At 50.1% G+C, this 71,446-nt stretch overlaps 1 protein-coding gene across 4 annotated transcripts; it reads right to left on the bottom strand.

Moving 5' to 3' along the window:
• Positions 1–15,722: 15,722 nt before the first annotated feature.
• On the bottom strand, positions 15,723–43,144 carry FBXO25 (F-box protein 25). Of its 4 annotated transcripts, none has more exons than XM_073674245.1 (11): positions 42,879–43,144; positions 42,026–42,172; positions 41,426–41,526; positions 39,761–39,810; positions 36,849–36,941; positions 35,614–35,707; positions 29,550–29,734; positions 29,279–29,461; positions 24,366–24,509; positions 22,503–22,529; positions 15,723–18,236 (listed from the first exon to the last, which is right to left on the bottom strand). In XM_073674245.1, exons 2-11 carry the CDS (start codon positions 42,145–42,147, stop codon positions 18,147–18,149), a joined length of 1,089 nt encoding a protein of 362 aa, XP_073530346.1. In that variant the 5' UTR covers positions 42,148–42,172; positions 42,879–43,144; the 3' UTR covers positions 15,723–18,146. The 4 variants fall into 4 exon arrangements, with proteins under 4 accessions (XP_073530346.1, XP_073530345.1, XP_073530344.1 ...); XM_073674244.1 differs by having other exon boundaries at positions 42,026–42,154; positions 42,879–43,142; XM_073674243.1 differs by having other exon boundaries at positions 42,026–42,157; positions 42,879–43,141.
• Positions 43,145–71,446: the final 28,302 nt, after the last annotated feature.

The following is a 71,446-nucleotide window of genomic DNA, read 5'->3' as shown; positions in this document are numbered from 1 at the left end:
ACCAGTCGCTGACTCATTTTGTTAAGATTATGTAAATGCTTTTGTTATGTATATCCCTATCACATGTAAAGTGCCATGGAATAAATGGCGCTATAATAATAAATAATAATAATATTTGTTACACATTCCTCACATGTAATAAAACTGTCAGTCGCAAATCATGCACACGGGAGCGATTCAACCATATCACCGAGCAGCTATAACTACTCGGAGCTCGGCCCGAGCATACTCGGACAGAACATACTCGCTCAACACTAATTAAGATATAATGCCCATTTAACTAATGCTACGGAGGCAGTGTTTGCATTGGCCATTGGAGGGAGCCCGGGCTGTTCCCCCTCTATGAACTCAAGACAGAAAATAGCTGTGTGTGCAGGATAGTGACGTAGGAATGGGCATTGTGCCACTCTGGACATCACATTTGTACGTGTACATTTTTGTCCCTAAGCCTTTGCTATCCGCCCGTTCACAGAACGTGCCATTGGTTTCCTCTAAGCATAATGCATTGATAATAGGAATGTGCAGCATTCCTCCTCCTCATTCCACGCCCTGATCTGTGCTTACAGGTACTTAGCTCTTATTCCTGTTGGTAAACTGGCAAACCTCACTCTATTCATTGTGTTTGAGGATGGGACTGGTTGACAACTATGAACCGCAGCTGGTTTTGCCCGCTGGCATTTCACAACTGCTTTAGAAATGTGCCGTGGCTTGTCAGACACGTTACCCAAGAGCACGTCCAGAAATGGCAGCGTGCAGGAATGTAATCTGCGCTGACATAGTGCTGCCAAGGCAAGGTATACAGCCGGGACCTGCAATCTGTCGGAATTAACTGTTTTATCAGTTTCTGTAAGGCCGCGTTCACACATTCAGTATCTGGTCAGTATTTTACATCAGTATTTGTAAGCCAAAAACAGGAGTGGGTGATAAATACAGAAGTGGTGACGTGTTTCTATTATACTTTTCCTCTGATTGCTCCACTCCTGGTTTTGGCTTACAAATACTGATGTAAAATACTGACCAAATACTGACCGTGGCCTTGCAGTAGGTCTTCTGTGAGATTGGATTAGATAGGACAGTGTCTTCGCTACTCATCAGCCTTGGCTGCCAATGGCCTTGTTGCAGGTTCACTGGTTGTCGTTCCTTGGACCACTTTTGGTAGATACTAATGACTGCGTACCAAGACCACCCAACCAGACCTGCAGTTTTGGGTCATCACAACTTGTCTCAGTATATACAGCAAAACTGCAAAGAATAATGCGGAGTCCCCAGGAACCGGACCCTGTATGAACCTCCATGCCAACAACAGCTGCTTACTACCTTTTTAATACTTGGGCTTTGTAGTTTTAAGGTTATATCCCCATGGGGAGCATTGTATCGTATTTTTTTTTATTTGGGGGTTTGCATACTATAAATCTGCTGAGTATCACATTGTTAGGGGACAGTCAGCCGGCCATATAACTCAGACAGGGATCGCTATGCAATGCTTGGACTGGCTGTCGGATCTCCCAACCCAGGTGTGCAGCTCTCCTGACATGAGCGGATTTTTATGCAGCTTTCACGCTTGGATCGTGAGATCCGACTGCCAGTCCGAGCATTGCTTTGTGATCCCCGTCTGACTCTTCTCTTAATGGCATTGCATGAAATTTGATTCAGACGCTGCAGAGAATATTTGCACTGTGAGGCCATGTTCCCCCATAGCGTAATCATAAAATTTTTGGGAAGCGGGAAATCTGCTGCAGTTCAGCCAAAGTGGATGTGATTTCACTCATGCCCACTGTACGTTGAATAACATTGCAGATCTGTGTGTTCTTTGATGCATTTTTTTGCCCGTAGTCTTCAAATTGGGATCCTGAAAAGAAAAGATTGTAAAATCAGAATTGCAGTGTTAAGTGGGGAATTTCAGCGTTTCTGCACTAAAAAAATGCATTAAAAGCACTGTAAAATCAGCACCAAAAATGAATAAAAAAAAGTATCAAAAATGCAATAAATAGAGCAAATTGCTATTGCTGTAGAAAAAAAATCAGTGATTCCACATGTTGGAACAAATCCTAAGTTGGCCATCACTTAGAACTTTAAATGTGTCGATTTGTGCTGTGGACTTCGCCTTTTGCAATGTATCGGGTGAAATGTGAAAAACGCAACAAAATTCACAGTATTTTTTGCTGTGGAGAATCTCTTCCTGAGGGAGGTCCGCAGAAAAAGGTCCTGTACCCTGAGAGCTCTAACTAGTCTGATAGCAAATAAAAGCACCATCAGGAGGTATCTGTGTGCAGGCAATAATATCCAGCAATATTAGATAATAAAGAATATAGGAGTACTAGTAACTGAAGATCAAATGGGATCAAGAATTTTAATACCAAGAAAATTGTTGGATTAGGGAAAGTTAAACTTTTTATCCCCAATCACCGTGAATATTGCGAGAAGCTTCTGCTCTCTGGCCGCAGTAAAAAAGGACATTTAGTTCTGACGCATTCACCCGTGTTTCTGTATTTCTGCTGTTTATTGAGGTGTTTATAAAGGATACAGAATTTATAGAGAGATTTATGTGTCTACTGCTGGCAGGACAATGTGCCGCGCACTCTCTAATAATTCTCTCTAAAGCATCCAGCCAAAAAAACACAATTCAATACATGCGAGTGACAGCGAGACATTTTTCCAGGATGAAAGTCATTTCATTTACTTAATACGCAGGTTGCTTTGTTCTGTTCTGCATGTCCCCAGGACAATACACATCTGTTGCTGATAATATCTTGTTTCTTTTTACCAGGCAATCAAAGGCTTCAAGTCGCTGGCATATTACAAGTTCATGCCAAAATGGTGCAGCAGGGACTCGTAGCAAAACTTGGAATGATGCCTCATTTTCCTCATGTACAATATAGGAAAAATTCAGAAGGACTGGGAGAAAACAAACTTCATGCACATGTCGCTCTATTAAGATTTCCATCCATGGCTTTCATCTCAATCATTTTCTCTTGTGGGAGTGTCTCTCACAGTAATACAGGCTGGATGTGAGGTCTGTGTTTATCCAAAGTGCTGTGGTTTTTCGCACCCAAGATATCATCATAGTTTCTAAACTGCTTCTGACCTTCAATTTCCTCTACTTTCCAGTGATCTGATCTATGGCTTTCATCCCACCCATTTCCTCTTGTGGGAGTGTCTCTCTCAGTATTATAGGCTGGATGTGATTCATGTGTGTATATCCAAAATGCTGAGCTTTTCCGTAGTCAAGATATCATTTAGTTTCTAAACTGCTTCTGTCCTTCAATTTCCTTTCCTCTCCTATGACCTGATCTCTTTGCCCTCTTTGAGATACTGTCTTCTCTCTCTGTACTGTGGAGATATATGTACAGCCCTCTTTTCCTCCCTGCTGCTATCTCTAAGGGTGCAATCAGATGACAGTATCAATCGGTCTGGCCGCGGATCTCCCGACCATAAAAGCTTCATATATTTCTATGAAGCTGTCACACTCGGGTCGGGAGACTCGAGACCAGTCCGTGCAGTGCGGTCTGATCTCAGACCTATTTATACGGATGTCTGAATGAGCCCCAACACTGAGAGAAAGGAGGGGAAGAGAAGAACATCAAAACCAGGAACAGGAGCTCTGAAGGATTTGTAACATTTTTGAAGAGCACTCAGCTAGATAAAGGACTTATTGACGCTCTGCTGCAGCAAAATGGTAGAACATTTTTAATGAAGACGGTTTAGAAAGTTGCCCATCTTTAGGGAGCAAAATATCAGTGAAAAAGCAAAGATGTAAATAGCCTTTAAAGTAAATCTCTGGCACAGATTATCAAGAAGTTTAAATAGGGTGTGGTAGAAAATCCGTGTGACCCTGTCCACCAATGGCGGTGGGCATAGACCTCTTTACCTCATCTCCAAGCCATCCATAATGGAAGCCAGGTTACATATCATTTGGCAAATCACCTCTGTTCATACCATGGCACCCTTATAATAGACTGAAACATATGCCGTCAACTTGGTGTTTCGAAGCACATTAAAAGACGTCTACAATTAAGACAGCTCGGTTCATATAAAGGGTTATATAAGCTTTTGTTCACACTGTTTTTGTCTCTCTTTGGTACAGTGCAGACCAAAAGTTTGGACACACCTTCTCATTTAAAGATTTTTCTGTATTTTCATGACTATGAATATTGTACATTCACACTGAATGCATCAAAACTATGAATTAACACATGTGGAATTATATACTTAACAAAAAAGTGTGAAACAACAGAAAATATGTCTTATATTCTAGGTTCTTCAAAGTAGCCACCTTTTGCTTTGATGACTGCTTTGCACACTCTTGGCATTCTCTTGATGAGCTTCAAGAGGTAGTCACCGGAAATGGTCTTCACTTCACAGGTGTGCCCTGTCAGGTTTAATAAGTGGGATTTCTTGGCTTATAAATGGGGTTGGGACCATCAGTTGTGTTGTGCAGAAGTCAGGTGGATACACAGCTGATAGTCCTACTGAATAGACTGTTAGAATTTGTATTATGGCAAGAAAAAAGCAGCTAAGTAAAGAAAAATGAGTGGCCACCATTACTTTAAGAAATGAAGGTCAGTCAGTCCAAAAAATTGGGCAAACTTTGAAAGTGTCCCCAAGTGCAGTTGCAAAAACCATCAAGCGCTACAAAGAAACTGGACCACCCCAGGAAAGGAAGACCAAGAGTCACCTCTGCTTCTGAGGATAAGTTTATCCGAGTCACCAGCCTCAGAAATCGCAGGTTAACAGCAGCTCAGATTAGAGACCAGGTCAATGCCACACAGAGTTCTAGCAGCAGACACATCTCTTCAACAACTGTTAAGAGGAGACTTTGTGCAGCAGGCCTTCATGGTAAAATAGCTGCTAGGAAACCACTGCTAAGGACAGGCAACAAGCAGAAGAGACTTGTTTGGGCTAAAGAACACAAGGAATGGACATTAGACCAGTGGAAATCTGTGCTTTGGTCTGAGGAGTCCAAATTTGAGATCTTTGGTTCCAACCACCGTGTCTTTGTGCGACGCAGAAAAGGTGAACGGATGGACTCTACATGCCTGGTTCCCATCGTGAAGCATGGAGGACGAGGTGTGATGGTGTGGGGGTGCTTTGCTGGTGACACTGTTGGGGATTTATTCAAAATTGAAGGCATACTGAACCAGCATGGCTACCACAGCATCTTGCAGCGGCATGCTATTCCATCCGGTTTGCGTTTAGTTGGACCATCATTTATTTTTCAACAGGACAATGACCCCAAACACACCTCCAGGCTGTGTAAGGGCTATTTGACCAAGAAGGAGAGTGATGGGGTGCTACGCCAGATGACCTGGCATCCACAGTCACCAGACCTGAACCCAATCGAGATGGTTTGAGGTGAGCTGGACCGCAGAGTGAAGGCAAAAGGGCCAACAAGTGCTAAGCATCTCTGGGAACTCCTTCAAGATTGTTGGAAGACCATTTCCGGTGACTACCTCTTGAAGCTCATCAAGAGAATGCCAAGAGTGTGCAAAGCAGTCATCAAAGCAAAAGGTGGCTACTTTGAAGAACCTAGAATATAAGACATATTTTCAGTTGTTTCACACTTTTTTGTTAAGTATATAATTCCACATGTGTTAATTCATAGTTTTGATGCCTTCAGTGTGAATGTACAATTTTCATAGTCATGAAAATACAGAAAAATCTTTAAATGAGAAGGTGTGTCCAAACTTTTGGTCTGTACTGTATATACATGAAGAGTATAGGAATACAGTAGCATACGTCCATAAAGGGTTATTCCTATAATTTACCGTTCCACTGAAGTTCTGACCAGTTGTTAGAGGGAATCTGTCACCAAGTTTTTGCTACCTAATCTGAGAGGAGCTTAATGTAGTGACAGAGACCTTGATTCCAGGGATGTGTCACTTACTGGGCTGCTTGGTGTAGTTTTTATAAACTCACTGTTTTATCATAAGGAATTTATCAACAGAGGACTAGTAAACCTGTTGCCAGATAGTCAAACCCCGCCCCCAGCACTGATTGGCAGCTTTCTGTGTACACTGTGCATAGGCACAAAGCTGCCAATCAGTGCTGGGGGAGGGGTCATACAGAGCTCAGCATTCAGAGAACTGCTAGATCTACAGCAGATAACGTTTTAAATCAAAACTGCAAAAAACAGTAAGAGAGATAACGCTGGAATAAGCGTCTCTGCCCCTACATCTTGCTGCTCTCAGATGGAGTAACCAAAACCTGTGAAACTTTCCCAGAAACAGATGTGTTTTGTTTTTTTTAAAGTAGAGAAATTTGCCCTTTATTACAAAGAAAAGCTGGTTTACAGCCATGTATCGCAGTAACAGATCTATAAATATCAGATTTACTAATTGATAAAAAAAAAAAAGCTAAGAATAAATCTACAGCATTAGTATATAACATGCTGCTGGGTCTAATGGTTGTGATGTGACATTTTTCTTACGGATTTCATAAGCAAAAAAGTTTCATGGATGTAAATTATGGCTCTAATCCACTGTAATTTGTGAAAGAGGATTGCCCTCTGCTGGTTAAATTTGTCACTACACCACAAATCTTTAATGCGTTGTAATGATGATTTTGTTAATGTTTTTATATTTTGCAAGAGATTAAATGCATTTCTTTGATAAGAAAAAAAACCTTCTGCTAGATTTTAGGTAACAGAGGAAGAAAGGCCATTAAGACAGCAGTTAATCTAAGATTACAAATTAATTTTATATTATCTATAATATAACCAGGGATGTGTCCTTCTGTCTGAAGCCTCTATACATTGTGCATGCAGACAGAACGATACATCCACATCCCAGACAGGGATGAGGAGTGTGGCGCTGGAGATCGCGGTATGCGTAGGCACTGAACGCATACCGCGATCTCAGGCGCTATTGACACACACTTGTTTGGGCCTGAGGCCGGGGAAGGACTGTGGTGCTGTTCGGACCAGAGAACGGGGGAGGAATGTGGCACCAGAATCAGTGCCTGCGCATCGTGTGATATCCGGCGCCATTTTAGTGAAGACAAATTTGCACAGTGTCTTCAACAAGATGGCACCGGACAGCGCGGTATGCGCATGAGCGTACTCTAGCGCCATTTAGTTAAATACATTCTGCAAATTTGTTTTCAATAAAATGGTGACGAATATCGCGCTATGCGCAGGCGGTGATTCAGGCACCATTTTAGTAAAGTAACGCAGGCGACGCGCTGCAGGGGAGCAATGGAAAGGTGAGTAGGGGTGTTTTTTTTTGTTTTTTTTTAATTTATGGATGGATGGGGGAGCATATACCAGGCTGGGGGACCAGAATTGGGAAGAATATACCAGGATAAGGGAGAATATACCAGGATAGGGGACCAGGTTTAAGGAGCATATACCAGAATGGGGGACCATATTCCAGGATGGGGAAGCATATACCAGGATGGGGGACCAGGATAGGGGAGCATATACCAGAACAGGGGACCATAATGGGGGAGCATATACCAGGATAGGGGAGCATAAACCAGGATAGGGGACCAGGATTAGGGAGCATATACCAGAAAGGGGAACCATATTCCAGGATGGGGAAGCATATACCAGGATGGAGGACCAGAATAGGGGAGCATATACCAGGATAGGGGACCATGATGGGGAAGCATATACCAGGATAGGGGAGCATAAACCAGGGTAGGGGACCAGGATTGGGGAGTATATACCAGGATGAGGGACGATATACCCATAAAAATGCTCGCCACCCGGTCATAGAACGGGTTCAATAGCTAGTCATATTATCATAGGGAACCTGTCATGTAAAAAAACGCTAATAACATTCTAAATCCACCATAATGAAAGTCCAGGGATAAAATGACTTTCAGTCACAGAGGTGTGGCCAATGTGACTTCAGTCACCGCTCAGTACATAGTGAGCGATGGTCATAACCACGTATTGACTGACAGCTGGTTGCACAGTGCATCAGTGCTGAGCTGGCTGTCAGTCAGTGCCGGGGCTGGTTACAGCCACCACTCACCATGTACTGAGTGGTGAATGAAGCTGCGCCACTATGACAAAGCCAGAGGCTGCCGGGAGGAATAAAGTTAATTTCCTCCTGGCAGAGGGGCTTTCAGGGCGCGCCGCAAGGCTTTAAGCTATGTGCACACTGTGTGTTTTTGATGCGCTTTTTCTGCGCAGAAATGCACCAAAAACGCTATGTAATCCGTCTGCCAGCTAATGCAATGACAATCCTGATGTTCTGTGCACGATGCAGAATTTTCCGCTCAGGATTGTCATTGTGTTTAAATACGCAGCATGTCAATTCTTTGTAGAGTTTCTGCAGCATTTCAAACGCATTGACTTCAATTGAACCACAGCAAACCCGCAGGAATAAATATACACTGCTCAAAAAAATAAAGGGAACACTCAAATAACACATCCTAGATCTGAATGAATGAAATATTCTCATTGAATACTTTGTTCTGTACAAAGTTGAATGTGCTGACAACAAAATCACACAAAAATCATCAATGGAAATCAAATGTATTAACCAATGGAGGCCTGGATTTGGAGTCACCCCCAAAATTAAAGTGGAAAAACACACTACAGGCTGATCCAACTTTGATGTAATATCGTTAAAACAAGTCAAAATGAGGCTCAGTATTGTGTGTGGCCTCCATGTGCCTGTATGACCTCCCTACAACGCCTGGGCATGCTCCTGATGAGGTTGCGGATGGTCTCCTGTGGGATCTCCTCCCAGACCTGGACTAAAGCATCCGCCAACTCCTGGACAGTCTGTGGTGGATGGAGCGAGACATGATGTCCCAGATGTGCTCAATCGGATTCAGGTCTGGGGAACGGGCGGGCCAGTCCATAGCTTCAATGCCTTCATCTTGCAGGAACTGCTGACACACTCCAGCCACATGAGGTCTGGCATTGTCCTGCATTAGGAGGAACCCAGGGCCAACCTCACCAGCATATGGTCTCACAAGGGGTCTGAGGATCTCATCTCGGTACCTAATGGCAGTCAGGCTACCTCTGGCGAGCACATCGAGGGCTGTGCGGCCCTCAAAAGAAATGCCACCCCACACCATTACTGACCCACTGCCAAATCGGTCATGCTGAAGGATGTTGCAGGCAGCAGATCGCTCTCCACGGCGTCTCCAGACTCTGTCACGTCTGTCACATGTGCTCAGTGTGAACCTGCTTTCATCTGTGAAGAGCACACGGCGCCACTGGCGACTTTGTTAATCCTGGTGTTCTGTGGCAAATGCCAAGCGTCCTGCACGGTGTTGGGTTGTGAGCACAACCCCCATCTGTGGACGTCGGGCCTCATACCACCCTCATGGAGTCGGTTTCTAACCATTTGTGCAGACACATGCACATTTGTGGCCTGCTGGAGGTCATTTTGCAGGGCTCTGGCAGTGCTCCTCCTGTTCCTCCTTGCACAAAGGCGGAGGTAGCGGTCCTGCTGCTGGGTTGTTGCCCTCCTACGGCCCCCTCCACGTCTCCTGGTAGCGTCTCCAGCCTCTGGCCACTACGCTGACAGACACAGCAAACCTTCTTGCCACAGCTCGCATTGATGTGCCATCTTTGGATGAGCTGCACTCCCTGAGCAACTTCTGTGGGTTGTAGAGTCCGTCTCATGCTAAAACATCAGCCAGAAAGCATTGGTACTGAGATGTGGTCTGTGGTCCCCACCTGCAGAACCACTCCTTTATTGAGGGTGTCTTGATAATTGCCAATAATTTCCATCTATTGTCTATTCCATTTGCACAACAGCATGTGAAATTGATTGTCAATCAGTGTTGCTTCCTAAGTGGACAGTTTGATTTCACAGAAGTTTGATTTATTTGGAGCTATATTCTGTTGTTTAAGTGATCCCTTTATTTTTTTGAGCAGTGTATTTGCGGATTTGCTGCGGTTGTTTGCTGTGTATTTGACTAGTCAATGGGTCAAATATGCTGCAAAAATGCACATACAATGGTACCCGGGCCGGCTGGGGAAGACTACTTCTCCCATCATCCGACCACCGCTCCCGCTGATAGCAGCGAGAGCGGTGCAGCTGAGGTGAGAAGTAGTCTCCTCAGCCGAGCTGGCGTCTGTGTGTAAAAAAAAAAAAAAAAAAAAAAAGTAAAAATCTCTATTAAAATAAAAAACACATTCTCACCTGTCCTCCGGCGTCCTGATCACCCGGCGGTACACTGACGGGAGCACGCTCGCTCCCGGCAGTGTACATTGCTGCTGCCGGGACTGAGTTCACGTGAGGTCATCAGCTGACGAGCTCCGGGACCTCACTTTACTGCACCGGTGCTGCGTGGGAATATTCTCACAAATGTTCCCAGGTACCACTGATGCAGTAATGAGGTCACCAGAGCTGATCAGCTGATCTTAAGCTGATGAACTCACGTGACTTCACCCCTGCAGCACAGCCATGTACATGGACAGGAGTGATTACACTCCTGTCAGTGTACAGTGCTGTCTTCTACAGCAGTCTCATCAGCGATTGATGTGACTGTTGTAGAAGTGACCCAGATTGCCGTGGGACAATATGGATTACGTCATGACAGCGGACAGGTGAGGGATATGGTTGTTTTTTATTTTTTTCTGGAGACGAGGGATTAGGGGAATGGCAGAATAATAAAAAACATTATTAAAACTGTGTGTAATTTTATTTCAATAAAAGACTTTATTCTGGTGGTGACTTATATTGAAAAAATGTTGAAAACCTTTACTACGGGGTTAGTAATGGGGGTGTCTTATAGATGCCTCTCCATTACTAACCTGGGCTTCACGTCAGCCGCCAATACAAGGCTGACATGGACCCCAACCCTATTACCCCAGTCTCCACTGCTACACGGCAGTGGGAAGAGCAGAAGCTAAGCGCCAGATTTTGTGCATCTTATGGATGCGCCACTTCTGGGACTGCTGAGGGGTGATATTATTAGCTGAGGAGGGGGCTAGTATCCATGGCCCCTTCCCTGGCTATTAAGATCAGCTCACAGCTGTCCGTTTAGCCTTTGCTGGTTAGATTTTATAGGGCGACTTCACGTACATTTTTTTTCTGGGGTCCCCCTGTAATCTAGCCAGTAAAGGCTAAGCAAACAGCCGTTGGCTGTTATTAATAGCCCGGGAACATTTTTGGCTAATGGCCCCTTCCCCGGCTAATAATATCAGCTCCAAGCAGTCAGCTTTCCCTCTGCTGGTTATGAAAATGACGCAAGAGCCCATGCCATTTTTTTTTTTTTTTTTTTAATATTAGGCTGTGTCCACGATCCAGATGTAGCACTTTGATCATGGCATATTTATGCTGCGTCCAAAATGCTACATTCTATTGAATGCAGGTAAATCCACATGTGTTCACTGAACTATGCGGATTTATCGCATTCAATACTTTCTAGTGGTCAAATTTCTGTTGCGGAGACTAGCGACTCCACAAGAGAATTTGACATGCTCCAGTCCTGAAAGACACGCCACATATCAGTGTCCACGGGTGATCTGCTGCCTCAGATGCACGCATAGCAGACATGGGATTTCTAGAAATCCCATCCATTATGCTGTAACATCTGGACGCTGCAGGTTCAATGCTGTATAAACACGCAGCTTCAAACCTGTAGCGGCTCCTGATCGTGTGCACATACCCAAACTCACCCGCAGCATGTCAATTTCCACTAGTCTCCACTGCAGATTTTGACCGATTGAAGTGTCATCATATGCGGTGGATCTGCGTGTATTGACAACAAAAGTGCGGCATTAAAACACAGCGTTTTGGACGCTGCAAAAATATGCTGCGTCCAAAGTGCAAATGAGTGCTGATCGGGGGGAGTAGTGGCTAACGAAACAGCTGTGAGCTGTTAATTATAGCCAGGCATTTTCCTAGGCTAGAAATAGCAACTCTCAGCTGCCTCAGAAATTACATGAATGGAAATGCTAATGACATTGGGTATATGGGTGTAGCTGACACCTAGCCCTTTTGTGTGGTGATGAAAAGGTGTCAAAAAGACCCTTTCATTACTACACCTATGTAAGCTAAAGTAAAGAGTTAAATAAACACACAGACACAGAGTAAAACACTTTATTTGAAATACCACAGACATATTCTTTAAATCATTTAAATTAACCAATATACTCACCCCGGGTCTGATGGTAATCCAAGGGTTATGTCCCACGTTTCTTTTTTCAAATAACTTTATTTAGCTCCAAATAGCATTCATTGATGTGCAAAACATATTTAAAAAAAAGCATTAAAAAACGCATCAAAATCGCGGCAAAGCGCGCATTTTTTCTGCAGAATTTTTCCTGCCAAGAGATGCAGAACCGCTGCAGAAATTTCTGCAATCAAATCCTGAACATGCGGACATAGCCTTAGAATGCTATTAACCTGCAGTTTCACCCCGTATCTACAGGTTAATAGCATTTTTTTTTACATGACAAGTTCCCTTTAGGTCACAAACTGACGGGTGGACATTCTCCCTTAATAAATTCTAATAATGAGCAAAATTCTGGAAAATTAAAGGGAATCTATCTGCAGGTTTTGGCTATGTAAACCGACAGCAGAATGATGTATGGAAAGAGACACTGATTCCAGCAATGTGTCACTTAGAATCGTAGTTTTCTCGGTGACAAATCTAGCAGAGCTCAGCATGCGGAGTCCTGTATAACCCGTCCACTCCACTGATTGTCACCTTTGTGTACACTGTGTGCAGAATTATTAGGCAAGTTGTATTTTAGAGGATTATTTTTATTATTGATCAACAACTATGTTCTCAATCAACCCAAAAGACTCATAAATATCCAAGCTTAATATTTTTGGAAGTTAAAGTGTTTTTTTTTTAGATTTGGCTATCTTAGGAGGATATCTGTTTGTGCAGGTAACTATTACTGTGCAGAATTATTAGGCAACTTAATAAAAACTAAATATAATCCCATCTCACTTGTTTATTTTCACCAGGTAAACCAATATCAGTGCACAAAATTTAGAAATAAACATTTCTGACATGCAAAAACAAAAACCAAAAAAATTAGTGATGAATATAGCCACCTTTCTTTACGATGACACTCAACAGCCTTCCATCCATAGATTCTGTCAGTTGCTTGATCGGTTTTCGATCAACATTGTGTGCAACAGCCACCACAGCCTCCCAGACACTGTTCCGAGAGGTGTACTGTTTTCCCTCCCTGTAGATCTCACATTTTATGATGGATCACAGGTTCTCTATGGGGTTCAGATCAGGTGAACAAGGGGGTCATGTCATTATTTTTTCTTCTTTTAGACCTTTACTGGCCAGCCACGCTGTGGAGTAGTTGGATGCATGTGATGGAGCATTGTCCTGCATGAAAATCATGCTTTTCTTGAACGATACCAACTTCTTCCTGTACCACTGCTTGAAGAAGTTGTCTTCTAGAAACTGGCAGTAGGTCTGGGAGTTGAGCTTCACTCCATCCTCAACCCGAAAAGGTTCCACAAGTTCATCTTTGATGATACCAGCCCATACCAGTACCCCACCTCCACCTTGCTGGCATCTGACTCGGAGTGGAGCTCTCTGCCCTTTATTGATCCCGCCTCTGGCCCATCCATCTGGCCCATCAAGAATCACTCTCATTTCATCAGTCCATAAAACCTTTGAAAAATCAGTCTTAAGATATTTCTTGGCCCATTCTTGATGTTTTATCTTATGTTTCTTGTTCAAAGGTGGTCGTTTTTCAGCCTTCCTTACCTTGGCCATGTCCCTGAGTATCGCACACCTTGTGCTTTTTGATACTCCAGTAACGTTGCAGTTCTGAAATATGGCAAAACTGGTGGCGAATGGCATCTTGGCAGCTTCACGCTTGATTTTCCTCAATTCATGGGCAGTTATTTTGCGCCTTTTTTGGCCAACACGCTTCTTGCGACCCTGTTGGCTATTTGACATGAAACGCTTGATTGTTCGGTGATCACGCTTCAAAAGTTTGGAAATTTCAAGACTGCTGCATCCCTCTGCAAGACATCTCACAATTTTGGACTTTTCAGAGCCCGTGAAATCTCTCGTCTGACCCATTTTGCCAAAGGAAAGGAAGTTGCCTAATAATTAAGCACACCTTATATAGGGTGTTGATGTCATTAGACAACACCCCTCCTCATTACAGAGATGCACATCACCAGATTTACTTAATTGGTAGTTGGCTCTCAAGCCTATGCAGCTTGGAGTAGGACAACATGTATAAAAAGTATCAAAGTGATCAAAATACTCATTTGCCTAATAATTCTGCACACAGTGTACACTATATAGGGACAGAGAGCTGCTAATCAGTGCTGGAGGTGTGATTGGACTAGGAGGCATGGGGGCAATTGTCCTGTAGTGGATATCTTCGGTTGATAAAACACTGATTTTATTGAAGCATCAAAAAACAGGCGAGTAAGAGTCTGTTTACATGGACTAACCGGCTGCACGATACCACCACCGTTCCGTAAACTTTTACCGATCGGCAGTCGTTTGAAGACCTGTTTACACAGGCAGACAACACAAACAATGCACACAGTGATCTATAATAGATCTCTCCGTGCACAAAGAACGATGATCTTTAAAAAGGGGTATTCCCATCTCCAAGATCCTATCCCAATATGTAGTAGCAGTAATAATATTATATTATTATTAGCATCTGATTCGCTATGTCGCTTACCCCATGTGCAGGGCATTGCAGTAGTTTAGGTATCCATGGTTACGACCACTAACAGCTGTCACTATATGAGTGGTCGTAACCATAGATACCTAAGCTACTGCAATGCCCTGCACATGGGGTAAGCGACATAGCGAATCAGAAGAACTATACATTTCTAATTGGAGGCATTTGCTAATGTTATTGTCACATCTAATACATATTGGGATAGGATCTTGGAGACAGGAGTACCCCTTTAAAGCTGCATAAATGATTATTTCACCTGAATGTTTAACTCGTTCATTTGGCAGCCTGTTTACATGACGAAATAAATAGTACAAAACAGGGTTTTTTAACAAGTGCCCCTTGACATCTCATTGGAATCAGGGTCTCTCCCCCTACATTATGCTGCTGTCAGATTACATAGCTATTAGAAAAACATCCATTTGTCAAATCACATTAAATTAAAAATAAGGGCACTCCCTCCATCTGGAGAAAGAAAAGTTCAATCCCCGGAGGAAACAAGCCTTCTTTAATCTGTGGAATAGTCTAGCTCAGGAGCTGGTCACAGCGGAAGCCATTCATGATCTTGATGGACTTATGTCTTTTTTTACACCCATACTACCTATATGTCATCGGGCAGCACCCTGCACGCACATTCACCATATAGGATGACGTACTCCTTCTCTGTTGGCCTTTGAGTATTGTTAGTTGCACCAAAGCAAATTGTATTACATGCGACCACAATAAAAAAATATAGATAAAACGACTTGACACATAATTAGGAAGCTTTATTTATACTTTTTATTACTTTTCGGCATCATTACATGTACGGTTTACATTTTTCAAATCACAGATTAAACTACGAGACACCAACAATTTTACCCTGTATCACGTTACACATTTAGATCTGCCACCTTCCTGTACATATATTTCTAGAACCTCCAATTAAACACAGTTCACACCTATAACAAATACCTGCTAACTTAATATAACAAACATAATTTCACTGTCGTAAAAAATAAGTGGGTCTTCCCACAAAGAATAAAAAAGAAAAAGAAGTCTGATGATTTATCGGTGACCGCTGCGACATCTTCTGCTTATTATTTTTTTTTATTTAAATGTTACAAAATAGATTTAGGGGGAGAAAAAAAAAAAAAAAAAAAAAAAAAAAAAAAAGGAGGTAAAATGGCCTCAGACCTATTCTTCACTGGCGGTATATCTATTCCATTAGTTTTTAATGTGAAAATCCCCTTAAAAAGGTCTATTCCCATCAAGATCCTATCTCAATGTGTAGTAGGTGTAATAATAATTCCTTCAATTAGAAATGTAGTATAGTTCTTCTGATTCGCTATGAAGCTTACCCATGTGCAGGGCATTTTAGTAGGTTAGGTATCCATGGTTGAGATCACTCATAGTTAGTTGTTCATGGTCATAACCATGGATACCTAAGTTACTGTAATGTCCTGCACATGGGGTAAGCTACATAGTGAATCAGAAGAACTATACTACATTTCTAATTGGAGGTATTTTTTAATATTATTACGCCTACTACATATTGGGATAGGCTCTTGGAGATGGGAATACTTCTTTAACTGAAATCAATAAACATAATATATGTGTTAAGAAAATCAGAAAAGTTTATGGTCACTTACAATAATGCCTGAGCCTACCACATCAGTGCACAAGATGGTAGTAAGAGGTGTTCTATCGATTGGTCCAATGTCATTGTACCACGATCATGTATTCCCAGCTTTTAACATAGATCAAATCAATATCAATCTTATTTTTAAAGTGCTGATCAGTCGAAAAAAAAAAAGAAAATTAATGAATAGTAAAATAAATTCTCGTTTTAATTATCCAACTTTTGAGTGGAGTTGACAGTAGGGAAAGCGGGTGCTAATGGGGCCATGGTGATCACCAGCAAACCATCCATGCATATGCTTATAGCAAAAAAAAAATAAAAAAAATTACAAGATAAATTGTCAGCTATACAGAAGTGCAAATTGCTTGCATGAAGCCAATTGTTCATGCAGTTTAGATGTAAACTGCTACTTTGCTCTGTCTATACAGATTTAGCTCTCAGATCTGATTGTTACTAAATAATTGCCCCACTCATATACTAAGTGAACTTGCACCATAAGGCTATGTGCACACCATGACTTTTTCAGGGGGATTCCTCCCCAAATCCAAAATGATAAAAGTGCCTCAAAGGCCCCATATAAAACGAAAATAGTGCCGGACATTGCTGTGCACAGAACCCTTTATCAAGGGGGCGGAATAGGGGTCTTTTCCCCCTTTAAGCAGTAGCCTGCAGCAGGTCTATATATTTATATGAAGAGATGCCTATAGCTGACAGCATAAATAAGTTATGGCCCCATAGCTTAGAAAGATACTAATGCTTTTATACTAATATAAAATGACTTTCGGGGGTAATGTAGGTTTAAATCAAATTACAATCGATTGGAACAAAAAAAAAAACAAAAAACAAACAAAAACACAAGACACGACATCAATAAGAAATAAAGGACCTTCTGAAAGTGCAAAAATAATGCAATATTAGGTCTCTGATTACATACTCGGTCTTAGTCCTCATGGCTAATTAACAAGCAATTCGCCCTAAAATTTAAAAAAAAAAGAAAAAAAAGTGTATATACAGAGGTGGTGGTTTTATATAGTTGGTTTATGCAAACTCCCCAATGCTTGCTCATGTAAACCCACCATAGATGTGTCAGGTGCTTCACCATTAAGCAGCTTCCACAGTGGAGATTTTGGCCGTGGAGTCTATGGAAATGCTGCCGAGTAAAGAAGAGCAAGAAGATTCAGAGTGCCCTGATCCAGCAGCCCCATCAGTAATCTGTGACTGCCAGACCACTGCCCTGCCAGTGTCCTCCTACCGGCGGGCATCGCTGATACCTCTTATTATTGGCAAGCGCGGCATAGTCATTGCTGCACTGGGATGCATGCTGTCAGAAGAGGCTCCGGAGAAGGGAGCAAGAAAGAGGAGCGCGCAGGAGGAAAGAGGGCAGCGCGCGCAGGAGGAAAGAGGGCAGCGCGCGCAGGAGGAAAGAGGGCAGCGCGCGCAGGAGGAAAGAGGGCAGCGCGCGCAGGAGGAAAGAGGGCAGCGCGCGCAGGAGGAAAGAGGGCAGCGCGCAGGGTTCTGGTCCAGCAGTGATGATCTACTGATTTGACCATCGGACTGGGGTTTTACATGTGTATGCAGAATGGCATGGATAGCCTGACAACTATGATGGCCACCGTAAGATCAGGTATATTGGTCGTCACTCAGCTCTGCAATATCGGCCAAAAAGAACTTGACAGATAGGGACCCCTCAAGTACTAGGAATGTTGTGCATTTTGAGGGAAATGCTCATTAAATTCCTTAGTGTGGACCAATCCGCCGGTACAGAGAATAAAACAAATAATGACGTTACCATATAAAACATTTGGCATTTCCCATTTGTACCATATTACATTTACATTCTTTTCCTAAATGATTTAAAACAACTTAATATTTGCCTCATTAAAAACAAAGAAAGTTCTCGTTATGACATGAAAGTGGCCGGTGCCCTCAGAATCTGAAGAGGTCGATAAAGTGCTGCGGGGAGACGGGTGTGAGGCAGCTCTGCGGATCGTTAGCCGTGCAGGGATGTCCCGAGTCCTGGCAAGACAAACACAGGAGTTACAGAATGGAAGATGCCCCCCAATGGATCATTTGTGCAACCACATCGTTCAGGCATAATGGAGTGTCGCCACAAAAGGAAGCTATGCCACAAGCTCTCAATGCAAGTCTATGAGAGCCAGATCCAGGCCAGAACAAGACTCTCATAGACTTGTATTGAAAAGTGACCTGAGTCTTGTGGTTTTCTTAGAATCTACTGCACCAACTGGTAAATTGTTTGACATGTGGTAATGTAATTTATTCCAAAAGCAGTGATTAATCTGGTTAGTTATATTGGACTGCTATTATTATTTTGAACACTACTGTATGTGAACATTTACTATAAAAGGCATGGATATAACCAAACAACCAACCCATCATTGGATGGATTGATTTGTAAATGCTTCTACTAATGCAAAAACATTTTAATGTCTCTTTTGCAATCTTGTTTCAGTGCATCAGAAAATAAAGCAACTTTGCAAATCACAAAAATTCCTGTGTACAAAGTTTCCATGCAGATGTATGTGTCTCCATGGCAACAGACTACAAAACACACCCTGTAAGTAGTTGGATTCTGCAGCCATGTGTAACATTGCACCATCTGCCCCTTTTCTAACCTGCAGGCTATGCAAGAGGGGCAGACACAGGAGGAATACGGAAGACAGAGCCTCCTGGGGTCACAGCCAGTGCAATTATGACACTGAAGCCCCCTACACAGGAGATGAAGGCTGGAAGGACTGACCGACCATCTCAGCTGTATGGGGCCTCCCAAATCCTCAGACAAATTATGACACTGAAGCCCCCCTACACAGGAGATGAAGGCTGGAAGGACTGTCCGACCATCTCAGCTGTATGGGGCCTCCCAAATCCTCAGACAAATTATGACACTGAAGCCCCCCTACACAGGAGATGAAGGCTGGAAGGACTGTCCGACCATCTCAGCTGTATGGGGCCTCCCAAATCCTCAGACAAATTATGACACTGAAGCCCCCCTACACAGGAGATGAAGGCTGGAAGGACTGTCCGACGCCTCCCAAATCCTCAGACAAATTATGACACTGAAGCCCCCCTACACAGGAGATGAAGGCTGGAAGGACTGTCCGACCATCTCAGCTGTATGGGGCCTCCCAAATCCTCAGACAAATTATGACACTGAAGCCCCCCTACACAGGAGATGAAGGCTGGAAGGACTGTCCGACGCCTCCCAAATCCTCAGACAAATTATGACACTGAAGCCCCCCTACACAGGAGATGAAGGCTGGAAGGACTGTCCGACCATCTCAGCTGTATGGGGCCTCCCAAATCCTCAGACAAATTATGACACTGAAGCCCCCCTACACAGGAGATGAAGGCTGGAAGGACTGTCCGACGCCTCCCAAATCCTCAGACAAATTATGACACTGAAGCCCCCCTACACAGGAGATGAAGGCTGGAAGGACTGTCCGACCATCTCAGCTGTATGGGGCCTCCCAAATCCTCAGACAAATTATGACACTGAAGCCCCCCTACACAGGAGATGAAGGCTGGAAGGACTGTCCGACCATCTCAGCTGTATGGGGCCACCCAAATCCTCAGACAAATTATGTTGATGGAGAGGAGGATTGGGCAATTGAAATCTCAGCATCCGTTTTATTTTTGGGTGAGAGGAGCCCGACATTCTCCTCTCTCCCCAATGAGAATGTGTATGGGGGCTTCAGGATACATTCCTGTCTGATATCTATTGTCAATTTTACTCCTCTGGTGGGCTCCCTGAGCCGATACATCACATTGTAGCCCCCCTAATAGACAGTTTCTGTGAGGAATCCCCTCAACTGTATGGTGTCAGGAAGACCACCAGTATGAGTATCTAACAGCTACACACCCCCTCCTTTCTACTAAAAAAAGGGGAGCTTGCCAAACCAACCCTCCCCATACCAATTAATCCTCCACCCACCACCCCCCCTCCAAAAAATGGAACTTGCCTCCCTTGTTGAGCTTTGCTTCTCCTGCCATCATAGGGATGTGACAGTTCTGACACTGGCAGCCTATTCTACGGAAAGGGCAGCAATTTTGAAGATTGGTTTGCCGATCAGCCTAGTTATTTTCCTGGCACAGCGCCGTACTTTTAGTAGCTATAATACCAGACATGGCCACTACTACTTGTATAGCGCTGTGCCCGGTAAGCAATGCAGCTGACCGGTGGGGTAGCGGAGAGCCCCAGCCGATCTAATATTGATGGGCTATCCTAAGGAAGAGCCGGTAGTAAACATTGTGTGGAGCCCCTATTTATAGATCCCGGAAAACTTTTACTGCAAATTTTATGAGGGATTTTAAAGTAAAGGATCATTTTCAGAAGTCCTATGAAAAAAAATCCATTAGCTGTGTGGGGGATGGTTAGTGCATGCATAGTCCATTCTAAAAAGAGTTTATTGACCCCCATGAGGGTCACACACGCGTCAGAGGGGGCGGTTTCACACACACACACACACTCGTCAGAGGGGACGGGTACACACACACACGTCAGAGGAGACGGGTACACACACACACACACACACACACACGTCAGAGGGGACGGGTACACACACACACGTCAGAGGGGACGGGTACACACACACACACGTCAGAGGAGACGGGTACACACACACACACGTCAGAGGGGACGGGTACACACACACACGTCAGAGGAGACGGGTACACACACACACGTCAGAGGGGACGGGTACACACACACACGTCAGAGGGGACGGGTACACACACACACGTCAGAGGGGACGGGTACACACACACACGTCAGAGGGGACGGGTACACACACACACGTCAGAGGAGACGGGTACACACACACACACACGTCAGAGGAGACGGGTACACACACACACACGTCAGAGGGGACGGGTACACACACACACGTCAGAGGAGACGGGTACACACACACACACACACACACACACACACACGTCAGAGGGGACGGGTACACACACACACACACACACACACACACACACACGTCAGAGGGGACGGGTACACACACACACACACACACACACACACATCAGAGAAGACGGGTACACACACACACACACACACACACACGTCAGAGGGGACGGGTACACACACACACACGTCAGAGGGGACGGGTACACACACACGTCAGAGGGGACGGGTACACACACACACACGTCAGAGGGGACGGGTACACACACACACACGTCAGAGGGGACGGGTACACACACACACACACACGTCAGAGGGGACGGGTACACACACACACACGTCAGAGGGGACGGGTACACACACACACACGTCAGAGGGGACGGGTACACACACACATCAGAGGAGACGGGTACACACACACACACACACACACACACACACACACACACACACACGTCAGAGGGGACGGGTACACACACACACACACACGTCAGAGGGGACGGGTACACACACACACACACACACACACACGTCAGAGGGGACGGGTACACACACACACACACACACACACGTCAGAGGGGACGGGTACACACACACACACGTCAGAGGGGACGGGTACACACACACACACGTCAGAGGGGACGGGTACACACACACACACACACGTCAGAGGGGACGGGTACACACACACACACGTCAGAGGGGACGGGTACACACACACATCAGAGGAGACGGGCACACACACACACACACACACACACACACACACGTCAGAGGGGACGGGTACACACACACACGTCAGAGGGGACGGGTACACACACACACACACACACACACACACACGTCAGAGGGGACGGGTACACACACACACACACACACACGTCAGAGGGGACGGGTACACACACACACACGTCAGAGGGGACGGGTACACACACACACACACACGTCAGAGGGGACGGGTACACACACACACGTCAGAGGGGACGGGTACACACACACACACACGTCAGAGGGGACGGGTACACACACACACGTCAGAGGGGACGGGTACACACACACACGTCAGAGGGGACGGGTTCACACACACACACACACACACACACACACACACGTCAGAGGGGACGGGTTCACACACAGAAATGTGTCCACTCTGAGACGCCCATGGGCACCTATACATGCACAGCGACACGAGGATACACAATGTAGAGGATGGAAATAGGTCTGATAACACAGGCATTATGGAAGTCATGTAATGACCGGACAAGGATCAGAGATAAGTGTACGAGACGCAGAACACATGATCCAGTATAAGCTGTCACACGGGACATTATATGTATAAAGCATGCAGCAAATACCTTAAATAAGAGAGCGAGCTGATTATCCTTTACACGAGGAATGAAGAAGAGAAGCAGACTAATAAGAACCGGCAGATCTATTACAGGCCAGCAGATTTTTCAGTATTACAAAACATTTACTATATAAAACAGTGCTGTATTAGGACATGTAATGAAGGGAAGTAATATATACATCGGGGGCTGCTGCACATAGGAGGCATGACCCCTCTACTATAGCAGTGCGCCTGGATATACAACCTCCGGCTCTCATCTGAGAGAATTGGGCTGATTATGTGGCTCAGATGGGAAAAAAAATAATTCTCCATTCTGTCAGTCCATGGAAATCAGACCACACTCAGATGCAATTAGAGCGAGGTCCAATTTTTTTGATGGATCCATTGACTAATGGATGCAAATCGTGCATGCTCTGATTTTTTAATTAGAACAGACTCGGTCCAAGGAAAAAAAAAATGAATCGGACATGTGCATGACGTAATAGAACAACATTGGTCAGAGTGCGATCTGATGTTTTGTCGGATCGCACTCAGACTGAAAATATGGCCGTCTGCACGATTCCTCAGATTCAGCCATGAAGTAGAAGGGGGATGACATAGTGAAGGAATTAAGCAAGAAAACCAGCCCCCTCCATCAGGTCACCAACACTGGGAGCTGGTCAGCCCACGTCACACACAGGACATAGTTTCCTATGCAGGCACTTGACCAATGACAAGCACAGAAGTAAATCCATGGTGTTGGGACCAGGGCTGTGGAGTCGGTGTTCATTTTGGTGGAGTCAGTATAAAATGGACCGACTCCAACTCCCAAAATCTATAATAAATTGGGTACAGTAGTTCAATGCAGTTTGTGAGGAATATTTTTTCAGAAGAATTTGGGAAAGTTATGAAATGTCCTATAAATGTCTGTCCTATTCCTGATCTAAGGGTCTAGACTTTTAGCGGAGATGAATCTGTGCTACAGGAAATTTATCACTTAAACATGAGCCATGTATGAGGGAGTCGGAGTCATGGAAATTGAGGAGTCGGAGGTTTGGCTTACTGACTCCACAGCCCTGGTCGTGACTTAATATTTTCCCTGGTAAACCCCTTTAGAAGGACACTGTCAGCACAAAATGACTGACCAAGAACAGGAGCTTAGGTGCATCCTTGGGGTGGCCGAGCAGGTCAGTGCACCTTCCCACCTATTTATTTTCCATATATCTCATTTTTGTACAGACCGAGCCATCAGGCAAAAAAACAAAACAAATGACATGTGGATTGTAACCTGTATGTGATCCACTGACTTATAATGGGCGAGTTTGATCCAGAATACGATCACAGCAGTGCATGCTACGATATTTTTTCAAGCAGAACATCAGCCCATATGCACAAACCTTCATTGATTTACACTGGTCGGTGAGCTGTCCGGATGTTACCAGCTTTGCATATAAAGCAGCACTCGGATGTTTAATACGTTCTTCTGAACGAACCCGAAATGTGAGATAAATCGCTTTGTAGAGGACCTATGTCCATAGAGGCAGTGCCAGGGCACTACAAGTACTACGTGGCTCTACCACCCACTACTCACTGCCTTTTTTTTGGGGATCTCATGCAATATAATTATATACACACACATACCATGTTTTCCTCTTATGTCCCAAAAATATTACACAAATATTCTACCCTATGTTATGTGCCCATCAATCATTGGGTACAAGATGGGAGAAGAGTGAGTTGTCCATCTAGCTGTATAGGGGACATACTCCATTTTTTAAATTTACAGAACAAAAATATCTTGACCCTTTTGTACGGCCAAAGCCCCCCAGCAATGAGCTGCTCTTCCACCTCTCTGTGTACTGAATATCTCCTATAAGAAAAGAACATTTACCTTCCAAAACAGGATGCTGCAGTGCCGGCAGAAGTGCAGCGTATCCCCGTATTGTTCCCTTTTCGGGTAGTACTTCTCCAGTGTGAAGAACATTAGTTTCCAGTCAATATGACCATTTTCTGTAAAGATCAAATCTTTACAAAACTACGAGAGGAGCAAACAGCAATGCAAAAAAAAAAAAGTTAGTAAAGTCATAGACAAGATGGTCACTGCAATAAGAAAACTACAAAAGGTACAGAATGGTCATTCATCATTCATTTTGGGTGGTTATGTAAGAAGTGACGCGATTGCTAATACATGGTAACCTTGGGTTGCACTGTGAACATGTAATTAACACTTGATGGACATAAATGGGCACAGAAAGCCCAGGTATTCTGTAGACCATCAGCAAAGATGAGATCATGTGTTACACAACCTTGTTTGCTTCTGAACCAAAGGTTGGCAGAGAACACCCGTAATTACCTAATATAGAAAATAAATGCCTGGCTGCATAAGAGCCACCAGGGAGGATTGTATAAATCCACAATATAATAACGTCACGTGTCTCTGCTTCAGGCAGTTTCTACCTTTAGAATGGTCCCTTGAGCATAATCTGATCAAAGAATGTCCTTGCTGGTTTACCTAGCGATCAGGGAAAACTGGGCTGTAAGTGTCCAATTTCCCTGCACTGCCTCCAAAGGTGAAAAAAAGCATTACACCGTGACCACTCGCTTCACTGGTTTGGCTGACTGATGCAGAGAAAGACCGGACATCCAGAATGTGAGATAATCTATGTAAGTGCTCTTCACTTTGGGCTAAGAAAGGAGGATCCCCCTTCTCAGGGAATTTACTGGTATGGTGTATAAAAATGGATATTAGATTAGAAAGGATCTATGATGAAAATAAACCTCTTTATTTACATTACAGGAGCTAAAGAAACTAAGATGAGGCTACTGCACCCCAAACTTTCTCTTTGTGCTTCTCTTAACCGCTTCCCGACCGCCCACTGTAGATAAACGTCCGCGCTGCCTGGGCTCTGTGCAGCGCGGACGTTTAAAAACGGTGGGTGGTCCCGCAGCGCTCAGGACCCCCAGGGTCTTGCAAGCGCTGCGGGAGCAGTGCAGAGCGATAGCTCTGACAGGGAACATCATCGGGACCTGATTGGATCAGGTCCCAGTGATGTTAACCCTTTGCTGTCTTCTATATGCCGCGATCTATAGTGATCGCGGCATATAGAAGACAGCAGGAGGAGAGGGGGTCGTCCACTTACCTCTCCGACGGCCCCCTTATACCTTCCAGGACCTGACGTTGCTATGGCAGCTGGAGGTCACATGACCGCCTCCAGATCTGCCATATATGGTGTCCTGCCTGGCTCAGCCTGCAGCTGAAGCCAGGCAGGAGACTGACTGTGAAACAGTCAGGGAAGATCTCATGTAATGTAATACATGTCTATTACATTACATGAGATCAGTGATCAGAAAAATAAAAATTAATGTCCCATACAGGGACTAAGTAAAAAAAAAAAGTAAAAAAAATGTTTTTAAACTGTTAAAAAAAAATTACAAAATAAATAAAAATAAATAAAATATTAAACCGATAAATAAGTATATTTATGCAAAAATAAAAAAGTACACATATCTGGTATTGCCGCGTCCGAAACAACCCGAGCTATAAAACTGTCACACTAATTAACTCCTTCTGTGCACATCGTAATAAAAATAAATAAAAAACGGAGCAAAAAAACTATGCTTTTTCCTCATATCGCCAAACAAAAAGTGGAAAAAAATGCGATCAAAAAGCAAAATGGAAATAAAAATGGTACCGATGAAAACGTCACCTTGTTCCGCAAAAAAAAGCCGCCATACAGCTCAATCAGCCGAAAAATGAAAAAGTTATACCTCTCAGAATAAAGCAATGCAAAAAAAATATATTTCTTCTATAAAATGGTTTTATTGTGTAAAAGCGCCAAAACATAAAAAAATATACAGTAAGTGTAGTATCGCTGTAAACGTACTGACCCGAAGAATAACGCTGCCTGATCACTTTTACCACACGCAGAACGGCATAAAAAAAACCCTCAAAGAACAATTCCTGAATTGTTTTTTGTTAATTTTACCTCCCAAAAAACGGAATAGAAAGCGATCAAAAAATGTCACGTACCCAAAAATGGTACTAATAAAAATGTCAACTCGTCCCGCAAAAAACAAGCCGTCACATGACTCTGTCAGCCGAAATATGGAAAAATTATAGCTCTCAAAATATGGCGATGCAAAAACTAGATTTTGCAAAAAAAAAGGGTCTCTTAGTGTGTGACAGCTGTCAGTCATAAAAACCCGATATAAATCTGGTATCTCTGTAATCGCACCGACCCGAAGAATAAAGTAATCTAATCAGTTATACCGCACTAGGAATGGCGTAAAAAATAAATAAAACCAATTCTTCACCTGCTACTGATTTGTTTATTATGTCTCCCAAAGATCGCAGTAAGGCTCTGCTCACATTTATCCTGCGCTCTGCGCTGAGCACTTACGCCAGAGTTTCCGTGTAAATCTCTGAAATACGTGATTCAGACGGAACCCATAACGGAAGATTCCCTGTAATGAGGCAGATATAGGCCACTGTGGACGCCGTCTGACCTGTGATCCCACGGTGTCAGTTTTTTTAGGCGTGCATAAAAGTGCGGTTGGCCACAGTTCTGTGCACTTCTGAAAAAAAGGACACCGCTAAACAGAGGCCAGACGGAGTCCAGAGTAACTCTGCTGCCTCATTACAGTGAATGGATCCCGCAGGGGTTTCATCTGAATTACATCACTTGGAAATTTAGATGGAAACCCCGATGTAAGTGCTCAGCCTCGAGCACCGGATAAATGTTACGTAAAATGTTCCCAATAAAAGCTTCAACTCAGTCCTCAAAAAAAGCTAGTCCCCACTCAGGTCCGTCATCTGTTAAAAATATAAGGGACTTCCAAGTTACTGGTAGCAGAAAGGCTCTGGAAAAGCAAAATGGCCCTTGCCCCCCAAAAGAAATTCAGAAAATTTTGTGCTCCCAAATCCAAATGCCTATTCTACAATAATTTATTCTCCAATTGTCTAATAGCGCTCCGTCCCCCCCAGATCTCGCCGTATGGCTGAGCGTTACGATACAGCCACATATGGGGTATTGACACTTTTAGAAGAAATTGTGTGACACATTTCGGCACCATTTTTACCCATTGCCCTGTGTGAAAATGTAAAATCTGAGGGTAAAATAATTTTTGTGGTAAAAATATAATTATGCTTTTTTCACTGCCCAATGGTATAAATTTAAAAATTAAAAAATACTCACTACTTCCCTAGATGAATTCCTTGAGAGGTGTAGTTTACAAAATGGGGTCACTTATGGGGGTTTCTGCTGTTTTGGCATGTCAGCGACTCTTCAAATGTGACATGGTGTCTGCTGCCTATCCCAGCCAACATAGCGCTCCTTTCTCTTCCGAACCCTGCCGTACACCAAAGCAGTGGTTTTCCCCCACATATGGGGTATCTGCATACTCAGGAGAAATTGCACAACAAATTTCATGGTGCAATTTCTCCTGTTACCCTTATGATAATACAAAATTAGGGAATGAAAAACATTTTTTTGTGGGAAAAATGTGAAAATTTTATTTTTACGGCTCAATATTATAAACTTCTGTGAAGCGGCTGGGGGTGCAAGGTGCTCACCACACATCTAGATAAGTTCCCTAAGGGGTCTAGTTTCCAAAATGGTGTCACTTGTGGGGGGTTTCCACTGTTTAGGCACATCAGGAGCTCTCCAAACGCAACATAGCGTCCGCTAATTATTCAGACAAATTTTACATTCAAAAAGTCTAATGGCGCTCCTTCCCTTCCGAACCCTGCCGTGCGCCCAAACAGTGGTTTGCCCTCACATATGAGGTATCAGCGCGCTCAAGAGAAATTGCACAAAAAATTTTGGGGTCCATTTTTTCCTGTTACCCCTGTGAAAATAAAAAAAAATTGGGTCTAAAGTAACATTTTTGTGAAAAAAGTTAAATGTTAATTTTTTTCTTCCACATTCCAAAAATTCCTGTGAAGCACCTGAAGGGTTAATAAAGTTCTTGAATGTGGTTTTGAGCACCTTGAGGGGTGCAGTTTTTAGAATGGTGTCACTTTTGGGTATTTTCTGTCATAAAGACCCCTCAAAGTGACTTCAAATATGATGTGGTCCCTAAAAAAATGTTTTTGTAAATTTTGTTGGACAAATGAGAAATCGCTGGTCAACTTTTAACCCTTATAGCTTCCTAACAAAAAAAATTTTGGTTCCAAAATTGTGCTGATGTAAAGTAGACATGTGGGAAATGTTATTTATTAACTATTTTGTGTGACATATATCTCTCTGATTTAAGGGCATGAAAATTCAAAGTTTGAAAATTGCAAAATTTTCGCCACATTTCCGATTTTTTCACAAATAAACGCAAGTGATATCGAAGAAATTTTACCACTATCATGAAGTACAATATGTCACGAAAAAACAGTCTCCGAATCAGGGGAATACGTTGAAGCGTTCCAGAGTAATTACTTCATAAAGTGACAGTGGTCAGAATTGAAAAAATTGGCCCGGTCACGAAGGCAAAAACAGGCTCTGGTGCGAAGTGGTTAAGGGATCATAACGGGAGGATAGAGTATCATCAGTGCTTCCTTCTCAATTAGATTAGTTTTCTCAAAAGGGATTCTAGGCTCTAAGAGGATAGTGAACGCTGCAGCCGATCAGCAGCCGCAGATTGGCTGCAGTGATCAAGTGGCCACGGCTCTGACATTGGAGAGATGACTTTCAATTTAAGCCCCCCCAACAAGTAACAGGTCCATATAAACCAGCCTGTTTGATATATAAGGCTCATGGTGTTATAGTATCACTCAAAATATGCATTAAACTGTTCTGGTGTTAGAATAGATACCATTTTCTCTGAAAAGTGATATTTGCAAAGCTCTTTCCAGAGATGGTGGTCTTCGCTGAGAATATGCCATGATGGCGTCATTTGCCCTAAGTTGATTATGTCCCAGGCGTCAGAGAATCTGAAGAGGATGTTGCTTTTCATCTGTTGTGGCAGATCACACAGGGTCGGACCATCGCCAAGTTGCTAAAATAAAAAAAGAAGAATGATGAGCTATCACTTAGAATAAAAACACTACAAAAATGCAGCAAAGCAAGAGAGGACGTGGTGATACCGGACTGATCTGAAGGGTCATCAGCTGTTCTTGCCATGAAAGAATAGTCTCCAGGCGAGAAATCCAGATGTTCATATTTCCGATCAGAACACATCTGCCACCTTCCCGGATCAGGATACACAGGGTGGAGCTCAGGTCATTAAGAAGATCCCGAATTAATCGTGGATTGTACTGATCCTCAAGAACTGAAACAAAGAGTGAGAGATCCATGATAAATCATGAAATCATATTATAGCAGCTGCCTATAGAGGTCTATGGTGAGGGAAGGGGTAGTAGAAGGGATCAACTGCAGAGAGAAAGACACACAAAGATGCTGCTGCTTCTACAAGTGTTCTCTAACACTTCAGTGCTGGACTCACAGCAATCATGCTTAGTAGCTGCTATTACATTGTATGTGAGCAATAGATAGTGTACACATAAAGAAAAGTAGGATCTACTTTTCTCTGTCAGGTTCACCATGGATGATATATTATTATTATTTATATATATAGCGCCATTGATTCCATGATGCTGTACATAAGAAGGGGTTACATACACAATACAGGTATCACTTACAGTAATCAAACTAACAATGATAGACTGGTACAGAGGGAAGAGGACCCTGCCCTTGTGGACTTACATTCTACAGGAATAGGGAAGGAGACAGTAGGTGGGGGGTTGCAGCAGCTCCGGTGTTTGTGAGGCAGCAGCTCCAGTGTTGTTGAGGAGGCAGCGGGGTCACGGTGGCTGTAGGCTTTCTTGAAGAGATGGGTTTTCAAGTTCTGTCTGAAGGATCTGAGTGTGGTGGATAATCAGATGTGTTCGGGTACAGAATTCTAGAGGATGGGGGATATTCGGGAGAAGTCTAGGAGGCGATTGGGTGAGGAATGAATAAGTGTGGAGGAGAGAAGGAGGTCTTGGAAGGACCAGATATTACGTGAGGGAATATATCGGGATATTAGTTCAGAGATGTACGGAGGAGAGAGGTTATGGATGGCTTTGTAGGTCAGTGTTAGTAGCTTGAACTGGATACGCTGGGCAATTGGGTGCCAGTGAAGGGATTTGCAAAGGGGGTAGCAGAGGAGTAGCGAGGCGAGAGATGGACCAGTCGCGCAGCAGAGTTAAGGATGGACTGGAGGGGTGCGAGAGTGTTAGCAGGGAGGCCACAGAGGAGGATGTTGCAGTAGTCGAGGCGGGAGATGATGAGGGCATGCACAAGCAGTTTTGTAGATTGAGGGTTGAGGAAAGGATGGATTCTGGAAATACTTTTGAACTGGAGACGACAGGAGGTGGCGAGAGCTTGGATGTGGGGTTTGAAGGACAGGGCAGAGTCAAGCGTTACACCGAGGCAGCGGATTGCCGGTACAGGGGAAAGAGTGAGGTCATTTATTGTGATAGAAAGATCAGGTGGGGAAGATATGCGAGATGGAGGAAAGAAGAGGAGTTCAGTTTTGTCCACATTGAGCTTGAGGAAGCGAGAGGAGAAGAAGGAGGATATGGCTGCTAGACATGCTGGGACTCTGGACAGCAGAGAGGTGACGTCTGGGCCAGAGAGGTAGATCTGGGTGTCATCAGCGTACAGATGGTACTGGAAGCCATGGGAATTTATGAGCTGTCCCAGGCCAAGGGTATAGATGGAGAAGAGTAGGGGTTCTAGGACAGAGCCTTGAGGGACTCCAACAGAGAGAGGGAGGAATCAGGAGGTAGCGTGGGAGTGGAAGACGCTCAATGTGCGGTTGGAAAGGTACGAGGAGATCCAGGATAGAACAAGGTCTTTGACGCCAAAGGAAGAGAGGATCTGTAGTAGGAGGCAGTGGTCAACTGTGTCAAAGGCAGAGGACAGGTCAAGAAGGAGGAGTATAGAGAATTGTCTGTTACCTTTGGCTGTAAGCAAGTCATTAGTAATTTTGGTCAGGGCAGTTTCGGTGGAATGGTGGGGGCGGAAGCCAGATTGTAGGTTGTCGAAGAGAGAGCTAGATGAGAGATGGGAGGAAAGTTTAGAGAGAACATGTTGGTCAAGGAGTTTGGAAGCAAATGGGAGCAGCGATATGGGGCGATATCTTGACATAGCGGTCGGGTCGAGAGATGGCTTTTTGAGGATAGGCGTGATTGTGGCATGTTTGAAAGCAGAAGGGAAGGTACCAGAGGTTAGTGATAGGTTGAAGAGGTGGGTTAAGGCCAGGATAAGTGTGGTAGAGAGGCTGGGGAAGAGGTGGGATGGGATTATACAGTGGTACTGAGCAGTGTTGCTGTTAACCCAGCACTGGGATAAGATGATAAGCATTAACTAGAAGCAGCAGCATCTGTGTATTGGGGTCTCCTCTTTGCAGCTGCTCCTTCCTCCTCCTCATACACTTTTATGGGTAGTGAAAAATCAATCTCCATTTTTTTAATTAAAAAGTGTGGGATCAGTGCTGAAGGCAAGGGGAGGAAGTTAAGAGTCTGATAAGTGGAGAAAGGTATTAGTACAGGCAAAGATAAACTTAATAAATATCTTCTTACAGAAAAATGCCTAAGTTTCTTATTTTTGCCTGTACTAATACCATATGCAAAGTTTTAAAGTTAAAAGTCATACTTTGAAAAAAAAAAAAAAAAAAAAACGGGCTACTTGTTGCCATCACTGGAACAAGTTTACTACATACCCACTTCTTTTTTTATTTATTTTTATCATGCTCACAGGGGTTTTCCCGTCTCATAATAAAAGTCTGCAGACTTATCATAAGACATCTATAACATAGGACACATATGCACCTCCTGGGTAGTGGCTAAAGACCGAGATATTATTTTCATACAACTACGTCTATGGAGGGAATTGGTGCTCTGCATCAGGTAGATACAGATGGAGATCTAATATCTGTCACATCGTCATCAAACTGATTTTGTAATTACAACAAAATTCCTTAATAAATGCATGTAGAGCTGCTGCAAAGCAAAGTGGATGACAATGCTATATAAAAACGTAAATTCTGCCTTACCCAGCACACTGGGGCCATTAGTGGACAATCCCTTATCAATGGCCTAAGGGTGCTGGATAAAGAAATACATACATACTTGTACTTCGCTCAGCCCTGTGTCGGTGGCTTGTGCTGCTAATCAGCGGTCATTGCATTCACAGTTTTTTCCGAGAAGAACAAACACCGTTCTTCCGTTCAGACATGAGACTGGTGGGGAACAGAGGGCAGAGAGCATCCAGGAGAGAAGTATATATTACATAGAATAAAGTAAAATAAACAATCACCCTAAGGCCATTAATCATCCTAATAAACATCAGGGCTTGATAGGCAAAATACACTGCTCAAAGAAATAAAGGGAACACTTAAACAACAGAGTATAACTCCAAGTAAATCAAACGTCTGTGAAATCAAACTGTCCTCTTAGGAAGCAACACTGATTGACAATCAATTTCACATGCTGTTGTGCAAATGGAATAGACAATAGATGGAAATTATTGGCAATTATCAAGACACCCTCAATAAAGGAGTGGTTCTGCAGGTGGGGACCACAGACCACATCTCAGTACCAATGCTTTCTGGCTGATGTTTTGGTCACTTTTGAATGTTGGTTGTGCTTTCACACTCGTGGTAGCATGAGACAGACTCTACAACCCACAGAAGTTGCTCAGGTAGTGCAGCTCATCCAGGATGGCACATCAATGCGAGCTGTGGCAAGAAGGTTTGCAGTGTCTGTCAGCAGTGTCCAGAGGCTGGAGGTGCCACCAGGAGACGTGGAGGGGGCCGTAGGAGGGCAACAAACTAGCAGCAGGACCGGTACCTCCGCCTTTGTGCAAGGAAGAACAGGAGGACCACTGCCAGAGCCCTGCAAAAATGACCTCCAGCAGGCCACAAATGTGCATGTGTCTGCACAAACGGTTAGAAACCGACCCCATGAGGGTGGTATGAGGGCCCGACGCCCACAGATGGGGGTTGTGCTCACAGCCCAACACCGTGCAGGACGCTTCGCATTTGCCGCAGAACACCAGGATTAACAAAGTCGCCAGTGGCGCCCTGTGCTCTTCACAGATGAAAGCAGGTTCACACTGAGCACATGTGACAGACGTGACAGAGTCTGGAGACGCCGTGGAGAGCGATCTGCTGCCTGCAACATCCTTCAGCATGTACGGTTTGGCAGTGGGTCAGTAATGGTGTGGGGTGGCATTTCTTTGGAGGGCCGCACAGCCTTCCATGTGCTCGCCTGAGGTAGCCTGACTGCCATTGGGTACCGAGATGAGATCCTCAGACCCCTTGTGAGACCATATGCTGGTGCGGTTGGCCCTGGGTTCCTCCTAATGCAGGACAATGCCAGACCTCATGTGGCTGGAGTGTGTCAGCAGTTCCTGCAAGATGAAGGCATTGAAGTTATGGACTGGCCCGCCCGTTCTTTTAAAAGCTTCACATTTCCTAAGACAAAGCATATGCACAAGTGTTTTTTACATTGCAGTACGTTTGTTTACTCGTTTTTGGGTTTATTTACGTCTGAGTGTCCACCTCCAATAGTCTTAGGCCAAGTGCCCATGATGCAGAAATGCTGCATATTTTTTCCGCATCTCCCTGGCAGGAAAAACGCATGCGGATTTTCCTGCCAGGTAGAAGCGTTTGTCAAGCGTTTTCCAAGCGATTTTAGCATCACTTGGAAAAGTGCTTGACAACTTGGTCGCGTGACCTGTCACATGACTCAATAACGTCACCGCAGGTCCTTTCACACCACCACGACCCATACAACAGACTGGACAGAGCGGAGAAAACACCGGGGGCCATCGGAGGGTGAGTATAATCTTTATTTTTTATTGTAAAATTCTTTTTTTTTTCCAGGTTCTATGGTACCCAGGTCTGGAGAAGAGTCTCCTCTTCTCCAGACCTAGGTACCATCTGCACATAGAATAGCATAACATCCGCATGTGCAAATGTGCTCACGCGGATATTATGCGTTTCAATGCAAGTCAATGGCGGTAATTACGCTGCGTGTCCGCAAAATTAATTGACATGCTGCGTATTTTTCCGCAATGATAATCCGCAGAGGAAATTTCTGCAGCATCTGCACAGCACATGCGGATTATCATTGGGGACCGTGGGGCACGTATTACCAAGCGTTTAAGCATTTTTGCTGTGGAAATTCCGCTGCAAAAACGCATAGTGGGCACGCGGCCTTACACTCCCGAAAATGATGCCCGTCAGAGTGCACGCTTGCTCTGCTGGCACCATTATAGTCTATGGACCCATCAGCGCCATACGTCTGGGTCCCGTTTTGCAGGGAGTTCAGACATATGCCTCGACAGGACCAGCAAACGTGTCCCTAAAAGCAATGTGAAAGCATTCTAAATAAACACCAAAAAAATGTAAAAAACACTTGTTGTGCATATGCTTTGTCTTAGGAAATGTGAAGCTTTTAAAAGAAGCTTCAAAGATGCGGAAAGATTAAATGAAATGACCAGTCCATTCTTCAGACGGTTTCTGCTTGGAGAACGCTCATTAGTCCATGCAGAACAAGTAGAAATAAAAAAAAAAAAATGTTTCAGCAAAAAAAAAAAAAAAACCCAGTGTTTACTCGTGTCACCTGCTTGAAAAACTCAGTGATTACACACACCCCTAGAATACTTCCCTTAAAGGGAAGCGGTCACGTCAAAAAACACTATTAACCTGCAGAGATTAATAGCATTCTGAACCTGCCCGGCAACTGCACTTAATTTCCTCCCGGCAGCGGGGCTCTAACATCACTTACCTTTCTGTGTATAGAGAGCGGCAGCTGTAATCGCGCCCCCTGACAGCTCACTCAGCATTAGGCCTGGCTGACAGTCAGTGCTGGTGGCGCTCTGTATATACAGGGCAGTGACCGAAACTTGTGCCGGCACCAACCCCGTGACTGCATGCCAAATGCTACCGAAGGGAATAAAGTTCATTTTCTCCCGGCAGCGGGGCTCTCAGTCAAGGCACCGGGCAGGCTCAGAATGCCATTAACCTCATATATGCAGGTTAATAGAATTATTTTTAACGTGACAGGTTCCCTTTAAGTAGGAGATAAATGAAAGGCAAATGACTGCAGGCAGACTACAATAAATCAGACTTCACATGGGAAGAGTTAATAACTTTACCTTTTCTTACTATGGTTTCCAGGATGTTGAAGTAATTCTTCTGTGCCGCTCCGCTCAGGGATGTCAGCTGGGATTTAGCAATTAGATGAAGCAACTAGAATATAAAAACTGAGAAATCAGCTGCAAGTAGACAATTCTAAGCAGACGCAAAGCTCCTCTCCCACCTATCTACATATAATTGTATCTGTAGCAGCAGCCATCTTCTATCTCAGTAATGGGGAACGTGCACCTTCCCACCTACTTGTTCCTCACTCTCCACCCCCCATGGTCTTTGATTGACAGCTCTGGCTTCATACAGCCAGATAATGGTGGAGACAGATGGAAAACAAGGAGGTGAGAAAGCTCACTGAAGTGTTAGGCCCTGCCATGATGCACCGAGCTCCTGTACTTGGATTGAACAGTTATTCTGTGCTGACAGATTTCTTTTAAAGGGCTTTTAGAGGACCCCCCCAGCATAGGCATGCAGATGTATAAAATAACAAGCAATGCTACACTCATCCTACCCAGGTCCAGTGCCACCCCGGTCTTTGTTGACAGGCTAAAGAAGTGAATTCATGACTCCAGCACATGTGATCGCTACAGAAGCGGCAGTCATCATGAGCTGCTATGCAGCGATTGGCTGCAGCGTTCCATGAGATGTAGGTGCAGCGTCACCGCTGCCGCCGGCATAGATATACTCAAATAAAAATTAATCCTGGACAGCTTCTTTTTTTATTATGCATAAAAAAAACACACAAAAAAACCCAGAAAATATTTAAAACAAAAAACAAAAGCCTGAGAGGGGTCATAGGGGATATTTACTATTGGGGTAAATTGTTCCAACACCCCATAGACAGGCTGACATTCATCCACCTTAGTGGTCTAGGTCTAAGTTATCTTTCACCCCCCATGATGAATATTTGTAGGCTGAATCCTCCCAATAAACATGCACGCTCATACTGACTGACTGTGTGTGTCTTCTGCAAGCTGTTTAATGACAATTTTGACAGCAGCTTACTCTCCAAAGAGAACAAAAAGATAAAGCCTGCCGAAATCCAATATGCCAAACCCTTCTCTTCCCACGATGCATATATCTGGAGACGGTCAGGCCGCCCAAACAACCTAGAATTGTGGTCTGCCAACAAAATCCTTACGTGCAGCCTCTAACTAAAGCCAAGTAAAGTCAGGTAAGACAAGTCACTAATAAGGACCTACACCATTTCCCACTTAAACGGTGATAAAATGACATAACTTACTTTAGCGACGTAGTTGAATCTTCGGATGTCCTGGATTGCACTTGAAAAGTCTAAGCGATTAAAGGCTTCGCCCAAGGTACAGTACCCGTGTCTCTGGAGCAAAACAAGAGGATTTACATCACGAGGTGTAGGGTAGGTTCATGTGTGTAGATAAAAAAAAAATCGTTCAGAATTTCATCCAGAAAACTGGGACGATTTTCTCACTTGTCCTCCGCGTGCCATCCACTTTTGCTTTGTTTTTACAGTAAACAAAGTACAGCAATAGGGGTTCAGGAAAACCACACAGAAGAATAAGTAATAAAGCAAGAGTAGTGCTACAAAAAGTTAAAACTTAACATTTATTACAACTGAATAAAAAAATGATACACAAGTCCCAAGGACCTAAAAACAAGTATAAGCCTGTCTGTGATAGTGAGTAACCCTATAAATCAGTAGCTCATTATGTCCAGGAATACGAACATATGTAATACCAACATAGCCTACCTGTAACATAGCACAGAAAATGGCGGGAAAATAATAACGGAGCTCTCAAGACAATGTCTCAAACATATCATGTCTCAGCATACAAGAACCTTAATACATTTAGCTAGTTATGGTGAGCATTTAGACCCTATAAAAATATTCATGGAATGACCTCACCAGGTAGAATGTCGGTTCTTGCTCTCTGGCTTTAAGACAACTCCATGTGATGGGGCATCCAAAACCTTATTCAGCCTCCAGCAACTCACAGCACACCGCCCCCAACGCGTTTCATTGCCTCAGCTAATCATCAGGGGAGAAGAGGGTGTCATGCAGTATAGAAGCTGGCATCAAACGCTCAGCTTATCCATTAGACAGTGCCAATAACAGGCAAATAAGTTCTCCTTTTAAATATAAAAGCGCTAACACGCGAGCGCGTCACTTCCAGTTCCGGCCAACCGACATCCGGTATGTGGAATGCAGGCGCCGGCCGTGACACGCAAACGTCACTTCCGGCGCACGCGTCCAACAGGAAGCCGGCACGCAGACCAGGAAACGACTAGCAGGGGGAATAAACACAGTGTGCCCACACATAGCACGCCGCGGTGGGTGGTAACAAGAACCCCCACCTAAAACCACCCCCAACCGGAGGAGTGTCCGAAAAAAAGCAAAATGTATGACACTCCTCCAGCCACATACCATATGCCGCGCAGTCTAGGATAACCACGCAAGACATACCCCAATGGTCATTGGAGCTGTCTTAAAGCCAGAGAGCAAGAACCGACATTCTACCTGGTGAGGTCGTTCCATTAATATTTTTATAGGGTCTAAATGCTCACCATAACTAGTTAAATGTATTAAGGTTCTTGTATGCGGAGACATGATATGTTTGAGACATTGTCTTGAGAGCTCCGTTATTATTTTCCCGACATTTTCTGTGCTATGTTACAGGTAGGCTATGTTGGTATTACATATGTTCGTATTCCTGGACATAATGAGCTACTGATTCATAGGGTTACTCACTATCACAGACAGGCTTATACTTGTTTTTAGGTCCTTGGGACTTGTGTATCATTTTTTTATTCAGTTGTAATAAATGTTAAGTTTTAACTTTTTGTAGCACTACTCTTGCTTTAATATTTGTTTTTACAGTAGCAGATATTTATTATTTACAAAACCATTTACAATTTCCTATGTTACAGAATTGCAATGCATCTGTAAAACACAGATGCTATACTGTGGCTCTGTACGGCAACCAATGTTTTTGCGCACCCCTAGACTTTAATATATAAGTCTCATCAAATAAACATAAGAAACTGACAACCCACATCCGCACCGATCAGCTGTCATCAACTCCGGCAGAGGCAAGGTGCACAGCAGTCCTCGGCAGCGGACACTACATACTGAGCGGAGCCGAGCTGCGGTCCTCGGCAGCGGACACTACATACTGAGCGGAGCCGAGCTGCGGTCCTCGGCAGCAGACACTACATACTGAGCGGAGCCGAGCTGCGGTCCTCGGCAGCGGACACTACATACTGAGCGGAGCCGAGCTGCGGTCCTCGGCAGCGGACACTACATACTGAGCGGAGCCGAGCTGCGGTCCTCGGCAGCGGACACTACATACTGAGCGGAGCCGAGCTGCGGTCCTCGGCAGCGGACACTACATACTGAGCGGAGCGGAGCCGAGCTGCGGTCCTCGGCAGCGGACACTACATACTGAGCGGAGCCGAGCTGCAGTCCTCGGCAGCGGACACTACATACTGAGCGGAGCCGAGCTGCAGTCCTCGGCAGCGGACACTACATACTGAGCGGAGCCGAGCTGCAGTCCTCGGCAGCGGACACTACATACTGAGCGGAGCAGAGCTGCAGTCCTCGGCAGCGGACACTACATACTGAGCGGAGCCGAGCTGCAGTCCTCGGCAGCGGACACTACATACTGAGCGGAGCCGAGCTGCAGTCCTCGGCAGCGGACACTACATACTGAGCGGAGCCGAGCTGCAGTCCTCGGCAGCGGACACTACATACTGAGCGGAGCCGAGCTGCAGTCCTCGGCAGCGGACACTACATACTGAGCGGAGCCGAGCTGCAGTCCTCGGCAGCGGACACTACATACTGAGCGGAGCCGAGTGCAGTCCTCGGCAGCGGACACTACATACTGAGCGGAGCCGAGCTGCAGTCCTCAGCAGCGGATACTACATAATGCTATTCACTTTTTCTATCCGGCCACCACCGAAGCTGATAAGAGGTGATCAGTTGGATCCCCACCGATCTGATACAAATGACCTATCCTGAGCATCGGTCATAAATATTATTAGCCCTGAAAACACCCTTTAAGTTTAGAAGAAGAAAAAAAAATATATAAATAATTGTCACCACATAAGTGTATACCTCATGAATAAAGGGCACATTAGATAGGACAAGTAGTAAAACAAATTGCACCCACAAGTACCTACTTCTCTTGTACTTTCTTTGTGCACATATATCCACTTCTCTTGGTAGAAGTCTGTATCAGGAAAAAATAAAATGCAACATGTAATGTTAATGTAATGCTCCCAATTTACAGTTCACCCAGTGAGCACAGCAGAACCTCTATGGTGCAATTACACCACTCGATTGTTAAATATCCTGTGTACAGCTCTTTAGAGGTGCACTAAACAATTAGTAATAGATCAATGAGGGAGCACAGGCTGCCATTGGAAGGGTCCTGTTTACACCAGACGATGCGCTGCCGAGAACGATGATCATTTGTACACACCAAAAGATCATTTCACCCAAAGAACAATGAACGTTTTGCCTGTTCGTTGGGCGATCAGCAGCCAGTTTACACTGCCTGATTACCATGAAATGAGCGCCCTAGGATTGCTCATTCATGATAATTGCGCAGTAATGGACATTAACTTGTTGCACGTTTGCTTTAAGGATTAGATCACTTTCCTCCAGGGTATAGGGAGTGCACATGATGACAGCTCATTACAGATAACAGGTTGCATCATCCCACAATAGACTGTATTGGGTAATAGGCCACTGGAGACTTGAAATCCTGCAGAAGAGAGCTGTGGGCACTTCATGTGAATGCATCTGTGAACTGGATAGAAGGAGAAAGAACGGCAACGCTGAGTATAGTGTGCCTGAAGAAAGGACCTTCGGTCCAGACCAATCAGAGTTGGAACCTCAGCACCACAGAAAAAGGAAGGGAGACTATAGGCCTTTGCTGAAAGTGTAATCTATTTTGATCCAGCAAGGAGTCAAAATAGATCAGATCAAAGATTTTGACCAAAAATGTTGAACCTTTTTGGTTGAAACTATGGACCTTCTCTGTTTTGACTAATGGCCGGATCAAAATAAATGACACTTTCAGCAAAGGCCTATAGTCTCTCTTCCGTTTTCTATTGCTGAGGTTTCCACTCTGATGAGTCTGTGAACGGATCATATGTATTTACTGCACCCATTGAGCTCAGGAGCAGCTGCTTATCTCTGTATGTAGGGACACCCTAAATCCCACCCGAGAGGTGCCAAGAACAGCAGTGATAAAAGTCCCTAAGCCACATACAAAAACAAGGCATAGAAGGGGGTCTCTTATGCTTGCATCCCCCATTAGCCAGCGAACTTCTATACTGCAAATCTGCTGGACACAATGCAACAACGGATTACAACAGATTGCGAGAAGATTTGGATCATGAATTGTGGTATGTGTTAAAGAGGCCACTGATACTCTTTCGCCTGAGGTCCATGAAAACCTGGAGATGGCCCTGGCACTTAGTGTGGTCTGTAACGTTTTACCAGAAATTTGTCCACGTCTGGGCTGGTGAGAGCTTCAAAGTGAAGGAGAACGTGCAGCTTAAAGAGACTGTGTGCACAAAATGACTGCTGAATATTTAAGGACGACTTCCCACCATATCTGCCCTGTACCTCCCCCTCTTCTTTGACTGACAGCTCTGGCTTCATAGAGCCAGAGAAGAGAGGAGATAGAAGGAAACCAAGCAGGTGGGAGGTGTATATAAATGATTGGCCGCGATGATACACCGAGTGCCTGGATTTGGTTTGAACAGTCATTCTGTGCTGACAGTCACTTTAAGAAGGAAAATGGATAGGAGGAAATCACCACATGCTGTTCTTACACTGCGACTTTGTAGTGTTGTTCAATTTCTCCTTTTCACTTTTCGTCGGGGGTAGAGTGCAGCTTTCAGTCTCAAAGGTTTCTCCATCATTAATATTTAACCTAGGATGGAAAAAAAACTGAAGATAAGTCTTCTTTATTACACAAACAGGTAGAAATGTTTCCAAGTTCCTAGCAGCTGACTAGCAGGTGTTATTAGGTTCGATTCACATAAAAGAAAATACAGAATACTTTTTATTTTTGCCCCGCTGTATACAAAGGGCAAAGGTTGTTAGGGGAAGATGAGTGGGAGTGGGTGGTAACTCGCTGATCGGTGGGTGTCTGACCGCTGTGCCGCACACCGATGGACACAGCAAGGAATTTTCCTTCCTGATGGGGCACGATTATCCCCATTACAAAATGGAGCAGCAGGTAAGACGAACGACCACCGCTCCATTCATTCTTTATGGGGCTGCCAGAAAAAGCCTCAGCAGCCCCATAGAGAATGAATGGAGAGGCGGTCAAGCATGTGCACTGATGTGGAAGGAGCAGCGGGGGCAGATGTGGATGGCGAGGGCCGATGTGGGTGGCGAGGGATGGGCAGTGTGGCTGCTGAACTCACAGGTGGAGATTGAAGTTGTTCTTTTCATAGTCATCACAGGGGAATTCACATCGTTTCCATCCATCCTCTGTTTTCATCCAGCTCCAACCTGGAGAACGCCAATCTTGACCCAGAAACGGCATGATTATCCTGCTGGGAATTGTGCTCCTGTTAGGTCACATATCAGTCATTGGACGCATGCATTAGGCTCTGTTCACACAAGTCAGGATCCATTCATTAATAGTAGTCACGCAGAATAATTCCCAATGTGCCTTTACCCCTATCCTACTACATCATCACAAAGTGGAAGACACCAAGGCAAGAAGGTGAGAATTATCCCAGAACTGAGATAGAAAACCAGAACCTGCACCGATTCTGAAAATAGGGCTGTGATGCCCTGTGTGAATGGGGTAATGGTGAACACAGAGCAGCTCCATTCACTGTGTGGCCAGCAGAGACTAAATGCAGCCCACACTGACAGCTTGAACATTTTCAGATGTTTGCCCCCATACTTTATACTGCAGGTGAAGGCCCCAGATGCCCCTAAGATAAAGCCACCAAGCACAAGCTAGTGACAGCACAGAGGCGCATTCTTAGGGAACCCGGCCGGGGGAAGGGCGGCTCTGCACTGGGAGCCTGGACCGGTGGAGGGTACCTGGCTCCCCCGGCAGCTCAGTCTGGGGGCTGTTCCGCCGCACTGTGGGGCTCTGCGTGATATCAGCAGACAGTATGGACTGTGGCTGATAACATCCCAGATACCTATAAATGCCGCACAGAGCGCAGCACACAGAGGTCACACTACAATGCTACAGCTACTTCTATGGTTGGAGAACTACTGCTCCCAGCATGTTCCCCTTCCCCCCACACCCGCTACCTGAGCAGCCGCCGTCCGCTCTACATGGAAGATGCAGCGCTTGTGTTGACGGAAGTCTCCGCTGATCTTTCTTCCTATGGTAATGGCGGCGTCAGCCCCGCCCACCAGTGTGCTTATTGGTTGAATCTCTAACATCGCCTCCAGACTCTGTTGTTATTGGCCACTGAGCGCTGGTCACGTGACGTTTACCACATGGTTCTGTTTTCTTTTTTGTGGTGGCCTGTGCCGCATCAGCGCACACAGTGTGATCGGAGGAGAGGTCTGTGTGCTCGGAGGGGAGAGGAGAGGGCGGTGTGATCGGAGAGGAGAGGAGAGGGCGGTGTGATCGGAGGGGAGAGGAGAGGGCGGTGTGATCGGAGAGGAGAGGGCGGTGTGAGCGGAGGGGAGAGGAGAGGGCAGTGTGATCGGAGAGGAGAGGTTGGTGTGATCGGAGAGGAGAGGTCTGTGTGATCTGAGGGGAGAGGGCGGTGTGACCGGAGGGGAGAGGGCGGTGTGATCGGAGGGGAGAGGAGAGGGCGGTGTGATCGGAGAGGAGAGGTCTGTGTGATCGGAGGGGAGAGGAGAGGGCGGTGTGATCGGAGAGGAGAGGTCTGTGTGATCTGAGGGGAGAGGGCGGTGTGACCGGAGGGGAGAGGAGAGGGCAGTGTGATCGGAGGGGAGAGGAGAGGGCGGTGTGATCGGAGGGGAGAGGAGAGGGCGGTGTGATCGGAGGGGAGAGGGCGGTGTGCTCGGAGGGGAGAGGAGAGGGCGGTGTGATCGGAGGGGAAGGGAGAGGGCGGTGTGATCGGAGGGGAGAGGAGAGGGCGGTGTGATTGGAGGGGAGGGGAGAGGGCGGTGTGACCGGAGGGGAGAGGAGAGGGCAGTGTGATCGGAGGGGAGAGGAGAGGGCGGTGTGATGGGAGAGGAGAGGGCGGTGTGATCGGAGAGGAGAGGTCTGTGTGATCGGAGGGGAGAGGTCTGTGTGATCGGAGAGGAGAGGGCGGTGTGATCGGAGGGGAGAGGAGAGGGCGGTGTGATCGGAGGGGAGAGGAGAGGGCGGTGTGATCGGAGGGGAGAGGGCGGTGTGATCGGAGGGGAGAGGGCGGTGTGAGCGGAGAGGAGAGGGCGGTGTGATCGGAGGGGAGAGGGCGGTGTGATCGGAGGGGAGAGGGCGGTGTGATCGGAGGGGAGAGGGCGGTGTGATCGGAGGGGAGAGGAGAGGGCGGTGTGATCGGAGGGGAGAGGGCGGTGTGATCGGAGGGGAGAAGTTGGTGTGATCGTAGAGGAGAGGGCGGTGTGAGCGGAGAGGAGAGGGCGGTGTGATCGGAGGGGAGAGGGCGGTGTGATCGGAGGGGAGAAGTTGGTGTGATCGTAGAGGAGAGGGCGGTGTGAGCGGAGAGGAGAGGGCGGTGTGATCGGAGGGGAGAGGGCGGTGTGATCGGAGAGGAGGGGGCGGTGTGATCAGAGGAGAGGGCGGTGTGATCGGAGAGGAGAGGGCGGTGTGATCGGAGGGGAGAGGGCGGTGTGATCGTAGAGGAGAGGGCGGTGTGATCGGAGAGGAGAGGAGAGGGCGGTGTGATCGGAGGGGAGAGGAGAGGGCGGTGTGATCGGAGAGGAGGGGAGAGGGCGGTGTGATCGGAGGGTAGAGGGCGGTGTGCTCGGAGGGGAGGGCGGTGTGATCGGAGGGGAGGGGAGAGGGCGGTGTGATCGGAGGGGAGAGGGCGGTGTGATCGGAGAGGAGAGGGCGGTGTGATCGGAGGGGAGAGGTCTGTGTGATCGGAGGGGAGAGGGCGGTGTGATCAGAGGAGAGGGCGGTGTGATCGGAGAGGAGAGGGCGGTGTGATCGGAGGGGAGAGGGCGGTGTGATCAGAGGAGAGGGCGGTGTGATCAGAGGAGAGGGCAGTGTGATCGGAGAGGAGAGGGCGGTGTGATCGGAGAGGAGAGGGCGGTGTGATCGGAGGGGAGAGGGCGGTGTGATCGTAGAGGAGAGGGCGGTGTGATCGTAGAGGAGAGGGCGGTGTGATCGTAGAGGAGAGGGCGGTGTGATCGGAGAGGAGAGGGCGGTGTGATCGGAGGGGAGAGGGCGGTGTGATCGGAGGGGAGAGGGCGGTGTGATCAGAGGAGAGGGCGGTGTGATCGTAGAGGAGAGGGCGGTGTGATCGTAGAGGGGAGAGGGCGGTGTGATCGGAGGGGAGAGGAGAGGGCGGTGTGATCGGAGGGGAGAGGAGAGGGCGGTGTGATCGGAGAGGAGAGGGCGGTGTGATCGGAGAGGAGAGGGCGGTGTGAGCGGAGAGGAGAGGGCGGTGTGATCGGAGGGGAGAGGGCGGTGTGATCGGAGGGGAGAGGGCGGTGTGATCGGAGAGGGCGGTGTGATCGGAGGGGAGAGGTCTGTGTGATCGGAGAGGAGAGGGCGGTGTGATCGGAGGGGAGAGGAGAGGGCGGTGTGATCGGAGGGGAGAGGAGAGGGCGGTGTGATCGGAGGGGAGAGGAGAGGGCGGTGTGATCGGAGAGGAGAGGGCGGTGTGATCGGAGAGGAGAGGGCGGTGTGAGAGGAGAGGGCGGTGTGATCGGAGGGGAGAGGGCGGTGTGATCGGAGGGGAGAGGGCGGTGTGATCGGAGAGGGCGGTGTGATCGGAGGGGAGAGGTCTGTGTGATCGGAGGGGAGAGGGCGGTGTGATCGGAGAGGAGAGGGCGGTGTGATCGGAGGGGAGAGGAGAGGGCGGTGTGATCGGAGGGGAGAGGAGAGGGCGGTGTGATCGGAGAGGAGAGGGCGGTGTGATCGGAGGGGAGAGGGCGGTGTGATCGGAGAGGAGAGGGCGGTGTGATCGGAGGGGAGAGGGCGGTGTGATCGGAGGGGAGAGGGCGGTGTGATCGGAGGGGAGAGGGCGGTGTGATCGGAGGGGAGAGGGCGGTGTGATCGGAGGGGAGAGGGCGGTGTGATCGGAGGGGAGAGGGCGGTGTGATCAGAGGAGAGGGCGGTGTGATCGGAGGGGAGAGGGCGGTGTGATCGGAGGGGAGAGGGCGGTGTGATCGGAGGGGAGAGGTTGGTGTGATCGGAGAGGAGAGGGCGGTGTGATCGGAGAGGAGAGGGCGGTGTGAGCGGAGAGGAGAGGGCGGTGTGAGCGGAGAGGAGAGGGCGGTGTGAGCGGAGAGGAGAGGGCGGTGTGAGCGGAGAGGAGAGGGCGGTGTGAGCGGAGAGGAGAGGGCGGTGTGATTGGAGGGGAGAGGGCGGTGTGATCGGAGGGGAGAGGGCGGTGTGATCGGAGGGGAGAGGGCGGTGTGATCGGAGAGGAGAGGGCGGTGTGATCAGAGGAGAGGGCGGTGTGATCGGAGGGGAGAGGGCGGTGTGATCGGAGAGGGGAGGGCGGTGTGATCAGAGGAGGGGAGAGGGCGGTGTGATCAGAGGGGAGAGGAGAGGAGAGGGCGGTGTGATCGGAGGGGAGATGGCGGTGTGATCGGAGGGGAGAGGGCGGTGTGATCGGAGGGGAGAGGGCGGTGTGATCGGAGGGGAGAGGGCGGTGTGATCAGAGGAGAGGGCGGTGTGATCGGAGGGGAGAGGGCGGTGTGATCGGAGGGGAGAAGTTGGTGTGATCATAGAGGAGAGGGCGGTGTGAGCGGAGAGGAGAGGGCGGTGTGAGCGGAGAGGAGAGGGCGGTGTGAGCGGAGAGGAGAGGGCGGTGTGATCGGAGGGGAGAGGGCGGTGTGATCGGAGAGGAGAGGGCGGTGTGATCGGAGAGGAGAGGGCGGTGTGATCGGAGGGGAGAGGGCGGTGTGATCAGAGGAGGGGAGAGGGCGGTGTGATCAGAGGGGAGAGGAGAGGGCGGTGTGATCGGAGAGGAGAGGGCGGTGTGATCGGAGAGGAGAGGGCGGTGTGATCGGAGGGGAGAGGGCGGTGTGATCGGAGGGGAGAGGGCGGTGTGATCGGAGGGGAGAAGTTGGTGTGATCGTAGAGGAGAGGGCGGTGTGAGCGGAGAGGAGAGGGCGGTGTGATCGGAGGGGAGAGGGCGGTGTGATCGGAGAGGAGAGGGCGGTGTGATCAGAGGAGAGGGCGGTGTGATCGGAGAGGAGAGGGCGGTGTGATCGGAGGGGAGAGGGCGGTGTGATCGTAGAGGAGAGGGCGGTGTGATCGGAGAGGAGAGGAGAGGGCGGTGTGATCGGAGGGGAGAGGAGAGGGCGGTGTGATCGGAGAGGAGGGGAGAGGGCGGTGTGATCGGAGGGTAGAGGGCGGTGTGCTCGGAGGGGAGGGCGGTGTGATCGGAGGGGAGGGGAGAGGGCGGTGTGATCGGAGGGGAGAGGGCGGTGTGATCGGAGAGGAGAGGGCGGTGTGATCGGAGGGGAGAGGTCTGTGTGATCGGAGGGGAGAGGGCGGTGTGATCAGAGGAGAGGGCGGTGTGATCGGAGAGGAGAGGGCGGTGTGATCGGAGGGGAGAGGGCGGTGTGATCAGAGGAGAGGGCGGTGTGATCAGAGGAGAGGGCAGTGTGATCGGAGAGGAGAGGGCGGTGTGATCGGAGGGGAGAGGGCGGTGTGATCGTAGAGGAGAGGGCGGTGTGATCGTAGAGGAGAGGGCGGTGTGATCGTAGAGGAGAGGGCGGTGTGATCGGAGAGGAGAGGGCGGTGTGATCGGAGGGGAGAGGGCGGTGTGATCGGAGGGGAGAGGGCGGTGTGATCAGAGGAGAGGGCGGTGTGATCGTAGAGGAGAGGGCGGTGTGATCGTAGAGGGGAGAGGGCGGTGTGATCGGAGGGGAGAGGAGAGGGCGGTGTGATCGGAGGGGAGAGGAGAGGGCGGTGTGATCGGAGAGGAGAGGGCGGTGTGATCGGAGAGGAGAGGGCGGTGTGAGCGGAGAGGAGAGGGCGGTGTGATCGGAGGGGAGAGGGCGGTGTGATCGGAGGGGAGAGGGCGGTGTGATCGGAGGGGAGAGGGCGGTGTGATCGGAGAGGGCGGTGTGATCGGAGGGGAGAGGTCTGTGTGATCGGAGAGGAGAGGGCGGTGTGATCGGAGGGGAGAGGAGAGGGCGGTGTGATCGGAGGGGAGAGGAGAGGGCGGTGTGATCGGAGGGGAGAGGAGAGGGCGGTGTGATCGGAGAGGAGAGGGCGGTGTGATCGGAGAGGAGAGGGCGGTGTGAGAGGAGAGGGCGGTGTGATCGGAGGGGAGAGGGCGGTGTGATCGGAGGGGAGAGGGCGGTGTGATCGGAGAGGGCGGTGTGATCGGAGGGGAGAGGTCTGTGTGATCGGAGGGGAGAGGGCGGTGTGATCGGAGAGGAGAGGGCGGTGTGATCGGAGGGGAGAGGAGAGGGCGGTGTGATCGGAGGGGAGAGGAGAGGGCGGTGTGATCGGAGAGGAGAGGGCGGTGTGATCGGAGGGGAGAGGGCGGTGTGATCGGAGAGGAGAGGGCGGTGTGATCGGAGGGGAGAGGGCGGTGTGATCGGAGGGGAGAGGGCGGTGTGATCGGAGGGGAGAGGGCGGTGTGATCGGAGGGGAGAGGGCGGTGTGATCGGAGGGGAGAGGGCGGTGTGATCGGAGGGGAGAGGGCGGTGTGATCAGAGGAGAGGGCGGTGTGATCGGAGGGGAGAGGGCGGTGTGATCGGAGGGGAGAGGGCGGTGTGATCGGAGGGGAGAGGTTGGTGTGATCGGAGAGGAGAGGGCGGTGTGAGCGGAGAGGAGAGGGCGGTGTGAGCGGAGAGGAGAGGGCGGTGTGAGCGGAGAGGAGAGGGCGGTGTGAGCGGAGAGGAGAGGGCGGTGTGAGCGGAGAGGAGAGGGCGGTGTGAGCGGAGAGGAGAGGGCGGTGTGATTGGAGGGGAGAGGGCGGTGTGATTGGAGGGGAGAGGGCGGTGTGATCGGAGGGGAGAGGGCGGTGTGATCGGAGGGGAGAGGGCGGTGTGATCGGAGAGGAGAGGGCGGTGTGATCAGAGGAGAGGGCGGTGTGATCGGAGGGGAGAGGGCGGTGTGATCGGAGAGGGGAGGGCGGTGTGATCAGAGGAGGGGAGAGGGCGGTGTGATCAGAGGAGAGGAGAGGGCGGTGTGATCGGAGGGGAGATGGCGGTGTGATCGGAGGGGAGAGGGCGGTGTGATCGGAGGGGAGAGGGCGGTGTGATCGGAGGGGAGAGGGCGGTGTGATCAGAGGAGAGGGCGGTGTGATCGGAGGGGAGAGGGCGGTGTGATCGGAGGGGAGAAGTTGGTGTGATCATAGAGGAGAGGGCGGTGTGAGCGGAGAGGAGAGGGCGGTGTGAGCGGAGAGGAGAGGGCGGTGTGAGCGGAGAGGAGAGGGCGGTGTGATCGGAGGGGAGAGGGCGGTGTGATCGGAGAGGAGAGGGCGGTGTGATCGGAGAGGAGAGGGCGGTGTGATCGGAGAGGAGAGGGCGGTGTGATCGGAGGGGAGAGGGCGGTGTGATCAGAGGAGGGGAGAGGGCGGTGTGATCAGAGGGGAGAGGAGAGGGCGGTGTGATCGGAGAGGAGAGGGCGGTGTGATCGGAGAGGAGAGGGCGGTGTGATCGGAGGGGAGAGGGCGGTGTGATCGGAGGGGAGAGGGCGGTGTGATCGGAGGGGAGAGGGCGGTGTGATCGGAGGGGAGAGGGCGGTGTGATCGTAGAGGAGAGGGCGGTGTGAGCGGAGAGGAGAGGGCGGTGTGATCGGAGAGGAGAGGGCGGTGTGATCGGAGGGGAGAGGGCGGTGTGATCGGAGGGGAGAGGGAGGTGTGATCGGAGGGGAGAGGGCGGTGTGATCGGAGGGGGAGGAGAGGGCGGTGTGATCGGAGAGGAGAGGGCGGTGTGATCGGAGAGGAGAGGGCGGTGTGATCGGAGAGGAGAGGGCGGTGTGATCGGAGAGGAGAGGGCGGTGTGATCGGAGGGGAGAGGGCGGTGTGATCGGAGAGGAGAGGTTGGTGTGATTAGAGAGGAGAGGGCGGTGTGATCGTAGAGGAGAGGGCAGTGTGATCGGAGGGGAGAGGAGAGGGCGGTGTGATCGGAGGGGAGAGGGCGGTGTGATCGGAGGGGAGAGGAGAGGGCGGTGTGATCGGAGAGGAGAGGGCCGTGTGATCGTAGAGGAGAGGGCGGTGTGATCGGAGAGGGCGGTGTGATCGGAGGGGAGAGGGCGGTGTGATCGGAGAGGAGAGGTTGGTGTGATCGGAGAGGAGAGGGCGGTGTGATCGTAGAGGAGAGGGCGGTGTGATCGGAGGGGAGAGGAGAGGGCGGTGTGATCGGAGAGGAGAGGGCGGTGTGATCGGAGAGGAGAGGGCGGTGTGATCGGAGAGGAGAGGGCGGTGTGATCGGAGGGGAGAGGGCGGTGTGATCGGAGGGGAGAGGGCGGTGTGATCGGAGGGGAGAGGAGAGGGCGGTGTGATCGGAGAGGAGAGGGCGGTGTGAGCGGAGGGGAGAGGAGAGGGCAGTGTGATCGGAGAGGAGAGGTTGGTGTGATCGGAGAGGAGAGGTCTGTGTGATCTGAGGGGAGAGGGCGGTGTGACCGGAGGGGAGAGGGCGGTGTGATCGGAGGGGAGAGGAGAGGGCGGTGTGATCGGAGAGGAGAGGTCTGTGTGATCGGAGGGGAGAGGAGAGGGCGGTGTGATCGGAGAGGAGAGGTCTGTGTGATCTGAGGGGAGAGGGCGGTGTGACCGGAGGGGAGAGGAGAGGGCAGTGTGATCGGAGGGGAGAGGAGAGGGCGGTGTGATCGGAGGGGAGAGGGCGGTGTGATCGGAGGGGAGAGGAGAGGGCGGTGTGATCGGAGGGGAGAGGACAGGGCGGTGTGATCGGAGGGGAGAGGGCGGTGTGCTCGGAGGGGAGAGGAGAGGGCGGTGTGATCGGAGGGGAAGGGAGAGGGCGGTGTGATCGGAGGGGAGAGGAGAGGGCGGTGTGATTGGAGGGGAGGGGAGAGGGCGGTGTGACCGGAGGGGAGAGGAGAGGGCAGTGTGATCGGAGGGGAGAGGAGAGGGCGGTGTGATGGGAGAGGAGAGGGCGGTGTGATCGGAGAGGAGAGGTCTGTGTGATCGGAGGGGAGAGGTCTGTGTGATCGGAGAGGAGAGGGCGGTGTGATCGGAGGGGAGAGGAGAGGGCGGTGTGATCGGAGGGGAGAGGGCGGTGTGATCGGAGGGGAGAGGGCGGTGTGAGCGGAGAGGAGAGGGCGGTGTGATCGGAGGGGAGAGGGCGGTGTGATCGGAGGGGAGAGGGCGGTGTGATCGGAGGGGAGAGGGCGGTGTGATCGGAGGGGAGAGGAGAGGGCGGTGTGATCGGAGGGGAGAGGGCGGTGTGATCGGAGGGGAGAAGTTGGTGTGATCGTAGAGGAGAGGGCGGTGTGAGCGGAGAGGAGAGGGCGGTGTGATCGGAGGGGAGAGGGCGGTGTGATCGGAGAGGAGAGGGCGGTGTGATCAGAGGAGAGGGCGGTGTGATCGGAGAGGAGAGGGCGGTGTGATCGGAGGGGAGAGGGCGGTGTGATCGTAGAGGAGAGGGCGGTGTGATCGGAGAGGAGAGGAGAGGGCGGTGTGATCGGAGGGGAGAGGAGAGGGCGGTGTGATCGGAGAGGAGGGGAGAGGGCGGTGTGCTCGGAGGGTAGAGGGCGGTGTGATCGGAGGGGAGGGGAGAGGGCGGTGTGATCGGAGGGGAGAGGGCGGTGTGATCGGAGAGGAGAGGGCGGTGTGATCGGAGGGGAGAGGTCTGTGTGATCGGAGGGGAGAGGGCGGTGTGATCAGAGGAGAGGGCGGTGTGATCGGAGAGGAGAGGGCGGTGTGATCGGAGGGGAGAGGGCGGTGTGATCAGAGGAGAGGGCGGTGTGATCAGAGGAGAGGGCAGTGTGATCGGAGAGGAGAGGGCGGTGTGATCGGAGGGGAGAGGGCGGTGTGATCGTAGAGGAGAGGGCGGTGTGATCGTAGAGGAGAGGGCGGTGTGATCGTAGAGGAGAGGGCGGTGTGATCGGAGAGGAGAGGGCGGTGTGATCGGAGGGGAGAGGGCGGTGTGATCGGAGGGGAGAGGGCGGTGTGATCAGAGGAGAGGGCGGTGTGATCGTAGAGGAGAGGGCGGTGTGATCGTAGAGGGGAGAGGGCGGTGTGATCGGAGGGGAGAGGAGAGGGCGGTGTGATCGGAGGGGAGAGGAGAGGGCGGTGTGATCGGAGAGGAGAGGGCGGTGTGATCGGAGAGGAGAGGGCGGTGTGAGCGGAGAGGAGAGGGCGGTGTGATCGGAGGGGAGAGGGCGGTGTGATCGGAGGGGAGAGGGCGGTGTGATCGGAGAGGGCGGTGTGATCGGAGGGGAGAGGTCTGTGTGATCGGAGAGGAGAGGGCGGTGTGATCGGAGGGGAGAGGAGAGGGCGGTGTGATCGGAGGGGAGAGGAGAGGGCGGTGTGATCGGAGGGGAGAGGAGAGGGCGGTGTGATCGGAGAGGAGAGGGCGGTGTGATCGGAGAGGAGAGGGCGGTGTGAGAGGAGAGGGCGGTGTGATCGGAGGGGAGAGGGCGGTGTGATCGGAGGGGAGAGGGCGGTGTGATCGGAGAGGGCGGTGTGATCGGAGGGGAGAGGTCTGTGTGATCGGAGGGGAGAGGGCGGTGTGATCGGAGAGGAGAGGGCGGTGTGATCGGAGGGGAGAGGAGAGGGCGGTGTGATCGGAGGGGAGAGGAGAGGGCGGTGTGATCGGAGAGGAGAGGGCGGTGTGATCGGAGGGGAGAGGGCGGTGTGATCGGAGAGGAGAGGGCGGTGTGATCGGAGGGGAGAGGGCGGTGTGATCAGAGGGGAGAGGAGAGGAGAGGGCGGTGTGATCGGAGGGGAGATGGCGGTGTGATCGGAGGGGAGAGGGCGGTGTGATCGGAGGGGAGAGGGCGGTGTGATCGGAGGGGAGAGGGCGGTGTGATCAGAGGAGAGGGCGGTGTGATCGGAGGGGAGAGGGCGGTGTGATCGGAGGGGAGAAGTTGGTGTGATCATAGAGGAGAGGGCGGTGTGAGCGGAGAGGAGAGGGCGGTGTGAGCGGAGAGGAGAGGGCGGTGTGAGCGGAGAGGAGAGGGCGGTGTGATCGGAGGGGAGAGGGCGGTGTGATCGGAGAGGAGAGGGCGGTGTGATCGGAGAGGAGAGGGCGGTGTGATCGGAGGGGAGAGGGCGGTGTGATCAGAGGAGGGGAGAGGGCGGTGTGATCAGAGGGGAGAGGAGAGGGCGGTGTGATCGGAGAGGAGAGGGCGGTGTGATCGGAGAGGAGAGGGCGGTGTGATCGGAGGGGAGAGGGCGGTGTGATCGGAGGGGAGAGGGCGGTGTGATCGGAGGGGAGAGGGCGGTGTGATCGGAGGGGAGAGGGCGGTGTGATCGTAGAGGAGAGGGCGGTGTGAGCGGAGAGGAGAGGGCGGTGTGATCGGAGAGGAGAGGGCGGTGTGATCGGAGGGGAGAGGGCGGTGTGATCGGAGGGGAGAGGGAGGTGTGATCGGAGGGGAGAGGGCGGTGTGATCGGAGGGGGAGGAGAGGGCGGTGTGATCGGAGAGGAGAGGGCGGTGTGATCGGAGAGGAGAGGGCGGTGTGATCGGAGAGGAGAGGGCGGTGTGATCGGAGAGGAGAGGGCGGTGTGATCGGAGGGGAGAGGGCGGTGTGATCGGAGAGGAGAGGTTGGTGTGATTAGAGAGGAGAGGGCGGTGTGATCGTAGAGGAGAGGGCAGTGTGATCGGAGGGGAGAGGAGAGGGCGGTGTGATCGGAGGGGAGAGGGCGGTGTGATCGGAGAGGAGAGGGCGGTGTGATCGTAGAAGAGAGGGCGGTGTGATCGGAGGGGAGAGGAGAGGGCGGTGTGATCGGAGGGAAGAGGGCGGTGTGATCGGAGAGGAGAGGGCAGTGTGATCGGAGGGGAGAGGAGAGGGCGGTGTGATCGGAGGGGAGAGGAGAGGGCGGTGTGATCGGAGAGGAGAGGTTGGTGTGATCGGAGAGGAGAGGGCGGTGTGATCGTAGAGGAGAGGGCGGTGTGATCGTAGAGGAGAGGGCGGTGTGAGCGGAGAGGAGAGGGTGGTGTGATCGGAGGGGAGAGGGCGGTGTGATCGGAGAGGAGAGGGCGGTGTGATCGGAGGGGAGAGGGCGGTGTGAGCGGAGAGGAGAGGGCGGTGTGATCGGAGGGGAGAGGGCGGTGTGATCGGAGGGGGAGGAGAGGGCGGTGTGATCGGAGAGGAGAGGGCGGTGTGATCGGAGAGGAGAGGGCGGTGTGATCGGAGAGGAGAGGGCGGTGTGATCGGAGAGGAGAGGGCGGTGTGATCGGAGGGGAGAGGGCGGTGTGATCGTAGAGGAGAGGGCTGTGTGATCGGAGGGGAGAGGAGAGGGCGGTGTGATCGGAGAGGAGAGGGCCGTGTGATCGTAGAGGAGAGGGCGGTGTGATCGGAGAGGGCGGTGTGATCGGAGGGGAGAGGGCGGTGTGATCGGAGAGGAGAGGTTGGTGTGATCGGAGAGGAGAGGGCGGTGTGATCGGAGAGGAGAGGGCGGTGTGATCGGAGAGGAGAGGGCGGTGTGATCGGAGGGGAGAGGGCGGTGTGATCGGAGGGGAGAGGGCGGTGTGATCGGAGGGGAGAGGAGAGGGCGGTGTGATCGGAGAGGAGAGGGCGGTGTGAGCGGAGGGGAGAGGAGAGGGCAGTGTGATCGGAGAGGAGAGGTTGGTGTGATCGGAGAGGAGAGGTCTGTGTGATCTGAGGGGAGAGGGCGGTGTGACCGGAGGGGAGAGGGCGGTGTGATCGGAGGGGAGAGGAGAGGGCGGTGTGATCGGAGAGGAGAGGTCTGTGTGATCGGAGGGGAGAGGAGAGGGCGGTGTGATCGGAGAGGAGAGGTCTGTGTGATCTGAGGGGAGAGGGCGGTGTGACCGGAGGGGAGAGGAGAGGGCAGTGTGATCGGAGGGGAGAGGAGAGGGCGGTGTGATCGGAGGGGAGAGGGCGGTGTGATCGGAGGGGAGAGGAGAGGGCGGTGTGATCGGAGGGGAGAGGACAGGGCGGTGTGATCGGAGGGGAGAGGGCGGTGTGCTCGGAGGGGAGAGGAGAGGGCGGTGTGATCGGAGGGGAAGGGAGAGGGCGGTGTGATCGGAGGGGAGAGGAGAGGGCGGTGTGATTGGAGGGGAGGGGAGAGGGCGGTGTGACCGGAGGGGAGAGGAGAGGGCAGTGTGATCGGAGGGGAGAGGAGAGGGCGGTGTGATGGGAGAGGAGAGGGCGGTGTGATCGGAGAGGAGAGGTCTGTGTGATCGGAGGGGAGAGGTCTGTGTGATCGGAGAGGAGAGGGCGGTGTGATCGGAGGGGAGAGGAGAGGGCGGTGTGATCGGAGGGGAGAGGGCGGTGTGATCGGAGGGGAGAGGGCGGTGTGAGCGGAGAGGAGAGGGCGGTGTGATCGGAGGGGAGAGGGCGGTGTGATCGGAGGGGAGAGGGCGGTGTGATCGGAGGGGAGAGGGCGGTGTGATCGGAGGGGAGAGGAGAGGGCGGTGTGATCGGAGGGGAGAGGGCGGTGTGATCGGAGGGGAGAAGTTGGTGTGATCGTAGAGGAGAGGGCGGTGTGAGCGGAGAGGAGAGGGCGGTGTGATCGGAGGGGAGAGGGCGGTGTGATCGGAGAGGAGAGGGCGGTGTGATCAGAGGAGAGGGCGGTGTGATCGGAGAGGAGAGGGCGGTGTGATCGGAGGGGAGAGGGCGGTGTGATCGTAGAGGAGAGGGCGGTGTGATCGGAGAGGAGAGGAGAGGGCGGTGTGATCGGAGGGGAGAGGAGAGGGCGGTGTGATCGGAGAGGAGGGGAGAGGGCGGTGTGCTCGGAGGGTAGAGGGCGGTGTGATCGGAGGGGAGGGGAGAGGGCGGTGTGATCGGAGGGGAGAGGGCGGTGTGATCGGAGAGGAGAGGGCGGTGTGATCGGAGGGGAGAGGTCTGTGTGATCGGAGGGGAGAGGGCGGTGTGATCAGAGGAGAGGGCGGTGTGATCGGAGAGGAGAGGGCGGTGTGATCGGAGGGGAGAGGGCGGTGTGATCAGAGGAGAGGGCGGTGTGATCAGAGGAGAGGGCAGTGTGATCGGAGAGGAGAGGGCGGTGTGATCGGAGGGGAGAGGGCGGTGTGATCGTAGAGGAGAGGGCGGTGTGATCGTAGAGGAGAGGGCGGTGTGATCGTAGAGGAGAGGGCGGTGTGATCGGAGAGGAGAGGGCGGTGTGATCGGAGGGGAGAGGGCGGTGTGATCGGAGGGGAGAGGGCGGTGTGATCAGAGGAGAGGGCGGTGTGATCGTAGAGGAGAGGGCGGTGTGATCGTAGAGGGGAGAGGGCGGTGTGATCGGAGGGGAGAGGAGAGGGCGGTGTGATCGGAGGGGAGAGGAGAGGGCGGTGTGATCGGAGAGGAGAGGGCGGTGTGATCGGAGAGGAGAGGGCGGTGTGAGCGGAGAGGAGAGGGCGGTGTGATCGGAGGGGAGAGGGCGGTGTGATCGGAGGGGAGAGGGCGGTGTGATCGGAGAGGGCGGTGTGATCGGAGGGGAGAGGTCTGTGTGATCGGAGAGGAGAGGGCGGTGTGATCGGAGGGGAGAGGAGAGGGCGGTGTGATCGGAGGGGAGAGGAGAGGGCGGTGTGATCGGAGGGGAGAGGAGAGGGCGGTGTGATCGGAGAGGAGAGGGCGGTGTGATCGGAGAGGAGAGGGCGGTGTGAGAGGAGAGGGCGGTGTGATCGGAGGGGAGAGGGCGGTGTGATCGGAGGGGAGAGGGCGGTGTGATCGGAGAGGGCGGTGTGATCGGAGGGGAGAGGTCTGTGTGATCGGAGGGGAGAGGGCGGTGTGATCGGAGAGGAGAGGGCGGTGTGATCGGAGGGGAGAGGAGAGGGCGGTGTGATCGGAGGGGAGAGGAGAGGGCGGTGTGATCGGAGAGGAGAGGGCGGTGTGATCGGAGGGGAGAGGGCGGTGTGATCGGAGAGGAGAGGGCGGTGTGATCGGAGGGGAGAGGGCGGTGTGATCGGAGGGGAGAGGGCGGTGTGATCGGAGGGGAGAGGGCGGTGTGATCGGAGGGGAGAGGGCGGTGTGATCGGAGGGGAGAGGGCGGTGTGATCGGAGGGGAGAGGGCGGTGTGATCAGAGGAGAGGGCGGTGTGATCGGAGGGGAGAGGGCGGTGTGATCGGAGGGGAGAGGGCGGTGTGATCGGAGGGGAGAGGTTGGTGTGATCGGAGAGGAGAGGGCGGTGTGATCGGAGAGGAGAGGGCGGTGTGATCGGAGAGGAGAGGGCGGTGTGAGCGGAGAGGAGAGGGCGGTGTGAGCGGAGAGGAGAGGGCGGTGTGAGCGGAGAGGAGAGGGCGGTGTGAGCGGAGAGGAGAGGGCGGTGTGAGCGGAGAGGAGAGGGCGGTGTGATTGGAGGGGAGAGGGCGGTGTGATCGGAGGGGAGAGGGCGGTGTGATCGGAGGGGAGAGGGCGGTGTGATCGGAGAGGAGAGGGCGGTGTGATCAGAGGAGAGGGCGGTGTGATCGGAGGGGAGAGGGCGGTGTGATCGGAGAGGGGAGGGCGGTGTGATCAGAGGAGGGGAGAGGGCGGTGTGATCAGAGGGGAGAGGAGAGGAGAGGGCGGTGTGATCGGAGGGGAGATGGCGGTGTGATCGGAGGGGAGAGGGCGGTGTGATCGGAGGGGAGAGGGCGGTGTGATCGGAGGGGAGAGGGCGGTGTGATCAGAGGAGAGGGCGGTGTGATCGGAGGGGAGAGGGCGGTGTGATCGGAGGGGAGAAGTTGGTGTGATCATAGAGGAGAGGGCGGTGTGAGCGGAGAGGAGAGGGCGGTGTGAGCGGAGAGGAGAGGGCGGTGTGAGCGGAGAGGAGAGGGCGGTGTGATCGGAGGGGAGAGGGCGGTGTGATCGGAGAGGAGAGGGCGGTGTGATCGGAGAGGAGAGGGCGGTGTGATCGGAGGGGAGAGGGCGGTGTGATCAGAGGAGGGGAGAGGGCGGTGTGATCAGAGGGGAGAGGAGAGGGCGGTGTGATCGGAGAGGAGAGGGCGGTGTGATCGGAGAGGAGAGGGCGGTGTGATCGGAGGGGAGAGGGCGGTGTGATCGGAGGGGAGAGGGCGGTGTGATCGGAGGGGAGAGGGCGGTGTGATCGGAGGGGAGAGGGCGGTGTGATCGTAGAGGAGAGGGCGGTGTGAGCGGAGAGGAGAGGGCGGTGTGATCGGAGAGGAGAGGGCGGTGTGATCGGAGGGGAGAGGGCGGTGTGATCGGAGGGGAGAGGGAGGTGTGATTGGAGGGGAGAGGGCGGTGTGATCGGAGGGGGAGGAGAGGGCGGTGTGATCGGAGAGGAGAGGGCGGTGTGATCGGAGAGGAGAGGGCGGTGTGATCGGAGAGGAGAGGGCGGTGTGATCGGAGAGGAGAGGGCGGTGTGATCGGAGGGGAGAGGGCGGTGTGATCGGAGAGGAGAGGTTGGTGTGATTAGAGAGGAGAGGGCGGTGTGATCGTAGAGGAGAGGGCAGTGTGATCGGAGGGGAGAGGAGAGGGCGGTGTGATCGGAGGGGAGAGGGCGGTGTGATCGGAGAGGAGAGGGCGGTGTGATCGTAGAAGAGAGGGCGGTGTGATCGGAGGGGAGAGGAGAGGGCGGTGTGATCGGAGGGAAGAGGGCGGTGTGATCGGAGAGGAGAGGGCAGTGTGATCGGAGGGGAGAGGAGAGGGCGGTGTGATCGGAGGGGAGAGGAGAGGGCGGTGTGATCGGAGAGGAGAGGTTGGTGTGATCGGAGAGGAGAGGGCGGTGTGATCGTAGAGGAGAGGGCGGTGTGATCGTAGAGGAGAGGGCGGTGTGAGCGGAGAGGAGAGGGTGGTGTGATCGGAGGGGAGAGGGCGGTGTGATCGGAGAGGAGAGGGCGGTGTGATCGGAGGGGAGAGGGCGGTGTGAGCGGAGAGGAGAGGGCGGTGTGATCGGAGGGGAGAGGGCGGTGTGATCGGAGGGGGAGGAGAGGGCGGTGTGATCGGAGAGGAGAGGGCGGTGTGATCGGAGAGGAGAGGGCGGTGTGATCGGAGAGGAGAGGGCGGTGTGATCGGAGAGGAGAGGGCGGTGTGATCGGAGGGGAGAGGGCGGTGTGATCGTAGAGGAGAGGGCTGTGTGATCGGAGGGGAGAGGAGAGGGCGGTGTGATCGGAGAGGAGAGGGCCGTGTGATCGTAGAGGAGAGGGCGGTGTGATCGGAGAGGGCGGTGTGATCGGAGGGGAGAGGGCGGTGTGATCGGAGAGGAGAGGTTGGTGTGATCGGAGAGGAGAGGGCGGTGTGATCGTAGAGGAGAGGGCGGTGTGATCGGAGGGGAGAGGAGAGGGCGGTGTGATCGGAGAGGAGAGGGCGGTGTGATCGGAGAGGAGAGGGCGGTGTGATCGGAGGGGAGAGGGCGGTGTGATCGGAGGGGAGAGGGCGGTGTGATCGGAGGGGAGAGGGCGGTGTGATCGGAGGGGAGAGGGCGGTGTGATCGTAGAGGAGAGGGCGGTGTGAGCGGAGAGGAGAGGGCGGTGTGATCGGAGAGGAGAGGGCGGTGTGATCGGAGGGGAGAGGGCGGTGTGATCGGAGGGGAGAGGGAGGTGTGATCGGAGGGGAGAGGGCGGTGTGATCGGAGGGGGAGGAGAGGGCGGTGTGATCGGAGAGGAGAGGGCGGTGTGATCGGAGAGGAGAGGGCGGTGTGATCGGAGAGGAGAGGGCGGTGTGATCGGAGAGGAGAGGGCGGTGTGATCGGAGGGGAGAGGGCGGTGTGATCGGAGAGGAGAGGTTGGTGTGATTAGAGAGGAGAGGGCGGTGTGATCGTAGAGGAGAGGGCAGTGTGATCGGAGGGGAGAGGAGAGGGCGGTGTGATCGGAGGGGAGAGGGCGGTGTGATCGGAGAGGAGAGGGCGGTGTGATCGTAGAAGAGAGGGCGGTGTGATCGGAGGGGAGAGGAGAGGGCGGTGTGATCTGAGGGAAGAGGGCGGTGTGATCGGAGAGGAGAGGGCAGTGTGATCGGAGGGGAGAGGAGAGGGCGGTGTGATCGGAGGGGAGAGGAGAGGGCGGTGTGATCGGAGAGGAGAGGTTGGTGTGATCGGAGAGGAGAGGGCGGTGTGATTGTAGAGGAGAGGGCGGTGTGATCGTAGAGGAGAGGGCGGTGTGAGCGGAGAGGAGAGGGTGGTGTGATCGGAGGGGAGAGGGCGGTGTGATCGGAGAGGAGAGGGCGGTGTGATCGGAGGGGAGAGGGCGGTGTGAGCGGAGAGGAGAGGGCGGTGTGATCGGAGGGGAGAGGGCGGTGTGATCGGAGGGGGAGGAGAGGGCGGTGTGATCGGAGAGGAGAGGGCGGTGTGATCGGAGAGGAGAGGGCGGTGTGATCGGAGAGGAGAGGGCGGTGTGATCGGAGAGGAGAGGGCGGTGTGATCGGAGGGGAGAGGGCGGTGTGATCGTAGAGGAGAGGGCTGTGTGATCGGAGGGGAGAGGAGAGGGCGGTGTGATCGGAGAGGAGAGGGCCGTGTGATCGTAGAGGAGAGGGCGGTGTGATCGGAGAGGGCGGTGTGATCGGAGGGGAGAGGGCGGTGTGATCGGAGAGGAGAGGTTGGTGTGATCGGAGAGGAGAGGGCGGTGTGATCGTAGAGGAGAGGGCGGTGTGATCGGAGGGGAGAGGAGAGGGCGGTGTGATCGGAGGGGAGAGGGCGGTGTGATCGTAGAGGAGAGGGCGGTGTGATCGTAGAGGAGAGGGCGGTGTGATCGTAGAGGAGAGGGCGGTGTGATCGTAGAGGAGAGGGCTGTGTGATCGGAGGGGAGAGGTTGGTGTGATCGGAGAGGAGAGGGCGGTGTGATCGTAGAGGAGAGGGCAGTGTGATCGGAGGGGAGAGGAGAGGGCGGTGTGATCGGAGGGGAGAGGGCGGTGTGATCGCAGAGGAGAGGGCGGTGTGATCGGAGAGGAGAGGGCGGTGTGATCGGAGAGGAGAGGGCGGTGTGATCGGAGAGGAGAGGGCGGTGTGATCGGAGGGGAGAGGGAGGTGTGATCTGAGGGGAGAGGGAGGTGTGATCGGAGAGGAGAGGGCGGTGTGATCGGAGGGGGAGGAGAGGGCGGTGTGATCGGAGAGGAGAGGGCAGTGTGATCGGAGGGGAGAGGAGAGGGCGGTGTGATCGTAGAGGAGAGGGCGGTGTGACCGGAGGGGAGAGGAGAGGGCAGTGTGATCGGAGGGGAGAGGGCAGTGTGATCGGAGAGAGTGGTGTGATCGGAGGGGAGAGGGCGGTGTGATCGGAGGGGAGAGGAGAGGGCGGTGTGATCGGAGAGGGTTCAAATCCAAGGACAACATCTGCAAGGAGTTTGTATGTTCTCCCGGTGTTTGTGTGGGTTTCCTCCGGGTTCTCTGGTTTCCTCCCTCACTCCAAAGACATACTGATAGGGAATTTAGATTGTGAGCCCCATAATGTCTATAAAGCGCTGTGGAATTAATGGCGAGTAAAATAAATAAATACATTTCTCGTCCATGTCATTGGATGATTATTATTGTGACACAGAGACTGTAGGTAACATCTGCTGCCACTAGGAGGCGCACTCTAAGTAGTTAGGTGTTGTGCTGATCAGTTGGAGCTTCTCTACTTTTATTTTTTTTCCTTTCCCTCTAGATGGGAAACGGGAGAATTTTATCCCCAAACAAGGAGGGAAAACAGTGCTGAGTTATCAAAGTGGAACAGAGCAGCCATAACTCCTCTACTTCCCACCAGCCAAGGGGCTACCTGGTGTTGCTTCCCACCATTCCAGCGTACCATTGCAGGAGCGAGTGTATGCTCAGCAGGGCTGGATATAACTTGCATGTTCTGCTCACCAGGACCACATAGTTGTATGTATGCCCACCAGGACAACATCTGCCTACAATGTGCTTGTTCTGCCCACCAAAGTAACCGTGATATAGAGTCTGTACATGCTGTCAATCCCAATAACAGCCTAATTCCAAGATAGCATGGCAGTGGGCCGCCTCATATACTGACCACCTCTGTCCCTTTCTGGTATCTACCAAGGTTAGTTGTAAATTCCTTGGCAGACTGTTCCATGGGGCGATACAGGAGCACGCTGGCTGAGGGTGTTACCCTGCAATGCTGGAGTCTTGGATTTTTAATAACAGCCTGGGGCAGCATTGGTTTGAACCTTGTATAACTTGCAAGTGGAATAGGCCAAGATCCCATCATTTTGAAAAATACTCTCCCAAGAGTTTGTCTCATCCGCACATGACAACCATTGTTTAAGACTGAGCTCTCCGAATCAGACAACCATATAGAACTTGCACAACTGTCCATTCCTTGTTTCTAAAGTTGGTCACCTTAGCGTTGCGAGTAACAGTGTGTAGGTTCAGGGCCTAAACACCTTGCTAAACCTTCCTTGTGCGTAGCGAGGTTAGTTCTTCAATTGTTTTTTCTGCCTTTACCTTAGTCGGCATTGCAGTCTCTAAATGGACTCAAGTCAGCTTCACTGGTTCAATATGTTGATTCAGTCCTTTGGGGAGTAAAAATATTGCCCAAATAGACCACACTGAAAGAATTTTAATTGATTCCCTTGTCAGACCCTTTTCTTGGCAGAATTTGGCAAATTTATCTTTCCTTCCTAGCGCTGTCTTAGTTCCTCTGATTCCCACTGTAAGAAAAGGTCCTTGGGTTTCTACCCCAAGCCAAGGCCCAGTAGGTTTACAGAGAGATGTTCTCCTAGACCACACCATACATGGTGTACATCATCAAGTTCCTGAACCTACCTGCTTACAGGCTCACTCTACTTGCTGAACCTTCTCTCTTCAAGCTCTTTTAACTGAGAGATGAAGGCCTTTCCAGTTTGTGACATCTGTCCACTCAATGAAATCCACTTCTCTAGGATACAACACAGAATTTTCTTATATTCCCATGACATTTTTATATGGTCTGTCATGTCCAGTGCACCATGCCAGAATTTCCATCTTTTTTTGGTGACTGTACACTCTTTCCTCCCACAAGGAAAGATTGTTTTTGTTCTTCCACAAGAGAGTGGCCAATGTTGTCTTCAAATCTGCCCAGTCCTTTCAAAAAGGAACGAGTGACATATTTGTCCCTGGTCGGCCTAGTTATCTGCTGGCAACTCTACACTTCCAAATTGAATTGCCAGCAACACTATGGATAGACACAATGGGCCATTGCATCTTTTTTTCTACACCTGGACTTCTTATCAACGGTGGCTTCCAAACCCAATTGAGGGAGTCTTTAGATTACCTTGCTCATCCTGTCCGACTTCAACTATCCTCAAAGGGACTCTCAACAACACATTCTTGTCAGTTTTTTAGAAGGATTTGTTTGACATGGGTGTCCGGACCCCTTAGATTCTAGTCTGATTGTTTCTGGTCCCAGATTCATTAGATGTTGCAGACAGCTGGTCTTGGCTCACCCATGACATTGATCGTATTCTCCTTTTCTTCTACTGAACATCTTCAAGCAGAAAACATTTTAGTGCTTCTTTTCACCCTGCTTGGTTGATCTTCTGTCCGACACCTCTTGATATCTGTCTTTTTTTACTGGAAAATCTTTTTCCAGGCTCCGTTCTTCCATTTAAGGTACTAAATCCTCCAGCAACATGGCTGTTTTTGCCATTGTACCAGATCATGTATTCTTATTTCCGAACACGTTTTAAACTAAGATTTAGACCTCAGATATTATCCAAAAAAGCCACCTCCTGGCTCTCCACGAATGCCCAAGCCATTATATGTTGGAGTAAATGAAAACAACTCTCCTAGTCACTTCTTTTCCCTCAACAGTTTTCACATAGAACCTTAATCTGGTCCTTAATTCATTAAATGTCCTTCTTTGGTGATCACCAGGACCCTGTTATCACACCATATACCCTTTCTCCTCGGTAAGGAGATATATAGCCCTATAGTTACAGCGTCAACCTTCTTCCTTCTGTGATGTTTGTTCCATCCACCTTTGGTTTCAATCTGACATGAGCTTATTTTCACTGTCCAGAATGGCCCATTCCAAGGAAGCACAAGTCGTTTTTTTTCTAATTGGCATAAACAGTTCTCTTTTTGTTCAGGTCTATACAGATATTATCCAATCCACTTCTGTTTTCCATTTTTGCTATGATTTCCAGATTGCAGGAATCGAGGACAGCAGTACTGTGCCCATGATCTCTCCTCCTTTTCTCACCCATAGGGACTACTTTTAAACGTCAAATGGTCTCCATGTCCCTGAATGATATGGACAAGAAAATAGAGTTTTTGTTACCATAAAATCCTTTTCTTTACATTCCATTCATTGAGGGACAACACAGACCCAATTTTTTACATTTATGGTGGTCTTTTTTTCTTTAGGAGAGTTTTTATTCCCAATAGATTTCCGATGTTCTGGTGATCTTCAGTGGTGGTAACTATCTAGGTGTTTTTCTTCTACTGTTAACTACAACCTGATTAGCTCAGTGTCTGCCTTAGTTGACGCCATTTTACACCACTTCTGACCACATTTCAAACAGTTGACCGAGCTGCTGTAAAAATGCTAAAAGTCGTAAATTTTTTCTGTGCAAAAATTTTGGAACATTTCAGAGATTTATGCAAACTGTTTAATAAATGGGCAACTCTGTTATCTTTCACTCATCACGAGCCCTGTCCGTATATCCAGGCAAAAGATTATGTCCACATGTAGAAAGTTTGTAACCCCCCCCCCCAAAAAAAAACAACCCTATATAATAATTAATGAACTTCTTTTTCACACTGGCACAAGTTGGGCACAACATATCAGACAATGAAACAATGTGGAAATATTTATTTTGTACCGTCTGCTGTGCATTAAAAGGGTATTCCAGTAAAAAAACAAACTGTCACCCGCAGGTCATCGTTGCGGCGAGATGCACGGTGATGTAACTGCAGGCGAGATTCAGATGCTAGGAGGTAGGAGGCCATTTTTAGGGCTCCTGTCCAGCGGCCGCAGATTACTGACCTGGAACTGGTCCTGCGAATTAATTCATACCAAATTTACTACCTGGTAAGGTAGGAGAGGCAGGGCCTGTTCCTTTATGTTCTTACACTAGGTGGCAGTAGTGAACTGATATATCTTTCATTATCCTGCACTGATCCTGATGCGCACTCATGTTGAATGGTAACATAATTGCCGCTGACAAAATTTGATAATTTTGCCTCTAATGGACACTTACATGACAGATCTGACAGCTTACAGTTTCTGATACAGTCATTCCACAGTGACAAGCGATACTCCTGCCCTACATGGCGTCACTTCTGCACGAATGGCTGCTGCAACGCGACAAACAAGAGTCAGTAAACAAAATACGGACGTTTTCACATTTTGGATAAAAATCCACTTTAAGGATATAATAATGTACTTTTATGTTGCTGAGTTTGAATGGTTGTGTGATAAAGCTTGTTTGGTCCAGGGGGTATAATAAAATAGAAATGTGCTCCGTCCCCTCCCTGATGAGTGCCGCTCCTCCATTTTTGACGGTGCCCACCCCTCCCTTGCCAGCATCAATATCCGATGAGGGGCGTCACATGATGACTGTAGCCGATAAGTAGTGGCTGTTGATGCTGACAGGGGGCACAGCTACAAGAGCAGAGAAATCTCGCTCCTCAAGGTGGCTCCTTTTGTGATATTACACCCATGGGCTAAATGAGCTTTAGTTAAAATGAAGTGGCAGGTTGTGTTCCGACGAGTTTTTGGTGAGTTTTTCACCTGTAAATAAAGTGACATTACCCATCTATTGGAACCTCAACCAACAGATTTTGGCTTTTAAGGAGTTACAATAAGTTAGAACAAGAGTTGTTCACATATTGTGTCAAAAACGCAGAGTCTTACAATTCTGGCAAAGTAGATGGGATTTATATAAATCATACTCGGCGTAAACTGACCCGCGGTGTGTGTTTCAAACCCGCAACATGTCAATTTCTCTTGCGGGTACTCTGAGTTTTATGAACAGATTTTTCCTATAGAAATTCATCAGATGCGAAAAATCTGAAGGTAAAAAATGCATGTAATCCACACAAGACTGTATGAATAAAATGTTGTCAAATAACCAGAAAGTATCAAAAACAAAGCAGCTTTATTTGAGACATCACATAAAAATACAGACAAAAACTGCAGCGTTAAAAGTACGTTAAAAACACAATAAAAAAAGCACACACAAAAATGCAACAAAGCCAAAAAAACTCAGCTGGACTATAAATGGTATATGTGCAAAGTGTAAGAGCACGTTCACGCTGTGGCCATTTCATAGACAAAACCCAAGAAAAGCAAAAAAAAAAAAATGAGCATATACCCTACAGCAAGTAAATCAGTAAATGGTATCAGTACATCTAAATAATATAGGGTACTTAGTCAACGCTTATTTGATTAAAAAGGCAAAAAAGCCATCCCACTACATCAAGGTGTACCCATAACAACGATCCTAAAAGCCATCCCACCCCATCAAGGTGTACCCATCACAACGGTCCTAAAAGCCATCCCACCACATCAAGGTGTACCCATCATGTCAAGGTGTACCCATCACAACGATCCTAAAAGCCACACACCCCATCAAGGTGTACCCATCACAATGATTCTAAAAGACATCTCACCCCATCAAGGTGTACCTATCTCAACAGTCCTAAAAGCCATCCTACCACGTCAAGGTGTATCCATCACGTCAGGTTGTACCCATCACAACGATCCTAAAAGCCATCACATCCCATCAAGGTGTACCTATAACAACGATCCTAAAAGCTATTCCACCCCATCAAGGTGTACCCATCTCAACGGTCCTAAAACCCATCCTACCACGTCAAGGTGTACCTAAAAATGCAACAAAAAACAGAAATAGCCTAATTTACCTAATAGGTGGAGAAATGCTGCAGAAAATCTGCAATACTTAAAACTCACCAAATACTCAACATGGAAAAGTAGCCTAAAAGTTATTTCCATCTCATAAATAGAGGCCCCAACCTTTGGAATCCCCAGCAATCCTGATAATGGAGGGGCTCCATGGCTTGTTCAACTTTAATAAGTTATCACTTCTCCACTGGGTAGGTAGTAACTATAAAATTTTTGTGGGGCTGGCGGGAATCTCCATGACTCACCAGAATGGGGAACTTTTGGCACCTGCCAGCAAGACCGCCGCTAGGAGTAGTAAAAGGCTCTCTGAGTTGTTGGAGTCTTAGAAGTGGAATTCCCTGCAATCATCCAGTAATGGGATCATCACTTTATAAGATATTTTCTATAATGCAGTAAATGATTGGGTCTGGGAAAGAGGAGTGCTACGTACAGAAGCGTAGGATCTGTTCCAGCAGTATCTGTACAGAGCTGCTCGGATTGAGGCTGGGTAATTTACCCCGACCTTGTATTGTGTCTGCGCTGTCCTGACCTCGACAGTGGGTGTAACAACCTTGAGGTAGACAGTTTATGATATATTCCAGTAAATTTGGAGAGATGCTGCTGATATGAGCAAATTTCTAGGAGTACAGGATTTATTGTGCATATTAAACAGTTGGGCACTCATGCCCTGAATACCAATGTCACGGTGGCTGCCAATTATATGTGCTTGCAGTTGTGTGCTCTGAGTAAAGGTGAAGCAGCTCTGAAAATAGAAATATTGATGACATAGCTTCACCATTGATTCTTCCCCGGAGATAATTCCCAGCGGTCAGAGCACCACGGACCTCACTGAAGATCAAAGCAAGAAACAATAATGGGATGTAAGCCGATCACTAAGATAATAAACATAAGTAAAGGCCACATTAGACTAATGTCAATATCTGCAGGCTCGACTAACAGTCTAATGCATGGGTGTCAAACTCAAGGCCCACAGGCCAAATCCGGCCTGCCACGCCATTTTATGTGGTCCACGAGGTCAGAGCACAGAAAAACCGTCTCTTCACTTTCTCTGTACAAAGAGCTGGTCCTTCTGCGCCCACTGCCTGTGAGGTTCTTTTAAAAAACAGTGTGGAAGAGTGCGCCAGAGCTCAAAATCCAAGATGGCACCCACCCCCTGTGCTGGCGCCACCGCCTCTACTAAGTACTGGCTGCGGTCTACGTCAGCACAGCCATTGTGCAGCAGGAGGAGCGAAACCAGCACAGGGAGCTGGTGTTATCTTGGAATCTGAGTGGATGCGGCCAGGACTTAGTATACCAGGTGGCGCCCACACAAGGAGCTGGTGCCATTTATGAAACTGAGTGAACGCAGTCAGCCAGCAGTTAGCAAAAAGGATGGCAAAAGCAAAGGAAGCCGGCTCCATCTTTGAGTCTTTAAATCATAACGGAGGCAGCAAGTACTTAGCATAGGGGCGGCAAAAGAGCAGATTCCATCTTTGAATCAGAGCAGATGCAGCCAGTATGTCAGAAAGGGAGCAGTCCATCTTGGACTCTGAGGTCCGGCACAGCTCTCTTAGCCTTACAACCCAAGGACAGCGCTCTTATATTCCCAGTACCCAGGTACAGCACTGTTAGCCATATTACCCAAGGACAGCTCTCTTATAGCCCTAGTACCCATTGACAAGGCTCTTATAGCCCTAGTATCCAAGGATAGCGCTCTTACAGCCCTATTACCCAATGACAGCGCTTTTATAGCCCTAGTACCCAGTGACAACGCTCTTATAGTCCTAGTACCCAAGGACAGCGCTCTTATAGCCCTAGTACCCAAGGACAGTGCTCTTATAGCCCTACAACCCTGAGACAGTGCTCTTATAGCCCTAGTACTCAGGGACTGTGCTCTTATAGCCCTAGTACGCAGGGACTGTGCTCTTAAAACCTTAGTACCCAGGGAGTGTGCTCTTATAGCCCTAGTACCCAGTGACAGCGCTCTTATAGCCCTAGTACCCAAGGACAGCTCTCTTATAGCCCTAGTACCCAAGGACTGTGCTCTTATAGCCCTAGTACCCAGGGACTGTGCTCTTATAGCCCTAGTACCCAGGGACTGTGATCTTAAAACCCTAGTACCCAGGGACTATGCTCTTATAGCCCTAGTATGCAGGGACTGTGCTCTTATAGCCCTACTACCCAGGTACTGTGCTCTTAAAACCCTAGTACCCAGGGACTGTGCTCTTATAGCCCTAGTACCCAGGGACTGTGCTATTAAAACCATAGTACCCAGGGACTGTGCTCTTACAGCCCTAGTACCCAGTGACAGTGCTCTTATAGCCCTACTACCCAGGGACTGTGCTCTTATAGCCCTAGTACCCACGGACAGTTCTCTTATAGCCCTAGTACCCAGGGACTGTGCTCTTATTACCCTAGTACCCAGGGACTGTGCTCTTATAGCCCTAGTACCCAGGGACTGTGCTCTTAAAACCCTAGTACCCAGGGACTGTGCTCTTATAGCCCTAGTACCCAGGGACTGTGCTCTTAAAACCCTAGTACCCAGGGACTGTGCTCTTATAGCCCTAGTACCCAGGGACTGTGCTCTTATAGCCCTAGTACCCAGGGACTGTGCTCTTATAGCCCTAGTACCCAGGGACTGTGCTCTTAAAACCCTAGTACCCAAGGACTGTGCTCTTATAGCCCTAGTACCCAGTGACAGCGCTCTTATAACCCTAGTACCCAGGGACTGTGCTCTTATAGCCCTAGTACCCAGGGACTGTGCTCTTAAAACCCTAGTACCCATGAACTGTGCTCTTATAGCCCTAGTACCCAGGGACTGTGCACTTATAGCCCTAGTACCCAGGGACTGTGTTCTTATAGCCCTAGTACCAAGGGACTCTGCTCTTATAGCCCTAGTACCCAGCGACTGTGCTCTTATAGCCCTAGTACAAAGGGACTCTGCTCTTATAGCCCTAGTACCCAGCGACTGTGCTCTTATAGCCCTAGTACCCAGGGACTCTGCTCTTATAGCCCTAGTACCCAGGGACTGTGCTCTTAAAACCCTAGTACCCAGGGACTGTGCTCTTATAGCCCTAGTACCCAGGGACTGTGCTCTTAAAACCCTAGTACCCAGGGACTGTGCTCTTATAGCCCTAGTACCCAGGGACTGTGCTCTTATAGCCCTAGTACCCAGGGACTGTGCTCTTATAGCCCTAGTACCCAGGGACTGTGCTCTTATAGCCCTAGTACCCAGGGACTGTGCTCTTAAAACCCTAGTACCCAAGGACTGTGCTCTTCTAGCCCTAGTACCCAGTGACAGCGCTCTTATAACCCTAGTACCCAGGGACTGTGCTCTTATAGCCCTAGTACCCATGAACTGTGCTCTTATAGCCCTAGTACCGAGGGACTGTGCGCTTATAGCCCTAGTACCCAGGGACTGTGTTCTTATAGCCCTAGTACCAAGGGACTCTGCTCTTATAGCCCTAGTACCCAGCGACTGTGCTCTTATAGCCCTAGTACCAAGGGACTCTGCTCTTATAGCCCTAGTACCCAGCGACTGTGCTCTTATAGCCCTAGTACCCAGGGACTCTGCTCTTATAGCCCTAGCACCCAGGGACTGTGCTCTTATAGCCCTAGTACCCACGGACAGTTCTCTTATAGCCCTAGTACCCAGGGACTGTGCTCTTATTACCCTAGTACCCAGGGACTGTGCTCTTATAGCCCTAGTACCCAGGGACTGTGCTCTTAAAACCCTAGTACCCAGGGACTGTGCTCTTATAGCCCTAGTACCCAGGGACTGTGCTCTTAAAACCCTAGTACCCAGGGACTGTGCTCTTATAGCCCTAGTACCCAGGGACTGTGCTCTTATAGCCCTAGTACCCAGGGACTGTGCTCTTATAGCCCTAGTACCCAGGGACTGTGCTCTTAAAACCCTAGTACCCAAGGACTGTGCTCTTATAGCCCTAGTACCCAGTGACTGTGCTCTTATAGCCCTAGTACCCAGGGACTGTGCTCTTATAGCCCTAGTACTCATGAACTGTGCTCTTATAGCCCCTAGTACCCAGGGACTGTGCTCTTATAGCCTAGTACCCAGGGACTGTGCTCTTATAGCCCTAGTACCCAGGGACTCTGCTCTTATAGCCCTAGCACCCAGGGACTGTGCTCTTATAGCCCTAGTACCCACGGACAGTTCTCTTATAGCCCTAGTACCCAGGGACTGTGCTCTTATTACCCTAGTACCCAGGGACTGTGCTCTTATAGCCCTAGTACCCAGGGACTGTGCTCTTAAAACCCTAGTACCCAGGGACTGTGCTCTTATAGCCCTAGTACCCAGGGACTGTGCTCTTAAAACCCTAGTACCCAGGGACTGTGCTCTTATAGCCCTAGTACCCAGCGACTGTGCTCTTATAGCCCTAGTACTCAGGGACTCTGCTCTTATAGCCCTAGCACCCAGGGACTGTGCTCTTATAGCCCTAGTACCCACGGACAGTTCTCTTATAGCCCTAGTACCCAGGGACTGTGCTCTTATTACCCTAGTACCCAGGGACTGTGCTCTTATAGCCCTAGTACCCAGGGACTGTGCTCTTAAAACCCTAGTACCCAGGGACTGTGCTCTTATAGCCCTAGTACCCAGGGACTGTGCTCTTAAAACCCTAGTACCCAGGGACTGTGCTCTTATAGCCCCTAGTACCCAGGGACTGTGCTCTTATAGCCCTAGTACCCAGGGACTGTGCTCTTATAGCCCTAGTACCCAGGGACTGTGCTCTTATAGCCCTAGTACCCAGGGACTGTGCTCTTATAGCCCTAGTACCCAAGGACTGTGCTCTTATAGCCCTAGTACCCAGCGACTGTGCTCTTATAGCCCTAGTACAAAGGGACTCTGCTCTTATAGCCCTAGTACCCAGCGACTGTGCTCTTATAGCCCTAGTACCCAGGGACTCTG

This window comes from Phyllobates terribilis, unplaced genomic scaffold, assembly GCF_046119375.1.
Source record: "Phyllobates terribilis strain yellow unplaced genomic scaffold, ASM4611937v1 Scaffold_3__8_contigs__length_932513732, whole genome shotgun sequence".
NCBI classification, from domain to species: domain Eukaryota; kingdom Metazoa; phylum Chordata; class Amphibia; order Anura; family Dendrobatidae; genus Phyllobates; species Phyllobates terribilis.
This window is presented reverse-complemented; position numbering and strand designations above follow the sequence as displayed.

Bases quoted from the DNA above. Each gene is read 5' to 3' on its own strand.
- FBXO25 (XM_073674245.1), bottom strand. From the start codon at position 42,147: ATGCCGTTTCTGGGTCAAGATTGGCGTTCTCCAGGTTGGAGCTGGATG. The intron at 24,510-29,278 runs GTATCTATTCTA...CTCCTCTCGTAG, and splicing joins ATCACTTTTCAGAGAAAATG to TTTTGTAAAGATTTGATCTT. The intron at 22,530-24,365 runs GTAAATGTTCTT...CCTCGTGTAAAG, and splicing joins GCAGCATCCTGTTTTGGAAG to GATAATCAGCTCGCTCTCTT.